A 72,089-nucleotide genomic window follows, 5' to 3' on the forward strand; every position below is an offset into this window, starting at 1 on the left:
TTCTGATTCTGTTTGCATATTCCTGTTTTACATATAAAAGTCAAAAGCAGTAAATTGTTTATTCACTGCAACACTTGTGGTCTCAGTTATTCACAATGACCGAAATAATAGTGTCCGATGGGTTGGAGCAGGCTTAGGGCATAAGAAGTGAAGAGGATGTCCATGCAACAAGCCACCCCCAAGGGGGCAGGGCTACAAAACCATTGCCAGCGTCTCCATTATATGGTGCATGATTATCTAGGCTCAAGAGCAGGCTTGGAGACCTTTCCAGCTGCGCATCCACTGGGTTACTGGGTCTTGAGGATGGACCACTGGCCAGAACTTGCTCAATATGCAATGGAGCTACTGGCCTGTCCTGCTTCCAGCGTGCTTTCCGAACAGGCGTTCAGTGCTGCTGGAGGTTTTGTGACAGACAAAAGAGTGCGTCTGTCCACAGACTCTGTTGAATAGCTGACTTTCATTAAAATGAACCAGTCCTGGATCAACAAGAGCTATCAGCCCCCTAATGCTGATGTAACAGATTGAATTTGCTAGGGGTCTGCCATCCCTTGAAGACTGCATATCCTGCCTATCCTATTCCTCTACCTTGATTCTGCTAGCTTCCAACAATGTTTTTGGTTTAGGCAGTGCTGTATCTTGGTCTAGGCCAACAAGGCCCAGGCCTAGGGCAGCACTTTGCAGGGGGCAGCAAAAAAGCTGCAACCCGCACGAAAAAAAAATAGCCTCCTCCCAGCTCCCACACGAAAAGGGTCCCCGCCGGCTTATAAGATATTTGGATATACTTGTACTTGGATATACTTGTGTTTGCTGCCACTGATTATTTCACTTATTTGTATAATGACTATGGACGTCCTATTTATTATACAAATAAGTGAAATAATCCTATGATTACAAATCAGTGGCAGCAAACACAAATCCAAATATCCCAAAAGAAAGGAGTAATCCTTACTAATCCAGTGACATAAGGCTGTACTAATGGGCACCGATAAGGCTGCACTGATGAGGTGACACTGATAAGCTGCACTAATAAGGCAGCACTGATAAGCTGCACTGATGGGCACTGATATGCTGCACTGATGGGCAACTGATATGCTGCACTGATGGGCAACCAATGTGCTGCACTGATGGGCAACTGATGTGCTGCACTGATTGGCACGAGGTGGCACTGATGGGCAACTGATGTGCTGCACTGATGGGCACGAGGCCGCACTGATATGCTGTCCTGATGGGCACTGATATTTTGCATTGATGGCCACTGATGGAAACTAATGAGGCTGCACTGATGGGCACTGATGAGGCTGAACTTATGGGAACTGATGAGGCTGAACTTATGGGAACTGAAGGGCACTGATAGACTGTCGTTATGGTCTGTGGTTTACAGATGACAGGGCGGGTAACAGGAAGGGGTGTGGCCTTTACAGGAAGGGGTGGGTCATATGTAAATTAGGGGGTGCCCAAGCATAGTTAGGCCTAGGGCAGCACAAAACCTAAATACACCACTGGGTTTAGGTCACTACCAACCCCCAAGGCCTAATTTTTCTGCACTTGTATGACAGGTGCATACAATTTAAATGACGTATGTCATTTTTAACAGCAGGACCTGTCCCTGTGCCCTGCTAACTGTGAGGGGCTACGGTGTTCAGGCACCACTAACACCAAAGGCCCAATTTTTGGCACTTGTATAGCACATGCGATTTCAAATTTGCATGGAATTCTTACCAGCAGGTCCCGTTCCTGCACCCACCAAGAGTAAATGCGAGGGGTTACGGTGTTCAGGCACTATCAACAAGAAAGGCCCAATTTTTCTGCACCTGTATGACAAGTACATGTGATTTGAAACTTGTATGTATATTTGTATATGACATTTTTTGCTTTAGAAATGTTAGTATAGCTGCAGCAGGTTTATACATCGTATGCACGTAGATGCTCTACTTTACAGGCATATTCAGGGGACCCCCCCAGGCACGATATTTAAAAAAATGAAAAATTCCTTCACTTTCACTTTAAGCCTCATTAAAATCAGTAAGTCAGTGCTCCTTTAAAAATGATTGTTTTTTAAAACTTTTTTTTCATTGCTTCATGTTCCCCAGGTCAGGACCTGGACCCCATACACTTTTTTGAGGCAATAACTTGCAATTAAGCCTTCAAAATGAGACCGTTTTGGTTTTCGAGGTTCGAGTCCCATAGACTTCATTTGGGTCCATTTGTTCGAACAAACTTTTACTCTGTTCGCAGTGTTCTGGTGCGAACTGAACCGGGGGGTGTTTGGCTCATCACTACCCCACATCCCTTAAAGTCCAGTTTTGTTAGGAAGGATATGGGAAGGTTACTTCCTCCCTATCTTTTCTTTGCTTCTACTGTCCAATATTACATTTATGGATGTAGATGTGGGCAGTTGTCCCTAGAACTGATATACATATTTAACTTCCCTGGGTTACCGGAATGGTTGCTAACGGTAATGGCCGAAGAAAGTTTCGAAAATTGCCATTTTTCTCTCAAAGACTGTGTTCTAATGCTCGAGAGATGTGTGAGGCCTGCTCAACATGGGATAGGGAGGGTGAGATGAAGAATAAAATGCACAGTGAGGGTTTCCTATGGCAACGGAAGAATCTTTGCCTGGATTACAAATTGTCTGATCAAGTGATGTGCTGGAGAGCGGGATAAATGCATCTTGCTGTACAAAAGGACTGTGTCTGCTTAACAGTAAATGGTGCAAGTTTGGACGGAGAAAATGGCGGCCCAGGGCACATGGATCGGTGTGCCGGGAGCCATGTGTGTGCCGGAGCTATACAGGAAAATGTTTTCCGTGCCTCCAATGACAGTGGGACATTCTTCCAAAATAGTGGCAGTGTGGATGCTGTAGAGAAAATTGTTGACCATGCATTTAATGACAGTGGGACATTTTTCAAATACAGTATGGCGAATCTTGCTTGTACAAGTGCTAAGAAGAGAAATGTTGGCCCTGCATCTGACAGCGGGGACAATTCTACTGACTTGCAAGGAGGGTCATTTGGCTCAGAGTGATGGAGGCGCAGCTGAAGCCCTAGTACAAGTAAGGATGGCGGATGCGTGCAAGCAGAGAAGTAACTACCATGCAGGCTGAGCTGAGATGGAGCGGCATTGGAAGGGTTACTGTACCGCGCGGGAAAGCGCGCGCTGGAAAGTTCTGCCTAGCAGGAGGAGCCACCGCCAATTTAGAGTCGTTGGCGGAGACGCCGCCCACGCACAGCCAATCCTGAGAAGGAGGGAAAGTCCATAAATGACTTCCGCCTCTGGGTGGTGCTGAGAGGGAAACACATGTGTGGAGGAGCAATATGGAGAGAGCCGGAGGGCAGTAGAGGCTGTCCCATGTGTTGGTGGAGAACCTGTGGAGCACCGAGAGCCGAAAACATCCACCCTGTGGGATACAGGGGTGCGGCTGGTGCCCGACGGAAGACAGGAGGTGTGGAGCACTTGGGCCCGGCTGTCAAAATGAAACATGCAAACAGCATCATCCCTAGTTGTCATCTTGTGCCGCTAATTTTACCTTCTGACTCACCCCTGTTATTACTTATCAGCAGGAACCTATATAGCACTTATCAAAACTACTCTTTACCTCTCTACATATAAAAATCAGCTGACAGCAGGGGGAGGGGTGCAGAGGGAGGGGGCATATCAGAGGTTCTCTATACAGAACACTCAGATTGCAACAGAAAATATGGGGGCGGGGTCAGGTCAGTAACTTCTCCTCTAAGCAGTGAAGAGTGGGAGGGGGGTAAGTAAGAAAATATTTCCCCTCTACACAGAGCATTCAGCTCACACAAAGAGGGTGGGGAAGGGGGAGGGGCATCTGCAGATTTCTACATCAAGGTTTCAGCTCACAGCAGAGATAATGGGGAAGGGGTCATGTCAGCACTTCTGCTCTAGACAGTGGACTCAGCTTGAAGCAATGGGAGTGGGGGAGGGGAAGAAAGCATTTCCAATCTACATATAATAATCAGCTGACAGCAGAAGAAGTGGAGGAGAGGGAGGGGGAATGTTAGAATCTCTTTATACAGAAGACTCCGATAATGGGGGAGGGGTCATGTCAGCACTTCTGCTCTAGACAGTGGACTCAGCTTGAAGCAATGGGAGTGGGGGAGGGGAAGAAAGCATTTCCAATCTACATATATGAATCAGCTGACAGCAGAAGAAGTGGGGGAGAGGGATGGCGGGGGGGGGGGGGGGGTAAATAGAAGATGTACAGTGTGGAGTGTATGGCGGGGGGTAAATAGATGTACAGTGTGGAGTGTATGGCGGGGGGTAAATAGAAGATGTACAGTGCGGAGTGAATGGCAGGGGGTAAATAGAAGATGTACAGTGCGGAGTGTATGGCGGGGGGTAAATAGAAGATGTACAGTGCGGAGTGTATGGAGGGGGGGGTAAATAGAAGATGTACAGTGCAGAGTGAATGGCGGGGGGTAAATAGAAGATGTACAGTGCGGAGTAAATGGCGGGGGGTAAATAGAAGATGTACAGTGCGGAGTGTATGTTGGGGGGTAAATAGAAGATGTACAGTGTGGAGTGAATTGCGGGGGGTAAATAGAAGATGTAAAGTGCGGAGTGTATGGCGGGGGGTAAATAGAAGATGTACAGTGCGGAGTGAATGGCGGGGGGTAAATAGAAGATGTACAGTGCGGAGTGTATGGCGGGGGGTAAATAGAAGATGTACAGTACGGAGTGAATGGCGGGAGGTAAATAGAAGATGTACAGTGTGGAGTGAATGGTGGGGGGTAAATAGAAGATGTACAGTGCGGAGTGTATGGCGGGGGGGGTAAATAGAAGATGTACAGTGCGGAGTGTATGGCGGGGGGGTGTAAATAGAAGATGTACAGTGCGGAGTGTATGGCGGGGGGTAAATAGAAGATGTACAGTGCGGAGTGTATGGCGGGGGGTAAATAGAAGATGTACAGTGCGGAGTGAATGGCGGGGGGTAAATAGAAGATGTACAGTGCGGAGTGTATGTTGGGGGGTAAATAGAAGATGTACAGTGCAGAGTGAATGGCGGGGGGTAAATAGAAGATGTACAGTGCGGAGTAAATGGCGGGGGGTAAATAGAAGATGTACAGTGCGGAGTGTATGTTGGGGGGTAAATAGAAGATGTGCAGTGTGGAGTGAATTGTGGGGGGTAAATAGAAGATGTAAAGTGCGGAGTGTATGGCGGGGGGTAAATAGAAGATGTACAGTGCGGAGTGAATGGCGGGGGGTAAATAGAAGATGTACAGTGCGGAGTGTATGGCGGGGGGTAAATAGAAGATGTACAGTACGGAGTGAATGGCGGGAGGTAAATAGAAGATGTACAGTGTGGAGTGAATGGTGGGGGGTAAATAGAAGATGTACAGTGCGGAGTGTATGGCGGGGGGGGTAAATAGAAGATGTACAGTGCGGAGTGTATGGCGGGGGGGTGTAAATAGAAGATGTACAGTGTGGAGTGAATGGCGGGGGGGTAAATAGAAGATGTACAGTGCGGAGTGTATGGCAGGGGGTAAATAGAAGATGTACAGTGCGGAGTGTATGGCGGGGGGAAAATAGAAGATGTACAGTGCGGAGTGAATGGCGGGGGTAAATAGAAGATGTACAGTGTGGAGTGAATGGCGGGGGGTAAATAGAAGATGTACAGTGTGGAGTGAATGGCGGGGGGTAAATAGAAGATGTACAGTGCGGAGTGTATGGCGGGGGGTAAATAGAAGATGTACAGTGCGGAGTGAATGGCGGGGGGTAAATAGAAGATGTACAGTGCGGAGTGAATGGCGGGGGGTAAGTAGAAGATGTACAGTGTGGAGTGTATGGCGGGGGGTAAATAAAAGATGTACAGTGTGGAGTGAATGGCGGGGGGTAAATAGAAGATGTACAGTGTGGAGTGAATGGCGGGGGGTAAATAGAAGATGTACAGTGCGGAGTGAATGGCGGGGGGTAAGTAGAAGATGTACAGTGTGGAGTGTATGGCGGGGGGTAAATAAAAGATGTACAGTGCGGAGTGTATGGCGGGGGGTAAATAGAAGATGTACAGTGCGGAGTGTATGGCGGGGGGTAAATAGAAGATGTACAGTGTGGAGTGAATGGCGGGGGGGTAAATAGAAGATGTACAGTGCGGAGTGTATGGCAGGGGGTAAATAGAAGATGTACAGTGCGGAGTGTATGGCGGGGGGAAAATAGAAGATGTACAGTGCGGAGTGAATGGCGGGGGTAAATAGAAGATGTACAGTGTGGAGTGAATGGCGGGGGGTAAATAGAAGATGTACAGTGTGGAGTGAATGGCGGGGGGTAAATAGAAGATGTACAGTGTGGAGTGTATGGCGGGGGTAAATAGAAGATGTACAGTGTGGAGTGTATGGCGGGGGGTAAATAAAAGATGTACAGTGCGGAGTGTATGGCGGGGGTAAATAGAAGATGTACAGTGCGGAGTGTATGGCGGGGGGTAAATAGAAGATGTACAGTGTGGAGTGAATGGCGGGGGGTAAATAGAAGATGTACAGTGCGGAGTGTATGGCGGGGGGTAAATAGAAGATGTATAGTGCGGAGTGTATGGCGGGGGGTAAATAGAAGATGTACAGTGCGGAGTGTATTGCAGGGGGTAAATAGAAGATGTACAGTGCGGAGTGTATGGCGGGGGGTAAATAGAAGATGTACAGTGCAGAGTGTAGGGCGAGGGGTAAATAGAAGATGTACAGTGCGGAGTGTATGGCGGGGGGGTAAATAGAAGATGTACAGTGCAGAGTGTATGGCGGGGGGTAAATAGAAGATGTACAGTGCGGAGTGTATGGCGGGGGGTAAATAGAAGATGTACAGTGCGGAGTGAATAGCGGGGGGGTAAATAGAAGATGTACAGTGCGGAGTGAATGGCGGGGGGTAAATAGAAGATGTACAGTGCGGAGTGTATGGTGGGGGGTAAATAGAAGATGTACAGTGTGGAGTGTATGGCGGGGGGGGGGTGTAAATAGAAGATGTACAGTGCAGAGTGTATGGCGGGGGATAAATAGAAGATGTACAGTGCGGAGTGTATGGCGGGGGTAAATAGAAGATGTACAGTGCGGAGTGAATGGTGGGGGGTAAATAGAAGATGTACAGTGCGGAGTGAATGCGGGGGGTAAGTAGAAGATGTACAGTGTGGAGTGTATGGCGGGGGGTAAATAAAAGATGTACAGTGTGGAGTGAATGGCGGGGGGTAAGTAGAAGATGTACAGTGTGGAGTGTATGGCGGGGGGTAAATAAAAGATGTACAGTGCGGAGTGTATGGCGGGGGGTAAATAGAAGATGTACAGTGCGGAGTGTATGGCGGGGGGTAAATAGAAGATGTACAGTGTGGAGTGAATGGCGGGGGGGTAAATAGAAGATGTACAGTGCGGAGTGTATGGCAGGGGGTAAATAGAAGATGTACAGTGCGGAGTGTATGGCGGGGGGAAAATAGAAGATGTACAGTGCGGAGTGAATGGCGGGGGTAAATAGAAGATGTACAGTGTGGAGTGAATGGCGGGGGGTAAATAGAAGATGTACAGTGTGGAGTGAATGGCGGGGGGTAAATAGAAGATGTACAGTGCGGAGTGTATGGCGGGGGGTAAATAGAAGATGTACAGTGCGGAGTGAATGGCGGGGGGTAAATAGAAGATGTACAGTGCGGAGTGAATGGCGGGGGGTAAGTAGAAGATGTACAGTGTGGAGTGTATGGCGGGGGGTAAATAAAAGATGTACAGTGTGGAGTGAATGGCGGGGGGTAAATAGAAGATGTACAGTGTGGAGTGAATGGCGGGGGGTAAATAGAAGATGTACAGTGCGGAGTGAATGGCGGGGGGTAAGTAGAAGATGTACAGTGTGGAGTGAATGGCGGGGGGTAAATAGAAGATGTACAGTGCGGAGTGTATGGCGGGGGGTAAATAGAAGATGTACAGTGCGGAGTGAATGGCGGGGGGTAAATAGAAGATGTACAGTGCAGAGTGAATGGCGGGGGGTAAATAGAAGATGTACAGTGCAGAGTAAATGGCGGGGGGTAAATAGAAGATGTACAGTGCAGAGTGTATGGCAGGGGGTAAATAGAAGATGTACAGTGCGGAGTGAATGGTGGGGGGTAAATAGAAGATGTACAGTGTGGAGTGAATGGCGGGGGGTAAATAGAAGATGTACAGTGTGGAGTGAATGGCGGGGGGTAAATAGAAGATGTACAGTGCGGAGTGTATGGCGGGGGGTAAATAGAAGATGTACAGTGCGGAGTGAATAGCGGGGGGGTAAATAGAAGATGTACAGTGCGGAGTGAATGGCGGGGGGTAAATAGAAGATGTACAGTGCGGAGTGTATGGTGGGGGGTAAATAGAAGATGTACAGTGTGGAGTGTATGGCGGGGGGGGGGTGTAAATAGAAGATGTACAGTGCAGAGTGTATGGCGGGGGATAAATAGAAGATGTACAGTGCGGAGTGTATGGCGGGGGTAAATAGAAGATGTACAGTGCGGAGTGAATGGTGGGGGGTAAATAGAAGATGTACAGTGCGGAGTGAATGCGGGGGGTAAGTAGAAGATGTACAGTGTGGAGTGTATGGCGGGGGGTAAATAAAAGATGTACAGTGTGGAGTGAATGGCGGGGGGTAAGTAGAAGATGTACAGTGTGGAGTGTATGGCGGGGGGTAAATAAAAGATGTACAGTGCGGAGTGTATGGCGGGGGGTAAATAGAAGATGTACAGTGCGGAGTGTATGGCGGGGGGTAAATAGAAGATGTACAGTGTGGAGTGAATGGCGGGGGGGTAAATAGAAGATGTACAGTGCGGAGTGTATGGCAGGGGGTAAATAGAAGATGTACAGTGCGGAGTGTATGGCGGGGGGAAAATAGAAGATGTACAGTGCGGAGTGAATGGCGGGGGTAAATAGAAGATGTACAGTGTGGAGTGAATGGCGGGGGGTAAATAGAAGATGTACAGTGTGGAGTGAATGGCGGGGGGTAAATAGAAGATGTACAGTGCGGAGTGTATGGCGGGGGGTAAATAGAAGATGTACAGTGCGGAGTGAATGGCGGGGGGTAAATAGAAGATGTACAGTGCGGAGTGAATGGCGGGGGGTAAGTAGAAGATGTACAGTGTGGAGTGTATGGCGGGGGGTAAATAAAAGATGTACAGTGTGGAGTGAATGGCGGGGGGTAAATAGAAGATGTACAGTGTGGAGTGAATGGCGGGGGGTAAATAGAAGATGTACAGTGCGGAGTGAATGGCGGGGGGTAAGTAGAAGATGTACAGTGTGGAGTGAATGGCGGGGGGTAAATAGAAGATGTACAGTGCGGAGTGTATGGCGGGGGGTAAATAGAAGATGTACAGTGCGGAGTGAATGGCGGGGGGTAAATAGAAGATGTACAGTGCAGAGTGAATGGCGGGGGGTAAATAGAAGATGTACAGTGCAGAGTAAATGGCGGGGGGTAAATAGAAGATGTACAGTGCAGAGTGTATGGCAGGGGGTAAATAGAAGATGTACAGTGCGGAGTGAATGGTGGGGGGTAAATAGAAGATGTACAGTGTGGAGTGAATGGCGGGGGGTAAATAGAAGATGTACAGTGTGGAGTGAATGGCGGGGGGTAAATAGAAGATGTACAGTGCGGAGTGAATGGCGGGGGGTAAATAGAAGATGTACAGTGCGGAGTGAATGGCGGGGGGGTAAATAGAAGATGTACAGTGCGGAGTGTATGGCGGGGGGTAAATAGAAGATGTACAGTGCGGAGTGTATGGCGGGGGGTAAATAGAAGATGTACAGTGCGGAGTAAATGGCGGGGGGTAAATAGAAGATGTACAGTGCGGAGTGTATGGCAGGGGGTAAATAGAAGATGTACAGTGTGGAGTGTATGGCGGGGGGGGGGGGGTAAATAGAAGATGTACAGTGCGGAGTGTATGGCAGGGGGTAAATAGAAGATGTACAGTGTGGAGTGAATGGCGGGGGGTAAATAGAAGATGTACAGTGCGGAGTGAATGGCGGGGGGTAAATAGAAGATGTACAGTGCGGAGTGAATGGCGGGGGGTAAATAGAAGATGTACAGTGCGGAGTGTATGGGAGGGGTAAATAGAAGATGTACAGTGCGGAGTGTATGGGAGGGGTAAATAGAAGATGTACAGTGTGGAGTGTATGGCGGGGGGTAAATAGAAGATGTACAGTGCGGAGTGAATGGCGGGGTGTAAATAGAAGATGTACAGTGCGGAGTGTATGGCGGGGGTAAATAGAAGATATGCAGTGTGGAGTGTATGGCGGGGGGTAAATAGAAGATGTACAGTGTGGAGTGAATGGCGGGGGGTAAATAGAAGATGTACAGTGCGGAGTGTATGGGAGGGGTAAATAGAAGATGTACAGTGCGGAGTGTATGGGAGGGGTAAATAGAAGATGTACAGTGTGGAGTGTATGGCGGGGGGTAAATAGAAGATGTACAGTGCGGAGTGTATGGCGGGGGTAAATAGAAGATATGCAGTGTGGAGTGAATGGCGGGGGGGAGTAAATAGAAGATGTACAGTGTGGAGTGTATGGCGGGGGGGGGGGGGGTAAATAGAAGATGTACAGTGTGGAGTGAATGGCGGGGGGGAGTAAATAGAAGATGTACAGTGTCGAGTGAATGGCGGGGGATAAATAGAAGATGTACAGTGTGGAGTGTATGGCGAGGGGTAAATAGAAGATGTACAGTGCGGAGTGTATGGCGGGGGGTAAATAGAAAATATGCAGTGTGGAGTGAATGGCGGGGGGGAGTAAATAGAAGATGTACAGTGTGGAGTGAATGGCGGGGGGTAAATAGAAGTTGTTTAAACAAAATGTTTTTTTTTTGGGGGGGGGTGGGGGTGCAATGGACAGTTTCAGTAGAGCAGTGGACAGTGTCAGAATTTTATTATTTTATTTTTTTATTATTTAACAATTCTATAATTTTATACTATATATTTTGCTTTCAATTTTTTTTTCTTTTGGGGGGGGGGGGGGGGCATTAGACATCATCAGTAGAGCAGTGGATGGTATCAGTAGTTTTTTATTTTTATTATATTATTTTTATATTTATTTACACTTTTAAATTTTTATAATTTTATTACAACTTATTTTAATAGTATTACATTCACAATGCTATGGAGGGGGGGGGGGGGGGCGCGGACATTGTCTGTAGGACAGTGAACAGTGTCAGTATATATATTTTTTTATTTTATTTTTTTTTTCTAATATGTTTTACAGTTTTATTTTTTTATATTTTTTTTTAAAAAATAATGTCATTTTGTTTTTCAAAGTGCCTCTGGGAGGGGGGCAGTGGATGGTCTCAGTAGGCACTGAACAGTGTCAGTAGAGCAGTTAATGGTGTCAGTAGTTTTCTTTATTTATTTTTTTAAAATTTTTATTTTTTATTTACCGGTATTTTATGTTGAAACACTTTTTTCACAGTGCTCCTGGGGGGCAGTGGATTATGTCAGTAGGGCAGTGAACAGCGTCAGTAGAGGAGTGAATGGTGTCAGTAGTTTTTTTTTTATCTTTATTTTTTATTTTTTTTTTTTTTTACACATGTATTTTTTTTTATATCCCAATTATTTTTTTTTTTTGTCATAGTTATTGATCATGTCATTAGGGCAGTGGACATTAACAGTAGTTCTTTATTTTATTTTATTTTTTTCCTTCAATTTAATTGTTTCATCATTTTTTTAAAGTTTAATTTTTTTTAGAATTTAATTATTTTTTTATTCTTATCATTTTTAAAAAATGCTTTTTAGGAGGCCAGTGGATAATACCAGTAGGGAAATAGGCAATTTTAGTTGTTGGGGACCAGAGGATGGTGTCAGTAGGGCAGTAGACAGTAATTAAAAAAAAATAACATTTGTAAAAAATAGTATAAAAATAATACATATATTTTTTTACTATTTATGTATTCATTATTGTTTTTACAATATTTTTTGGGGGGTAGAGGGCGGTGTCAGTAGAGCACTGGATGGTCTCAGTACTGCAGTCGAAGGTGTCAGTAGTTTTTTTTATTGCTTTTATTATTTTATTTGTTTTTCATAATGTTATTGTTTATCATTTTTTGAATTAATCGTTCAATAAATTTTTTGCACAATCGTTTTTTTTTTTTGTGGGGGGGGGGGACAATGTCAGTAGTTTTTGTTTTTTATATTTTTATTTATATTATTTACCACTATAATTTTTTATTTTTATTTTTAAAATATTGTTTTCACAGTGCTTTAGAGGGGGGGGGCAGAATAAGTAGTTTTTTAAATTTTTAAATGTGAAATATTTTTTATAATTTATTTTAATAATTTTTTCACAATGATTTGGAGGAAGATGTGGATGATGTCAGCAGGGCAGTGAACACTGTCAGTAGAGCAGTGAATGGTGCCAGTAGACTTTTTATTTTTGATCAATTATTTTGTTTACAAATGTATTTTTGGTCTTTTTTTTTTTTTTTGCAATTCAATTTTGTTTTATTTTTGATCATCTTTTTTTAAATGTCTCTTGTGAGGGGGGTGTATTAGGGCACTGGAAGGTGTCAGTCATTTTTCATTTTTTATTTTTTATAAATGTATATTTTTATTTCTATTTACAGTTAAATGTTTTATTATTTTTTACAATTATTTTGGAGTGCCAGTGGTTGTTGGGGTCAGTGGGGCAGTGGTTGAAGTTAGTAGGGTAGTGCACAGTGTCAGTAGAGTAGTGGATAGTGTCATATGTTTTTTTATTTTATTACATTTTTTTATTTACAAACCTATTTTTTTTTACTATTTAATTTTTTTATACTTTTTTTTTCAAAAAGCTTTTAGGGTCCAGTGGATGGTGTAAATAGGTCAGTGGAAGGTGTCAGTAGTGCAATGGACAATTTCAAAATGTATCATTATTATTTCATTATTCTTTTTAAACATATTAGTTTTAATTATTTTCTACTATTTATTTTTGGATTTCTTACACTAACTGTTTTTTTTTTGGGGGGGGGGGTGAGGCAGAAGATAGTATCAGTAGTTTTTTGTTTTTATTATTAAAAAAAATAAAATAAAATAAAATAAAAAATAAACATTTTATTTACTTTTTTTATAACATATTTTTCAGTGCCTTTTGGAGGAGCAGAGGACGGTGTCAGTAGAGCAGTGGACAAGGAGTCAGCTCACAGGGGAAGGGGCGGTGCAGGGGGAGGGGCGTGTCAGAATTTCTCCACTCACAGGACCCAGCTCACAGCAGAGATAATGGGGGAGGGGTCAGGTCAGCACTTCTCCTCTGAACAGTGAACTCAGCTTGAAGCAATGGGAGTGGGGGGAGGGGTATGAAAGAAAACATTTCCCCTCCACATATAGGAATCAGCTGAAAGGAGAGGGAGTGGTTAAGGGGGAGGGGCCAGGCTGGAGATACCGCTAAGCAAAATAGGCAGCCGCCTAGGGCCTAGGATAGTAGAGCTGCCACCTCCCGCCGGTATAGTGGAGCTGCTGTGCTCATCCCCCGCCCCTTCCCTCTCTCATAGAGTTACTGCTGGGCAGGGAGGACTGTGCACACCGCCGGGAGAGGGGCGCTGTCACCTGTTCTGTATGAAAGTGAAAGCAGAGTGAGCGGTGTGTAAGGGGCTATCGCTGGAGGTGACCACCGTCCAAAAAAAGCTCCGGTGTCACCCCTCTGATGGCCCAGTGCCATTATCTCAGCAGGCGGTGGCAGCTCCACTCTCCCGGTGGGCGGGACTCCCTCTGTAAGTTGTAGCTGCTCTTTGGCAGTGGCCTATCTGTCCTCTCTTCTGGGCTGTGAAACACGCAGTACTTAACATTGTACCCTGTATATAGAGAACTCTTTAGGATTGCATCCCCTACATAGTGATCCTTACAGCCCCTACATAGCGATCCTTACACCCCCTACATAGCGATCCTTACACCCTGTACATAGCGATCCTTACACCCCCTACATAGCGATCCTTACACCCCCTACATAGCGATCCTTGCACCCCGTACATAGCGATCCTTGCACCCCGTACATAGCGATCCTTGCACCCCGTACATAGCGATCCTTGCACCCCGTACATAGCGATCCTTACACCCCCTACATAGCGATCCTTACACCCCCTACATAGCGATCCTTACACCCTGTACATAGCGATCCTTGCACCCTGTACATAGCGATCCTTGCACCCTGTACATAGCGATCCTTGCACCCTGTACATAGCGATCCTTGCACCCTGTACATAGCGATCCTTGTACCCTGTACATAGCGATCCTTACACCCTGTACATAGCGATCCTTGCACCCCCTACATAGTGATCCTTGCACACTGTAAATAGTGATCCTTGCACCTTGTACATAGCGATCCTTGCACCCTGTACATAGCGATCCTTGTACATAGCGATCCTTGCAGCCTGTACATAGCGATCCTTGCACCCTGTACATAGCGATCCTTGTACCCTGTACATAGCGATCCTTACACCCCCTACATAGCGATCCTTGCACCCCGTACATAGCGATCCTTGCACCCCGTACATAGCGATCCTTGCACCCCGTACATAGCGATCCTTGCATCCCGTACATAGCGATCCTTGCACCCTGTACATAGCGATCCTTGCATCCCGTACATAGCGATCCTTGCACCCTGTACATTGCGATCCTTGCACCCTGTACATTGCGATCCTTGCACCCTGTACATTGTGATCCTTGTACCCAGTACATAGCCATCCTTGTACCCTGTACATAGCGATCCTTGCACCCTGTACATAGCGATCCTTGTACTCTGTACATAGCGATCCTTGCACCCTTTACATAGCGATCCTTGTACCTTGTACATAGCGATCCTCTCACCCTGTACATAGCGATCCTTGTACCCTGTACATAGCGATCCTTGTACCCTGTACATAGCGACAGTGGCGTAGCGTGGGGGGTGCAGGGGGGGCCGGCCGCACCGGGCGCAATATTTAGGGGGGCGCAATCCCACGACCGTGTGTCACTCCTGCCTGTTCTCTTAATTTTATTACAGTGTCCCCAGACAGCCATGTTCCACTGCGCCCTGTTATTGGGCGAATAGGGTCACGTGCAGCAGGGGGGGGGGGGCTGGCCTGTCTGTGATCAGGTGGCAGATGCGCACGGGAGTCCCGCCTCGGCACCTCCAGCCTCCTCTCCTTCTCCTCTCCTCTCCTCCGGGTGGCACATCATGTGGCGCGCATGGGAGTCCCGCCTCCGGACTGTGAACTTCCACCACACAATCTTCTCCTCCTCCTCTGCTGGATCTCAGGTACGTCCTTTTACAGTCTAGCAGTGTGTCAGAGCCAGAGGCAGCAGCCAGAAAGATAGACAGAGTGAGTTAGGGTCAGAGTTAAGGTGAGTTAGGACAGAGCAGTTAGGGTCACGCTGTGTAGTGATCAGTATAGGAATACTGTAGGTAGGACAGTGTAGTGTAGTTGTCAGTGTACTGGACAGTGTAGTGGATAGTGTAGTATAATGTATTGGGTAGTGTAGTGGGTAGTATAATGTAGTGGTCAGTGTAGTGTAGCTAACAGTATAGTGCAGTTGGTAGTGTAGTGGACAGGGTAGGGTAGTGTAGTGGGTAGTGTAGTGTAGTGGGTAGTATAATGTAATGGTCAGTGTAATGCAGTGGGTAGTGTAGTGGACAGTATAGTGTAGTGTAGTGGGTAGTGTAGTGTACAGGGTAGTGTAGTGTAGTGGGTAGTGTAGTGTAGTGGACAGTATAGTGTAGTGGGTAGTGTAGTGTAGTGTAGTGGTCAGTGTAGTGTAGTGGTCAGTGTAGTGTAGTGGACAGTGTAGTGTAGTGGACAGTATAGTGTAGTGGGTAGTGTAGTATACTGGGTAGTGTAGTGTAGTGGACAGTATAGTGTAGTGGGTAGTGTAGTGTAGTGGACAGTGTAGTGTAGTGGGTAGTGTAGTGTAGTGGACAGTGTAGTGTAGTGTAGTGCAGTGGACAGTGTAGTGTAGTGGGTAGTGTAGTGTAGAGGACAGTATAGTGCAGTGGGTAGTGTAGTGGACAGTGTAGTGTAGTGGACAGTGTAGTGTAGTGGGTAGTGTAGTGTAGTGGTCAGTGTAGTGTAGTGGACAGTGTAGTGGACAGTATAGTGCAGTGGGTAGTGTAGTGTACTGGGTAGTGTAGTGCAGTGCAGTGGACAGTATAGTGTAGTGGGTAGTGTAGTGTAATGGACAGTATAGTGTAGTGGGTAGTGTAGTGTAGTGGGTAGTGTAGTGGACAGTATAGTGCAGTGGGTAGTGTAGTGGACAGTATAGTGCAGTGGGTAGTGTAGTGGACAGTGTAGTGTAGTGGACAGTGTAGTGTAGTGGGTAGTGTAGTGGACAGTATAGTGCAGTGGACAGTGTAGTGTAGTGGGTAGTGTAGAGAAGTGGACAATATAGTGCAGTGGGTAGTGTAGTGGACAGTGTAGTGTAGTGTAGTGGACAGTATAGTGCAGTGGGTAGTGTAGTGGACAGTGTAGTGTAGAAGGTAGTGTAGTGTAGTGGACAGTATAGTGTAGTGTAGTGGACAGTATAGTGTAGTGGGTAGTGTAGTGGACAGTGTAGTGTAGTGGGTAGTGTAGTGTAGTGGTCAGTTTAGTGTAGTGGACAGTATAGTGTAGTGGACAGTGTAGTGTAGTGGTCAGTGTAGTGTAGTGGACAGTGTAGTGTAGTGGTCAGTGTAGTGTAGTGTAGTGGACAGTATAGTGTAGTGGACAGTATAGTGTAGTGGGCAGTGTAGTGTAGTGGACAGTGTAGTGCTCAGTGTAGTGTACTACTACACTGACCACTACACTACACTACACTGACCACTACACTACACTACACTACACTGACCATTACACTACACTGACCACTGCACTACACTGACCACTACACTACACTACACAGACCATTACACTACACTGACCACTGCACTACACTGACCACTACACTACACTGACCAGCCTGGACGGTGTAGTGTAGTGGACAGGTAGGTCAGTTTAGTGGTCAGTTTAGGTATCAGGTAGGTTCCTGTTGTGGTCAGTTTAGGAATCAGGTAGGTCAGTGCAGTGGTCAGTGTAGTGGACAGTGTAGAAATCAGGTAGGTCAGTCAGTGTAGAGGTCAGTCCAGTTGCCAGTATAGGAATCCGGTAGGTTAGTGAAGTGGACAGGTAGGTCAGTGTAGGAATCAGGTAGGTTAGTGTAGTGGTCAGTGTAAGAATCAGGTAGGTTAGTGTAGTGGTCAGTGTAGGAATCAGGTAGGTTAGTGTAGTGGTCAGTATAGGAATAAGGCTGGTCAGTACTATTGTAGGAAGAGACTCAGGGAGTGCTAAAAGTCCACAGGTTAGGGGGCGCATATTGCTTGCCTTGCCCCGGGCGCTGACAACCCACGCTACGCCACTGCATAGCGATCCTTGCACCCTTTACATAGCGATTCTTGTACCTTGTACATAGCGATCCTTGTACCCTGTACATAGTGATCCTTGTACCCTGTACATAGCGATCCTTGTACCCTGTACATAGCCATCCTTGTACCCCCTACATAGCGATCCTTGCACCCTGTACATAGCGATCCTTACACCCCCTACATAGCGATCCTTGCACTCTGTACATAGCGATCCTTACACCCTGTACATAGCGATCCTTGTACCCTGTACATAGCGATCCTTGCACCCTGTACATAGCGATCCTTGCACCCTTTACATAGCTATCCTTGTGCCTTGTACATAGCGATACTTGCACCCTGTACATAGCGATCCTTGCACCCTGTACATAGCGATCCTTGTACCCTGTACATAGCGATCCTTACACCCTGTACATAGCGATCCTTGTACCCTGTACATAGTGATCCTTGCACCCCCTACATAGTGATCCTTGCACACTGTACATAGCGATCCTTGCACCCTGTACATAGCAATCCTTGCACCCTGTACATAGCGATCCTTGCACCCTGTACATAGCGATCCTTGTACATAGCGATCCTTGCACCCTGTACATAGCGATCCTTGCACCCTGTACATAGCGATCCTTGTACCCTGTACATAGCCATCCTTGTACCCCCTACATAGTGATCCTTGCACCCTGTACATAGCGATCCTTACACCCCCTACATAGCGATCCTTGCACTCTGTACATAGCGATCCTTACACCCTGTACATAGCGATCCTTGCACCCTGTACATAGCGATCCTTGTACCTTGTACATAGCGATCCTTGCACCCTTTACATAGCTATCCTTGTACCTTGTACATAGCGATCCTTGTACCCTGTACATAGCGATCCTTACACCCTGTACATAGCGATCCTTACACCCTGTACATAGCGATCCTTGTACCCTGTACATAGCGATCCTTGCACCCTTTACATAGCGATCCTTGTACCATGTACATAGCGATCCTTGCACCCTGTACATAGCGATCCTTGCACCCTGTACATAGCGATCCTTGTACCCTGTACATAGCAATCCTTGCACCCTGTACATTGCAATCCTTGCACCCTGTAAATTGCGATCCTTGTACCCTGTACATAGCCATCCTTGTACCCCCTACATAGTGATCCTTGCACCCTGTACATAGCGATCCTTACACCCCCTACATAGCGATCCTTGCACCCTGTACATAGCGATCCTTGTACCATGTACATAGCGATCCTTGTACCCTTTACATAGCGATCCTTGTACCCTGTACATAGCGATCCTTGCACCCTGTACATAGCGATCCTTGCACCCTGTACATAGCGATCCTTACACCCTGTACATAGCGATCCTTGCTCCCTGTACATAGCAATCCTTGCACCCTGTGCATAGCGATCCTTGCACCCTGTACATAGCGATCCTTGCACCCTGTACATAGCGATCCTTGTACCCTGTACATAGCGATCCTTGCACCCTTTACATAGCTATCCTTGTGCCTTGTACATAGCGATACTTGCACCCTGTACATAGCGATCCTTGTACCCTGTACATAGCGATCCTTGTACCCTGTACATAGCGATCCTTACACCCTGTACATAGCGATCCTTGTACCCTGTACATAGTGATCCTTGCACACTGTACATAGCGATCCTTGCACCCTGTACATAGCGATCCTTGCACCCTGTACATAGCGATCCTTGCACCCTGTACATAGCAATCCTTGCACCCTGTACATAGCGATCCTTGTACATAGCGATCCTTGCACCCTGTACATAGCGATCCTTGCACCCTGTACATAGCCATCCTTGTACCCCCTACATAGTGATCCTTGCACCCTGTACATAGCGATCCTTACACCCCCTACATAGCGATCCTTGCACTCTGTACATAGCGATCCTTACACCCTGTACATAGCGATCCTTGTACCCTGTACATAGCGATCCTTGCACCCTGTACATAGTGATCCTTGTACCCTGTACATAGCGATCCTTGCACCCTTTACATAGCTATCCTTGTACCTTGTACATAGCGATCCTTGTACCCTGTACATAGCGATCCTTACACCCTGTACATAGCGATCCTTGTACCCTGTACATAGCGATCCTTGTACCCTGTACATAGCGATCCTTGTACCCTGTACATAGCGATCCTTGCACCCTTTACATAGCGATCCTTGTACCCTGTACATAGCGATCCTTGCACCCTGTACATAGCGATCCTTGCACCCTGTACATTGCGATCCTTGTACCCTGTACATAGCCATCCTTGTACCCCCTACATAGTGATCCTTGCACCCTGTACATAGCGATCCTTACACCCCCTACATAGCGATCCTTGCACCCTGTACATAGCGATCCTTGTACCATGTACATAGCGATCCTTGTACCCTTTACATAGCGATCCTTGTACCCTGTACATAGCGATCCTTGCACCCTGTACATAGCGATCCTTGCACCCTGTACATAGCGATCCTTACACCCTGTACATAGCGATCCTTGCTCCCTGTACATAGCAATCCTTGCACCCTGTGCATAGCAATCCTTGCACCCTGTACATAGCGATCCTTGCTCCCTGTACATAGCAATCCTTCCACCCTGTGCAGTGGCGGTTCTACATTAAATTGCTCCCCGGGCAAGACGCACATGAGCTGAGCTCCGCTCCTGTATCATCCTGATCTCTCATCCTGTGTGCCTTTCACTACCCGACCTATACCTGCTGTCCATGGGGAGATCGCCGCCAACCCTGGGATCATGTCACTGCTGTGGAAAGCTTCCTCAGCTGCCCTGCAGCTAGACAAATTTTGCCGGCAGGAGCGTGACACGGCGCAGCCCGTGAATGGTCATACTATTTTACTGCTAATACGGGATCCTGTAAGATTCTAGTACCTTTGGTACCCTTATTGCCCATTTTCCTTTTCATATTGCGTCCCACCTTTTTAGTTAGGTGGAACGCATATACCTTTAAGCCGTATGACATCATCACTGAGCGCCGCTCTGAGCGGCTATTTCAATCGCCGGCTTTCTCTCTCAGGTTGTTCGTTCAAACCGCATGCTTACAAGCCTTGTCTTATGCTGCCGGAGCCTCCAGCTATTCTCTTTACCTGGAACAGACCGGAACCTCGATACTGATCCCGTATCTCGCTACCGGATCACTCCCTCACTACCGGACCCCTCTACTTACTAACCTTACTAGTGATAAGTACCCCACAGGGGATTCCTCCATAACAAACTTACACTATCTACTTCTGCACATTAAGGACTGTTACTATCTATGCATTACTAATTCTATCATCTGCACTGTTACATAGATTGCTAGCTCTTGAGTCTACTACCATCTATCCTTGCACTGGGTTAGTCTCTCCTGTATATCATCTGCTGTCCTTACCACCTATTACCATACATGATTACTAACCTATCTGCATCCTACCTATTACCGTCTACTACTCTCCTGAACATTACTATCAAGTGCTTATCATTGCTATCACTGCTCACCCCCGTCCCTTCAGCACATCACCTCTATACTGTCATATACATCCTATCACTCCAGGAACATCTTATTGAGTGTGTGTATATCTGTATGCTGAAGCAGGCGGGTCCACAGTGATGAGTCTGGAGAGTTGGATCTGGTAATTCAACACATCTCTACATGACTACTGAGGGGAGATTCTGCAGCTGCAAATCCAGCTTACTATAAAAACGCAGGAGCGTTACAGATCCACAGATGCGGCCCTAGTATGGGAGGCTTTTAAGCTGCATTTTTGGGCCACCGCCTGAAAAAAATGTCCCACTCTCTCATTACAAATGCACAATGTTGTGGAAATTTTGATAGACATTTTAGTTAAATAGTCATTATGTCTCCCAGTGTCGGTTTTACCGATAATCGATATTCACAGTCATTTCTGCTCATCTCTGCACATGGCTGTGTTTCTACATAGGCACTGCCCATTGTACTTTCTGTGATTGGTGGTTGTGAAGCCACTCCCTGTAACTTCCTTTTGTTCAGTTGCTGTAAATAAACCAAGCCCTGCCCTCACACAGAACACCCAGAGGATAGAAGACACAGGAAGCACACACACACACACACACACAAGCTCACACAGCCATTTCATCCATGAAGAGACATAAACTTTCACACACAAACACTTGCTCTTACACACATGCACACACATACATATCCAATGGAGAGAGACCTGGCAGATGGCATCAAAATGACCCAGCGCGTCTGTTCCTTTGTCGCCGAGCGCTTGGTAAATCGTTATACAGGAGAGCGGTACAATTGTACTTTTCAGTACAAGCTATTAATGGAGCTTGGTGCGTAATAATCTTGAGCGCACTGAAGCGGGTTTCTATGCTCCAAGCCCTATTAATTTCCACGACAACAAGCCCACTTGACCTTGCTGACGGACGCTTGCTCCAACGCCCCATCGCCGGAGAATATATCGGCGCTTAAATCCCATACCGTCTGGTCGACCAACTGCTCTATGAGAAAGCCAAACAGAAGCTATTCTTTTGCAAACAGCGGGTGTTTCAACAGGATGATGAGCAGGCGAGCAGACTGCTGGCCTACTTGGCTCATCAGGATACTAGCCCTCCGGTGGTGGTGCAGCTGCGCAGATCTGATGGGTCCAGCATTTCTGACCCGCCGCTGGTGGCTGCAGAATTTTGCTCCTACTATGCCACGCTGTATGCCTCTCAGAAGACTATTACTGCCCAGGAGACTCGTGTGTTCCTCCAGCGTATCTCATTCCGTCTGTTGTCGAGATCCCAGTGGGATGAGTTAGATGATCCCTTGTGTAATGTTCTGGTACCTCTGGTACCCCTATTCCATTTTCCAGTTCAGTGTATGCTTCCCACCATTCTCTTCTGGTAGGTGCGCATACACCTTTAAGACCGATGCTGTCATCACTGAGCGCCGCAGAGCGGCTATTTCAACCGCCGGCGTTCTCACTCACATGTTCGTTCAACCTGCCTTGAAGCTCATATGCTCACAAGCGTACCTCGCTGTCGGAACCTCGCTACTGATCCCTGTATCCAGCTACCGGATCACTCGCTCATACCGAACCTCTCTACTACTGCTTGCTATTAGTGATAAGTACCCCGCAGGGGAATCCTCCATAAACCTTCCTACTAAAGCTTACACTATCTAGCTCTGCATATTAAGGACTGTTACTATCATCTGCACTATTGTTTAGATTGCTAGCTCTTGAGCCTACTAACATCTATCCTTGCACTGGGTTAGTCTCTCCTGTATGTCATCTGCTATCCTACCACCTACTACCATACATGATTGCTAACCTATCTGCATCCTACCTGTTACCATCTATACTCTCATGAACATTTCTCTCCAGTGCTGTTCACCTATTGTCACTGTTCATACCTGTCTCTTTAGCTCATCACCACTATACTGCTATATACATCTATCACTCCAGGAACATCTTATTGAGTGTGTATATTTGTATGCTGAATCAGACAGACCACAGTGATGAGTCTTGGGAGTTGGAATTGGTATTTCAACGTATCTCTACATGACTGCTGAGTGGAGTTTTTCTGCAGCTGCAAATCCATCTTGTTTCAGAAAACGCAGGAGCGTTACAGATTGAACTAACCCAAAATGGATTCAGCAGATTTACCCACTCAAGTGACACAATTAAAACAACAAGTGACTGCGTTAATACACGCTCTTACTGAATTAAAAGAAGACAATCGGTGAAAGCAGTGGGATGGAGGGAGGAGCCTGCTTGTGGCGCCAACTCCGACGGCCCGCTTGGTTTCTGGACCGCCGCCCAGAGAGATGAGTTAGGGAACGCTCGCTCCCCCGGCCTGGAGGCCCGCCTAGCTGGAATCCTCTGCGCCCCCCCCCGTTCACCCGACGGCCCGCACCGGTCCTGATCGTGGATCTGGTTTGAGGTGTGGAGGAAGGAGGACAAGCGCCCCGGGTCCCTCGTGTCCGGCCGGGATCGGCTGTCCCCCGGCGGGGTGGCCGCCGAGTGCTGCAGTTGCGGGAATGCTGGGAGAGCCGGCGTCCAGGAGAGAAGGACCTGGTTGGTTTGGACACCGCTGGGTGGCTAGTGCTGGAGGGATCCAGTCTGGAGAGACCCAGTAGTATTGGAGACCATAACTACCCCCTCCATACCTCAGCACAAGGAACTCCACAGAATAGCCGAAGGGGACTGGTGAGAGGGGAAACCCCCCAGAATTTTCTTATGTGTGATCTCAAAACCAGCTTTCCCTGAAAGTACTGTCATATTGTCATACTATCATCCATGAGAGTATAGCTTAAGAGCTAACGAGACTGTTTTTGAAAAATGTGCGGGACTCTGCTTACTTAGGTGTGAGGGGAAACCCCCCAGAATTGTCTTACGTTTGATCTCAAATACCAGCTCTTCCTGAAAGCATTGTCATATTACCATCTATGAGTGTACAGCTTAATGAGACAGCGGGACTGTTCTAAAAAATGTGCGGGACTCTGCTTATTTAACCACTTAAGCCCCGGAAGATTTTACCCCCATTCCGACCAGGGGGTATTTTGCGATTCGGCACTGCGTGACTTTAACGGACAATTGCGCGGTCGTGCGACGCTGTACCTAAACGAATTTAGGCGTCCTTTTTTTCCCACAAACAGAGCTTTCTTTTGGTGGTATTTGATCACCTGTGCGATTTTTTGATCACGCGCTATAAACAAAAAAAGAGCGTCAATTTTGCAAAAATAGCAATATTTTTCACATTTTTTTATATGAAATTCCCCCAAAAAAAATTTAAAAATCAAAATTTTTTTACTTTTTCGGCCAATTTGTTTTATGCTACCTATGTTTGGTAAAAAAAAAAAATCGCAAAAAGCGTATTTTGATTGGTTTGCGCAAAAGTTATTGCGTTTACTAACAAAGGGAAATATTTCTGTCATTTTTGTTGTTTTTTTTTTAACGTGTAATGGCGGCGATCTGCGATTTTTTTTGCGGTACTGCGACATTGGGGCAGACAGATCGGACCCTTGACTGACATTTTTGACACTTTTGGGGTTACCAGTGACATTTCTACAGTAATCAGTGCTATATATATGCACTGTTACTGTAAAAATACACTGGTAGTGAAGGGGTTAACTTTATTTGGGAGGGAGGGGCTGTGTGTATCCCTAGGGGCGTGCTTTCTACTGTGATTGGCTGGGGCTTGAGCTGTATGGACACTGATCAACGGATCTACATACTATATCCGAGTGATCAGTATCCTAACAGCAAGGAGAATGACAGGCAGCTTGTTTACACAGGCTGCCTGACATTCTCCCTCTCCCCCGCCGATCGCCGAGTGACCGGCGGACATCGGGTCCGCCGGTCACACGCGCGGGGGGGTCCGTGACCACGCGGGAGCGCGCGGGAGCTCCCTAGACCCTCACAAGCTAGTGACGTAGCCCTACGTCACTTTGCCTGTGAGGGGCTGACTGCCGACGTAGATCGGCGTTAGGCAGTCGGCAAGTGGTTAAGTGAGAGGGGAAACCCCCCAGAATTTTTTTTTTTTTTTTTGCGTTTGATCTTAATATCAGCCTCCCCTGAAAGTACTGCTATATTATCATTCATGAGTATATAGCTTAAGAGTTAGCGGGACTGGTTTGAAAAAATGTATGGGACTCTGCTCACTTAGGGGGAGGGGAAACCCCCCAGAATTCTCTTTCGTTTGATTTAAATACCGGCCTTCCCTGGAAGCATAGTCATATTGTCTTCTATGAGTATACGGCTTAAGAGATGGCGGGACTGTTTTGAAAAGTGTACGGGACTTTGCCTGCTTGAATGAGAGGGGAAACCCCCCAGAATTTTCTTACGTTCGATTTCAATACCAGCCATCCCTGAAAGCATTTCTATAGTATCATTCACGAGTGAACAGCTTAAGAGCTAGTGGGACTGTTTTGAAAAATGTGCGGTACTCTGCTTACTTAAGTGAGTGGGGAAACCCCCCAGGTTTCTCTTACGTTTGATCTAAATACCAGCCCTCCCTGAAAGCATTGTCATATTATCATCTATGAGTGTACAGCTTAATGAGACAGCGGGACCGTTCTGAAAAATGTGTGGGACTCTGCTTACTTAAGTGAGAGGGGAAACCCCCCAGAATTTTCTTGCGTTGGATCTCAATATCAGCCTTCCCTGAAAGCACTGTTATATTATCATTCATGAGTGTACAGCTTAAGAACTAGCGGGACTGTTGTGTAAAAAATGTGGGACTCTGCTTACTTAAGTCACTGAATAATACATATGATACCTAGTTTATACTGACAATAGAGACATAAGAGGAAGTTATACTGTGGGTTTATCCCCCAGAGCCGAATCCAAAATGAGAAATAAACCGGCAAAAGAAGTAGCAGGGAAACCTGCAAAAATTACAGCAAGCCCAGGAACAATCGAAAAGTACATGACACCTGAGGGAAAAGGGCAAAATACACAGCCAGAGAATCAACCGGTCGTAAGACCCAAACAAAATACAGAGGGAACTAAGAAAATTAAGAATCAAAAGCATATAGAAGCAAGTGGAGAAGAAAGCCTACAAGTGTCAAGAGAAAGTAGTTTAACAATAGAAGATGGAGATATGAATAGAGAAGATGAACTCAGTGAAAAAGATTATCCACCATCAAAATCTGAAATGAGGGAAATGTTTGCAAGCCTTGAAAGATCCATCAAAGCGGAGATGGCTACTCTACACGTCGACTTTGGGCATATCTTGGGTAGAGTAGAAGAAACAGAAGAGAAGGTGGAGTCCCATGGAAAAGAGTTAAAAAACCTAAAAGATCAAATGAGGAAAATGAAAATGGAGCAGAGAAATATGTTATACAAGATCGAAGATCAGGAGAACAGAAATCGAAGAAAAAATCTGAGAATAAGAGGATTACCAGAGAAAGGATCGACAGAAAACTTAGAAGAAACTCTGGAGAAGTTATTTAACCCTTTGCTGGGAAAGGCGATCACAGATAAAATTAAATTTGAAAGAATACATAGGTTGCGTAAACCAACTAATTTACCAAAAGAAAAAACAAGAGACGTGATTGCAAGATTCCATAAGTATGAGACAAGGGCCCAGATCTGGGAGAAAATGAGAGATGGACGTGAATTAAAATATGATGGGGAGGACATTCAGATTTTCCCAGACCTGGCAAAAGAAACAATTAATAGAAAACGCATCCTTAGACCAATGGTAGATGTACTAAAGAAAAATGATATACAGTACTTCTGGAACTTCCCAGCAGGTTTAGGAGTGAGAAGAGATGGAAGAACAGTACTCCTTAGATACCCAGAGGAAACTAAAGTTTTTTGTGAAGCAGTAAATATCCCACTCATAGACATTCCAGGCTGGACAGACCAGGAGTTTCTGGAAGAAGAAGTTGATGAAGGAGAGTCGAACCAGTGGAAACAGAAGAAAAAGCTGAAAACAAGGAGGATGAAAAAGGACTGGGGGGACCGGGGGGATTGGGGGAGAGGGAGGAGGGCTGGCGGGAGTAGGGAAGAAGGGGAGGAGCAAGTAAGAATATAAAACGGGTGGCCCTACGGAGATCAGCGGGCCGTCACCATCAGACCCAACACTAGGGAAGATGGGAGGGAACGGTGACCACTGGCAGAGCTCGACCTCGGCCACAAGTCGATTGGAAAGGGAGGAAGGGGAATCGACAACCCTGATGGAGGGACCAGGAATAGATATGCCCCCACAAGGAAGGGAGAGGGAGGGGAGGAAAAGAGGGGTGGGGGTAACGAATAGGGGGGGGAGGGTAGGGGTGGGAGGAGGAAAGGGAAAGAAAGAGGGAAAAAGAAGTTAATAGATTCAATCGTCTCCTATAAGAAAATACAAGAATTAAGAGAACCCATAAGGCAAGAAAAGAAACAATGGTTATAGTCAATATATTATCTTATAATGTCCGAGGTTTAAACTCTCCAGAAAAAAGGAAAAAAATTCTAAAAGAAATTAGTTATTTGAAAGCAGATTTGACATTCTTACAGGAGACTCATTTATCTCACGCATCTAATATTAGATTATACTCTAAGAGCCACCCTACCTGGTATTACGCGGACTCACCCGGGAGGAAGTCCAAGGGAGTAGCCATTGGCATTTCTAGGGGCCTTGGATTTGCTCTAGAGTCGAGAATGGTAGACCCAGAGGGAAGATACCTCTTTTTAAGAGGAAAAATAGGAGATGAAGATTTGACCCTAGTAAATATATATAGTCCTAATGAGAGACAAGTAGACTTCCTGGGTAAAGTACTGGGAAAATTAATGGAGTTTAAAAAGGGAGGAGTCATACTGGCAGGGGACCTCAATCTCTGCCTCGACCCTAAAGTAGATACCACATCAAAAACGCTACGGATAAATAAAGTACAGGCAAAGAAAATAAAGGAAAAATTATTTACTAATCAATTGGCAGATATTTGGAGAATCCTCCATCCGAAAGATAGAGATTTTACATGCTACTCAAGTGTACATGGAACATACTCAAGATTGGATTATATACTAATCGAACATAGGTGGATCGAAAGGGTAAGCGAGGCAGAGATTGGGGTCAAGACTTGGTCGGACCATACCCCCATTACGGTAAAAATAAAAATGGCGAAAGAGCGGCCTAGGATGGATGCTTGGAAAATAAACGAAGAGATTCTTGGAGATAAAAAGTGGGAAAAAGAAATAGTGAAAGAGTTGGAATTCTATTTTCAAATAAAAGATGTACCAAAAGACATAGTATGGGAAGCTCATAAAGCTTATATGAGGGGCATATTTATCTCAAAGGGGGCCCAAAGGAAAAAAGAAAGAATAAAATGTAGCACCACCCCCGCAGGAGCTGCTGATTATGTTATTGGGTCTACGCCCTGCCTAACAACCCTATAGAACTGGCTCGATCCCTCCTCAGGCACAACTGACCCAGAATAGGACTGGACTATAAAAGGAATACACAGGTTGGAATATAATACTTCAGTATGCAACAGTGACTTATTACCTTCTTGGTGGTAGTCCTTCTGGGTGACACAATAGAACAGCACACAGGATTGTAATTAACCAAAGCTTAATTTACTGTATATCAAATTGAACAAGGGAGATACAATGAAACACAGTTTCTTAAAATGGGTCACTTAAATCAGCTTTAAAAGATAAAAGAAATACCCCACACTACCCCCTCATTGATGCTAGACACAGTACCAGATAAGTAGGCCTATCTGAGTCCCTTCTCCAAAGTCCTCTTCCCTCTTCTTCTTGAATCTTCGCTAGCACTGGAACTGCGCAGATATATTTGTAATCCGCATTAGGAGTGAAGATCAAGAGAGAGAAAAAGAACAGTGGACTGTTGATTGTTACTGCAGGGTGTCTGTGTAGCTGAGCGGTAACTTCCGTGAGTGCGGTAGGCCTCTGGCGGCTCCTTTAAAGTTATTATTGATTGTCTAAGAGTGTCTTGAAGTGATATGCTAATCTACCCCGGGGTATATCACCTTCTATTGCGCTATCGCTATATGTAAGTAAAGCCACTTCCTTGACAGACAAAGTCAGTCTTTTTGGGCAAGTGCCCTCTCACCACAGGAGTTTCCCTTTCGCGCGCTCCACTGCGATCTCAGTCCTTTGGCTCGATAGCAGCCTCGCGGGGTCTTTCTAGTGGACGGCTCCGGTCTCTGCGAACAGCGGTAAGAGGCTCCGGGAATGTGTCTCGTGCTTAAGATGGGACGGTTCAACGTCGTCACTGCAGGCTTAGAGGCTTTGGCCTAATATCCAGCATCAGTCCTCAGCTCCAGCTTCTTAGTTCCTCGGAGTCCAGCGCAGAAGAGAGCGAGCTTGGCTCCTCCCTTCCTTTAAATAACTTCCCCCATAACTCTGTGCGGTGCAGCCGTGCACCCTGGATCTTACAATGCCCACTGGGAGATGTAGTCTCTTCATCTAGCCAAAAAAAGAAGTCACAGCCCGGGAAATTCCATGCAGCTACCACTAGAGGGAGCCTGTTCCTTCTCACATATCAACAGTTCTTTAGGCATATTTAACCCCGCTACAAAAAGATAAGATTAGGCTAATGACAGAAGTACATCAATTAGAGCAAAAACATAAAAATACACAAGATATATTAATAAATAATTTACTTGAGGTAAAAAGAGAAGAATTGAAAGATCTGCTAGAACAGGAAATAAAGCAGGAAATGAAAAGATGTATAAAAGAAAAATACATTGAAAGTAATAAGGTTGGGAAAAACCTAGCAAAAATCCTGAAAAAGAAGAAAGGAAAAAATTTTGTAGATAAAATTAAAAATAAAAATGGGGAAATAATTCAAACAACGACAGGAATAGCCAAAGAATTCCAAAACTACTATGCAAACCTCTATGCAGTAAAGAAAGGTGAGATACAGGGGAATGAAACAGAAAGGAGGGAGAAAATCAAAAAATACCTTGTAGACGCAGGATTGACAAAGATAGATGAGGAAAAATTAGCATTCTTAGAAAGACCAATCTCAGAACAAGAAATAGAGAGAGCCATTAAAGAAACGAGTCTAGGTAAAAGCCCAGGACCAGATGGGTTTACCATAAGTTATTATAAAAAATTTAAGGACATTCTAATCCCAAGATTTAAAGAATATATAAACGGAATAGGGACTCAGTACGAGATGAGTAGAGAGGCCCTGTCAGCATCAATCACAGTTATACGGAAAGAGGGAAAAGACCCCTTACTATGTTCTAGTTTTAGACCCATCTCCCTACTTAATGTTGATACTAAATTATTCACAAAAATATTGGCCACTAGAATGAAGAACCTAATGGGGGAGTGGATACACAATGATCAAGTAGGATTCATCCCGGGGAGACAGGGACGGGACAATGGGATAAAAAAAATACTGTTGATTGACCAAATGGCAAAAAGTAGAGCTCCCAGTCTACTCCTGTCAATAGATGCGGAAAAAGCATTTGACAGGGTAGACTGGGAGTTCATGATAAATACCCTAGTGGAGTTGGGAATAAAACCTAGAATGTTGGCTTGGATTAAAACCTTGTATAATCAACCAACTGCAAAGGTAAAGGTCAATGGAGCTTTGTCAGACCCGTTTAAAATGCTCAATGGAACAAGACAAGGATGTCCCTTGTCTCCGATGTTATTTGTCCTATCCCTGGAACCATTATTGGCAACCATTAGGAATAGTGTGGACATCGGGGGCATAAGGATGGGACAAGTGGAGCATAAGGTGTCTGCCTTTGCAGATGATATCCTGCTTTATATAAGTAATCCGAGGATCACTTTGCCTAACATAATTAAAACAATGAAACAATATGGAGAGCTATCCAACTTAAAAATTAATCAAAAAAAATCAGAAATATTAAATATCAATATCCCCAAACAAGAAGAGGAGATGTTAAAAAAAGAATTTCAGTTCAACTGGAGAAAAGATGAGATTAAATATTTAGGGATTAAATTAACCCCAACTCCAGAAAAACTCTACAAAACTAATTTTCTACAACTCCTGAATGAAATAAGAACAGAATTAAATAGATTATCTCCAAGAATTTGTTCCTGGATAGGGAGAATAAATACGATAAAAATGATAATCCTGCCTAAAATTATATACAAATTCCAGATGATTCCAATCCCATTACCCCAAGTATTTTTTAAAACACTTATAAGTTTAATATCCCGTTTTATTTGGAAATATAAAAAGCCAAGGGTAAAGTTTACTACACTTTGTAAAGGAAAGGGACAAGGGGGATTAGCACTACCCGATTTTAAAAATTATTATTTTGCATCAATACTCACAAGGGTGATAGAATGGACAAAAAAAAATAGTGATAGAAATTGGGTGGCAATAGAAAGCACGATGAGTGATACAGACTTAGCAAAAGCTATATGGATACCTTCGAGGTTTAGAAATTTGGACACTAATACTCATATAATCACACGACATGCTATTAAAGTTTGGGATAATATACACAAAAAAGAAAATTGGAAGCACAATTCACCACTGATCCCTTTACAGGGCACAAAATTTTTCGCACCAGGGGAGGAGAAGGAATTAGGCAAATGGATAGAAGAAGGAGAAGCACGATTGGGGGATATAGTAGAGAAGGGGAAAATCATAACCTTGGCAGAGTTAAAACAAAGGAAAGAAAACTGGAAGATAAATGAGTGGAGGTATATTCAGTTAAGGCACTTCACATTGACATTACCTCAGCCACTGAGAGATATGAATGACCTCCGCCCTTTTGAGCAACTATGTCTTAAGGATAAGATAATAAATAATATTTCGAATGTGTATAAAATACTGTTAACAATAACGAAAGAGAGAGGACTATCATTAAAAGAAAAATGGGAAAGGGACCTCGGCCCCTGTAGTAACAACAAACAGTGGGATAGGAGCCTTCAATTAGTACATAGATCAGCGATAGACACCAACACTGAGGAGATGAACTATAAACTGCTTACAAGGTGGTATAACACTCCCGATAAGGTAGGTAGAATCCAGGTAGAGAGCTCAAGATTTTGCTGGAGGGAATGCCAGATGGTAGGGACTATAGCCCATATATGGTGGGAGTGCCCAAAAATCAAAATGTTCTGGAGAGAAGTTATAGAACTGATAAGTAAAATTACTAAAATAGATATTCCTTTGGATCCTTGGAAATGCCTATTTCATGGAACTCATATGTCAGTGAAACAATATAAACAAACATTACTCCCTCACTTATTAAATTCAGCTAAGAGCCTAATTCCCTTAAACTGGCAAAAAGAAGAACCTCCCTCAAGTAAAGACTGGTTGATTAAAGTAGAAAAAACTAGAAAGTTAGAACAATTGAGAACCTGGGAAGAGGAGGAACAGGGGAATAGAGAGGAAATTTGGGATGAATGGCAAGAATTTAAGGATACAAGGGAATACAGAGAAATAATAGGAGTCGAATGATAAGAAGAGATGGGGGGGGGGGGGGGATAAGGGAGGGAGGAGGGAAAAAGGGGGTAAAAGGTAATATGTGAAAAATGTGTATGGAAAAATTCTCCAGTGATTGGAGTGTTGTAAATATTTTTTTTACCTGAAAAATTTAATAAAGAAATATAAAAAAAAAAAAAAGAAGACAATCAGGCTCTGAAGCAGCAGGTAACCCGTCTATCACAACTTGCCGCTGCTCAGCCCCCTGAACCCAAAATAAATCCTCCTCTATTGTTTACAGGTGATCGCAAAAAATGTAGAATTCAAAAATGCCTGTCAGTTACTTTTCTTGCTAAAACCTCGTACCTACCATACTGATCATATCAAAGTCTGTACTATTAATTCATACCTAACGGGTGATCCACGGGCCTGGGCAGACTCTCTCTTTGAGAAAAATGATCAGCTTCTCAACTCCTATGCTTTATTTCTAGCGGAACTCGCTAGTCTATATGATGACCCCAATAGGCAGAGTACTGCCGATATTCAATTGAGGTCCTTGAAACAAGGTAGGAGACCTGTAGAAGACTCTGTAGCAGAGTTCAAAAGATGGACCCTTGATTCAGGGTGGAATGATACATCTCTGAGAACTCAATTTAGACTCGGCCTATCAGAAGCCGTTAAAGACGAGCTCGCCCGAGCGGATTTACCGGACACCCTGGATGCTTTGATACAACTCAGTATCAACATAGACAGGAGGCTGCGAGAAAGAAAGGCTGAAAAAATGGGAATGGCATTGTCCAGTCCTTCTCGGATTTCGGCCGTTGACCATACTCCTATGGAGGTAGGAACCATACGCCCACCTTTATCAACTACTGAAAGAGCCAGGAGACGATCCAGTAATCTTTGCTTGTACTGCGCATCCCCGGATCACATGATAAGCGTCTGTCCCCTTGTCCGCAAAAAAGAGGGTGAGTGTTCACATGTCCTCCTAGGGGGATTGACAACTTCATTTACTAACCCTTATCTTTTTGTTCGTTTAACATTGCAGTGGGACCAGACTAGGATTACCACTAAGGCCATGATCGACACAGGATCTTGCGTTAATTATATCGATATACGTTTTGCTACTTTAAATAAAGTACCTATTATTTCAAAACCTAAGCCTGTCTCTGTGAGTCTTATTAACGGTATTCCGTTATCTTCTGGCCCAATCACTAATCAGACACAAGCACTCCTAGTCACCACTAACGAGTCTCATACGGAGACCACTACCTTCGACCTATTATCTTCGCCCCACTTTCCCATTGTTTTGGGACTTCCCTGGTTACACACACATCAACCAACCATAGATTGGAAGAAACGGACCCTAACCTTCCTCTCTTACTATTGCGAGAGTACGTGTAACCTCCCGTCTTATGGAAAGATCCTGTCTGTGGTGTCAGATGAGATTGCACCACTATGCTATCAGGATCTGTCCGAAGTTTTTCTTGAGAAAAATGCTCAAGTACTGCCTCCCCATAGGGATTATGATTGCACTATTGATCTACTCCCAAATAGTAAACTGCCTTTTGGTCATGTTTATCCTCTTTCGCAGGATGAACTTTCCCATCTCAAGGAATACTTGGATGAGAATTTGACAAAAGGTTTTATTAGACCTTCCACTTCTTCCACAGCTGCAGGACTTTTTTTTGTCCGCAATAAAGACTCAAGTCTCAGGCCTATTATCGACTATAGGCAATTGAACGCCATTACAGTAAAAGATCGCTATCCTTTGCCACTTATCCCTGAACTCATTGAACAAGTGCGTGGAGCTACCTACTTTTCAAAATTGGACCTGAAAGGGGCATACAATCGAATCCGAATCCGTGATGGAGATGAGTGGAAGACAGCATTCAGAACCAGATACGGATTGTTCGAATATCTTGTAATGCCATTTGGGCTATGTAACGCTCCCGCAGCTTTCCAACGATTCATAAACGATATCTTTAGAGACTTACTTGATGTCTGTGTTGTGGTATATCTGGACGATATACTTATTTATTCACGATCCTTGTCTGAACATATAAAACATGCAAGACTTGTGTTATCCAGATTACTCACACACAATCTATACGTGAAACTAAAAAAATGCTTATTTCATAAAGGAGAAGTATTATTCCTAGGATACATCATATCCAAAACAGGAATCAAGATGGATACGAGTAAGATATCCTGTATTCAGGATTGGCCTATACCAACCACCCGCAAAGCACTACAGCGATTCCTTGGATTTTCAAACTTCTATAGAAAGTTCATCAAGAACTTCTCTGCCATTGTGAGACCTCTCACACAACTCACAAGTATTAAGAAACCATTTAAATGGTCAGATGAAGCAAATGAAGCTTTTTGCTTGTTAAAAACAAACTTTACCTCTGCTCCCATACTACGCCATCCAGACCCATCCCTCCAATACATTCTGGAAGTAGATGCGTCAAATATGGCAGTAGGAGCAGTACTCTCCCAACGACCAACGAATACTTCACCACTCCATCCAGTCGCCTTCTTCTCTAAATCTCTAAGCAGCCCAGAGGTGAATTACCCAGTGGGTGAAAAGGAACTACTTGCTATAAAACTGGCTCTGGAGAATTGGCGACATCTACTTGAAGGCACCCGATTACCAATACTCATATATACAGATCATAAAAATCTTCAATATCTTCAGACTAACAAAACCCTCTCTCACCGGCAGGTAGGATGGTCACTATTCTTCCTAAGATTTAACTTCCTAGTGACCTACACACCTGCAGACAAGAATAAAAAAGCAGATGCGCTATCACGATTAACTGAAGATAATTGCTCCGAAATCCCTTCCGTTCCTATAATACCCTACAAGCGTATTATTGGGGTTGTCCGTTCCTTGAAGGAAGAGATTCTGCACAGTATAGGTTTGGATTCACCTCCACCACAACTAAGTGCTGATGCAGAAGGCTTCCTCTACTACAACGACAAACTCTACATACCCCCTACTATGCGCACCAAGATCTTGGAATTGTCACATGATGTGCCTATGGCAGGACATATGGGTATGACAAAGACCCTTAATTTGCTTACCAGGCAGTTTTGGTGGCCTGATATGAAGACATCTATACAAAAATTTGTCTCTTCATGCAACGTCTGTGCCAGGTCCAAAATTGATACTACAAAACCATCCGGTCTACTAGGCAGTCTACCAATACCCCAGACTCCATGGGAAGTTGTGTCCTTGGACTTTATAGTAGAACTACCACCTTCCAAAGGATTTAATACCATTTTAGTGTCAGTGGACCATCTGACAAAGATGGCACATTTCGTTGCTATTCGCAGACTACCTTCGTCCAAACAAACAGCGGAACTACTGATGAAACATGTCTTTAAGTTACATGGAATTCCAAAAACTCTTTTGTCTGACCGTGGATCACAATTCATCTCCAAGTTTTGGCAAGAACTATGTCACATACTACGAATTGAGCGAAAGCTCACTTCTCCCTACCATCCTCAGACCAACGGACAGACTGAAAGAGTCAACCAGTGCATCGAGCAATATTTACGTTGCTACACATCAATCATACCTACAGGATGATTGGGTGGATCTCCTCCCTCTGGCAGAATTTGCCTACAACAACGCAACCCACAGTACCACCAAACAGAGTCCGTTCTACTTGAACTATGGGTTTCATCCCACTATTCTTCCACCACGCATCCTTCCATCAAGTAACCCAGTAGCCTCAGACTATCTTACCCAAATAAAAGACTCTCTGGGTTTACTTAATACTACCATCTCACACGCTCATAGTCAACAAAAAAAGTACTATGACCTTCGTAGAAGACCTTCTCCTTTGTATGCTATTGGGGACCTCGTTTGGCTATCGACAAAAAACTTAAGATTGAAGATCCCTAGCAAAAAGCTTGGGCCTCTATTCTTGGGACCCTTCCCAATCAGGAAACTTATTGGAAAAGCTGCAGTACAGCTCACATTACCAACAGACCTCAAGATACATCCCATCTTCCATGTGTCGCTACTGAAGCCCCATGTTCCTGACCAAGGAATAAGGCCTACCATCCCACCTCCACCTCCTGTACAAGTTGAAGGCGGAGAAGAATATGAGATAAAGGAGATTCTGGATTCTCGTATCCACAGAAGAAGACTCCAATATCTAGTACGATGGAAGAACTATGGGCCCCAAGACGACACCTGGCTGGATACCTCTGATATATATGCCCCTAGGCTGATTCGCAATTTTCACGCGAAATACCCGGAAAAACCAGTTCTAGAGGCCTTCCGGAGCCGGCCTTAAGGGGGGGGGGGTACTGTAATGTTCTGGTACCTCTGGTACCCCTATTCCACTTTCCAGTTCAGTGTATGCGTCCCACCATTCTCTTCTGGTAGGTGCGCATACACCTTTAAGACCGATGCTGTCATCACTGAGCGCCGCAGAGCGGCTATTTCAACCGCCGGCGTTCTCACTCACATGTTCGTTCAACCTGCCTTGAAGCTCATATGCTCACAAGCGTACCTCGCTGTCGGAACCTCGCTACTGATCCCTGTATCCCGCTACCGGATCACTCGCTCATACCGAACCTCTCTACTACTGCTTGCTATTAGTGATAAGTACCCCGCAGGGGAATCCTCCATAAACCTTCCTACTAAAGCTTACACTATCTAGCTCTGCATATTAAGGACTGTTACTATCATCTGCACTATTGTTTAGATTGCTAGCTCTTGAGCCTACTAACATCTATCCTTGCACTGGGTTAGTCTCTCCTGTATGTCATCTGCTATCCTACCACCTACTACCATACATGATTGCTAACCTATCTGCATCCTACCTGTTACCATCTATACTCTCATGAACATTTCTCTCCAGTGCTGTTCACCTATTGTCACTGTTCATACCTGTCTCTTTAGCTCATCACCACTATACTGCTATATACATCTATCACTCCAGGAACATCTTATTGAGTGTGTATATTTGTATGCTGAATCAGACAGACCACAGTGATGAGTCTTGGGAGTTGGAATTTCAACGTATCTCTACATGACTGCTGAGTGGAGTTTTTCTGCAGCTGCAAATCCATCTTGTTTCAGAAAACGCAGGAGCGTTACACCTTGATGGCTAATGAAATTGCTGCCGCAACGAAGAGATGGCCTTTCTTTTGCCTGTTCTTAGGGCTGGCGGTGTGCCCGCAGCCCTCTACACCTACATGCCCACTCTTCATTGGGTTACGGGTTCATGCCATGCTCCCGCAAAGTTGGGGTCCCAGAGAGCGGGGTGGGGGGAGGTATTGGTGTTGTTTTTTTGTTGGTTTGTTCTGTTTATTTTTGTATGCCTTATTCTTGATGTGGTTATTTTTATGTTGCTCTATGACTCAGGTACATTGCATTTTTGGGGTATGTCACGATTCATGTAAACCTGCTCTGGGGACACCCATCATGGATATCCTTTTTTCTCCTTCCGCTTTACTCCTATGGCCACCGTGAAATTTCTCACATGGAATGTCCGTGGTCTCAGGGACAAGTTGATGAAATGCTCCGTTGTTTTTCGGCTGCCTCAAGTCCTACAAAGCGGACATTGTGGTCTTGGTGGAAACTCATGTCATGGGCCAACTCCAGCTAGCACTCAAGCGACCCTGGATAGGCTGGACCTACCACACCACCTATACTGCTAATTCAAGGGGAGTCTACATTCTTTTTTCCAGAAATTCACATCTGTCGGTTATATCCGTTCGGACCCCCAGGGCAGGTTTATTTTTTTGCATGTAACTCTGTACAGTATATAAGCAGTATTTGCTTCTAGCCTGCTACATCCCTCCTCCATATAGCTCAGTGGTGATAAAAGAGGGTGTGTCCTTTATGGCCCAATATCCAAATGTCCCGGATGTGCGGATGGGTGATTTTAACATGGTGTTGGACCCGACCGTTTACACTGCTCTCACCCACATGGGCCCCCTCCTCCTACCCGCCTTAGTCGTCTTTTTAGAGACTTTGCATTGACTGACACCTGGAGATACCAGCACCCCAACACACGCTCCTACTCTTGCTTTTCGGCTACACACTCCACGATGTCACGCATAGATTTTATTGTGGTCTCCCATCCCCTGCTCCCCCTGCTGCAAGACTCTGGGTTTGAACCCCGGTCATTGTCAGACCATGCTCCATGCTGGGCCTTGTTCCGCATAGCCCCCCAGACCGTTCCCCTGCCCATGGCGTCTTCACCCCTTCTGGCTCACTGCCCTGGAGGACCAGGAGGGTCTAGCCCTTGAATGGTCATACTATTTTACTGCTAATACGGGATCCACAGATGCGGCCCTAGTATGGGAGGTTTTTAAGCTGCATGTTCGGCCACCCTAGCCAGGGGCATCAACCACCTGAAAAAAATGTCCCACTCTCTCCTTACAAATGCACAAGCCCACTTAACCTCACTGACGGACGCTTGCTCCAAAGCCCCGTTGCCTGAGAATATATCAGCGCTTAAATCCCATACCCATCTGATCGACCAAGTGCTCTATGAGAAAGCCAAACAAAAGCTATTCTTTTGCAAACAGCGAGTGTTTGAACAGGGTGAACAGGTGGGCAGACTGCAGGCCTACTTGGCTCATCAGGATACTAGCTCTCCGGTGGTGGTGCAGCTGCGTGGATCTGATGGGTCTAGCATTTCTGACCCGCCGCTGGTGGCTGCAGAATTTCGCTCCTTCTATGCCACGCTGTATGCTTCTCAGACAACTATTACCGCCCAGGAGACTCGTGTGTTCCTCCAGCGTATCTCATTCCCTCGGTGGTGGCACTGGAAGCAGCTAGAGCCTTCGACTCCGTGGAGTGGAGGTACTTATGGGAGTGCTTGCATGCATTTGGGTTCAGGCCAGCTTTCATTAGATGGGTGCAGGCACTCCATTATCTACCGGTGGCTAGGGTCTCGGTGAACGGTTGGACATAGGACCCCTTTCCCCTTGGCTGTGGGACCTGTCGGGGGTGCCCCCTTTCCCCCTTACTTTATGCCCTAGCAGTTGAACCTTTGGCAATCACGCTTAGAACTCACCCACTCATACATGGTCTGTGCCAGTCATCCCTGACGGAAACTATAGGACTTTATGCGGGCGATATGCTTTTATATTTAGAGGACACTGACGCTTCCCTTCAAACTGATCTACAAGCAATAAAGGAGTTTGATTCTCACTTCGGTTTGAAAATAAACTGGTCCAAATCTCAAATACTTCCCCTTGACCCGTCTCCCCCCCCTCGTGCCTCGGACTCTCTCCCGTTGCAGAGAGTTGTGGCAATACTCTTCCTGGGAATCATCATCGTCACAAGGTCGCTCTCTGATTATATTGTGGACAATATAGAATATTACCCTGTTAAAGCAGCAAAACGCAGACTTGGGCACGACTCCCCCTCAGGATCATGGGCAGGGTAAGCCTCATTAAAATGATTCTCTTACCCAAACTTCTTTATGTGTTCTGGCACTCCCCAATCCCATTTTTTCTAAAACTGTTCAAAATTATTGATAATATTCTGAATTCCTTTGTGTGGGGCCATGAGTGACACAAACTACCCTGGGCTATGCTTAAAAATCCAACTAGATGTGGTGGAGTAGCATTGCCAGACTTCCAATCGTACTACATAGCGTCCCAGCTCTCACACTTCTACTATTTCCACAAATTGGAGGACCTCCGCTACCAAATGCTTGTCTGTAGGAGACCACATAAAACAGCTTTTACTCATATGCAGGTGCTCTTACGGGGACGGGGTCATATGCCATTGACTACTGTACGGGATAGGCTACTGTTACATCACAGACAGATGTGGAACATAGCCCTTAAGAGACTGAAGACCACCCACATCCACACTCGAACCCCACTGTGGCACAACCCTTGCCTGGGAGAGTTGATTTCTATTTCGGACTGCAACCTATGGGTGGACAGGGGTGTACTCTACTTGGACCAAGTGTTGTGTGCAACGGGTGTCAGACCATTTCAGCCTCTGAGCAAATAGTTCAACCTCCCCTCGCAAATGCTTTTTAGATACATGCAGCTGAGACATGCACTACTCACTCAATTTGCTGCCCAGATTCCCCCTCTGTGTGATATACCCTTGCTGACCATAGTGTTGGGTGACACCCATGTCGGCCTGATATCTGCACTGTACACTGAGTTGCGCAGTGCCGATGTTGATGTGACGGTGAAGAGAATGCAGACTCGGTGGCTGCCTGATATGGGTCCTTTGGATGAGGCGGAGTGGAACGATATTTTGGATAGTCCCAAACTGTCTTCACCTAAACTCTCTGATCTTATGACCCAGCTCTACATTTTACACAAGGCCTATTTGACCCCACTTAGGATTTCCAAATACCGACCAAAGTACTGTCCTCGGTGTCCCCTGATGAGATGTACAAACGTGTCTCCTCATCCACTAGGACGCTAAAAAAAAAAAAAAACGCATTACTTCAACCAATCACTGTAAAGTGGGTAGCATCGGATGGTATGGCTATCAGTAGAGATGGCACATCAGATACCACTTGCATGCTACAATCAGATAAAACTAAAACTTTTTTTGGCCTTGTGCCAATCTAACAAAAACCTTTCCAGAGGTTCCCCTCCCTTAATAGAGGATACCCCTAAAATATCACCCAAAAACTCTAATCAGATAAAAAGTTAATCTGATTTGAAACTTTTGGCTCGGTGCCAACAGGGTCCAATGGTCAAACTAATTGCGGTAACCCTTTCTGTCCAAAGTTTGAACCCTTTCTTGGCAAGTAGCCAATTTTCAAAATGTTGCACCAGAGCTCCCTTTTACATTTAGGGACACAAGGGACCCATTTGCAAAATGTGACCCCCTCCCTAGGAATGTGGGAACCACCTCTCCCTAGAAATGTACCAACTTCAAGGTCAACATCGCAGCTTCAAACAATTATGTATGTCTAACTTGGAAAATGAATATTCAGAACAACAAAAAACAGGGAAGCCATGTGAGGTAATACTATTTTAAATGTACCTTCGGCCAAGAGTCTGTCTAATGTATGCCTGACTCCATCTTCCCTAACAAACTAAGTGGGCACCTAGGTATTATTCTGAAACCGTGCCAAATGATTGAGTACTCTCCTGACTCATTTACAATTGGTAAAGGGGATTTCTAAATGTCTTGGGGGGGATCCCATTAATTCCAATTGAAGGTTCGGCTTCTAATGTCTCTCCATTCCAGAATTCTTGTGATATGGAACTGCTAATCACTCCACAATCCACGAGAATTGGAAGATTCATGCCATCTACACAAAGTGAAATCATAGGCAGTTGTTGGTAATTGAGAGACATGGGGAAATGCCGAGTCCCCGCCTTCTGGGCACCATCATTGTTGCGGATGTTGGGGCTGCTAGTTAATGTTAAACTTAACTCTAGGCTTCTGTTTCTGTGGCTGGTCAGCTGCAGGTGAATCACCGACACAACATTCCTCAGAATGGCAGTCCCATTTGAAGTGATTTGAAGTGATTTTGATCCCCACAGCTGAAACAACCATTCCTCTGCAGGGGTCTATTATTAAAAGGGGGCCTATTCTGAGAATGCTCTGCTCTGCCCCTGAATCCCCCCTTGCCTCTTCCACTTTGATAGTGTCCCTGAAAGGGTGTCTGAAAATATGCAGCAACGGACTGTTTCTCTCTGGGGAGATCAAAACATCCCGCTGCATCCTTTTCTGTTATGGCTTCCTGGAAACCATCCATGTCTTTGTTTGTCCAGTCTGAAACTTGCTGTTTCACAATTAACATGTAATGGGACTTTAAATTATTGATAAATGTCTGAATCATGAGGCTGTGCCATTCCTTGGTGACACTTAAACCGGCCTCATGATTCCATACATTTTTAAACCTTGTTCAAAACTCCAGGACAGTTTCACCTGACTTCTGCTTACAAGCAATTGGACTTACTCTTAAAAGCCCTAGTTAACTCTTTATTATTCTTATTACTTTTCAGCCTTCTAGCCCTTTCAACTGTTTTATTATTCTACAAGGGGGCATAAGTTAACCAGTTTTCATCTCCCCTTATCTCATTGTGGATTACCCGGGAAATATGGGAAAGTTTGTCTATCTTCTAAACATAATCCTTTAATCATAATACACTTAAAACCTTCAGTATAACTCACATATACAATATACATTAATTCTTAACACTTTAACTTTAGGTAGACCGTTCTTCTACCTTAATTTACTTCCAGGAATATTACTCACCAAATATTCCCAGCCATTAACATAACAAGACAATAAACAAATACCAATATTCTCTCACTCAATAAAGACATGTCTCTATGATTTACACATTCACATAATCACTTGTTACCATGGTAACCCTTTATGGTTTCAAAACCCTCCTTCAAGCCACTGATATATATAAATTAAACCCTTATACTTTTGGACTCGGGTGTCCCTTCTAGGACAAAAAAGAAAAAAACCCTTTCCGAGTCTTGACCAATACCTCCCAGGTACAGTGGCTATCAAGAAAGTTTTCCTACCATTATAGACAAACAATACAAATTATCTTATACTTCTATGCGACAGAAAAGAATAAGCAAAGAAGAGAAAAAGATCTGAGTCTCGTGGATTACAACCGGTCAGTCAATTTTCACAGTACTGTATATATTATTTCAACATTTCATGGATCCAATCTATGTCTATAGGTTTCTAAAACCTACCAGGTCACCTGGGACCCTCCAAGGGCCCCTTTAGTGTTCCCAGAACACTTGGATTTATGTTTATAGGTTTCCAAAACCTATCAGGTCACCTGGGACCCTCCAAGGGCCTCTTTAGTGTTCCCAGAACACTTATCAGTACTACATAGATCCTTCATAGATCCCATCTATGTTTATAGGTTTCCAAAACCTATCAGGTCACTCAGGACCTGGGACCCTCCAAGGGCCTCTTTTATCAGGTCACTCAGGACCTGGGACCCTCCAAGGGCCTCTTTTATCAGGTCACTCAGGACCTGGGACCCTCCAAGGGCCTCTTTAGTGTTTCCCGAACACTTAGATCTATGTATATAGGTTTCCAAAACCTATCAGGTCACCCAGGACCTGGGACCCTCCAAGGGCCTCTTTAGTGTTTCCAGAACACTTATCAAGTCTATACAGCCAACAGGTATTACTCTAGACTATATGGTCGTGGACCCAGAGGTCACGGTAAGGCAGAGAAAAATTTCACACTTACCGGACATGGGCGTTGTTGACTATCTCGGTGGGACCTCCAAAACTGTTGGCATTAGATCACTCCCAGTGAAGTATAGACTTGATAGACTGCCTCGGGTGCACCACAAGTCTCAGCGGGCCCGGAGATTACTCTGAACAAAGAAGAACTGCAGCGTTCGGTTGCTCAAAGTCATCTGACGTTTATTTCATACAGCTTATATGATAAAATGTCTTCCAACAGGAGAGCAATGGAAACACAATTACGTCTTTTAGACATGTTCCCAAAAGTATACATTTGTATCATTCTGCTAGAAGAAGAAGAAAATGATTTTGCCTGGTTTCTCACGACTGACCCAGCTGTGTACAAACTATACAACTATTGTTTCTCAAGTAAAACACAGATAAGGGAAAAAGAACACTGAGATCTAACTATGATTTTGTTCTCAGCAAAATACATGAGAAATACACTTATTAATTCAATGTTCATAAAATGTCGGCTAGAGAATCAAAATGGTTGAACTATTGCTCAGACAAACTAATAAAGAAGAACTCTTGCTAAAATTCTTCTTTCACTCTTACCACAAGTTTTTGACTGTTGTGTCAAGTTGTTTAGTCTCCTTATGTTACGGACATACACATGTGAAATGTATAATGATGTTCCCCATTGTGTGCTCCTTTTTTGAATGTTTCATATTCATACCAAGTTTTTGTACCTTGTTTTGTATACCACAAATAAACTTGTTTTTTTATTTAAAAAAATGCATTTGCAATATCATACGCAAATACCCCGTGACATAAAAAATTACAATGATCGCCATTTTATTCCCTAGGGTCTCTGTTAAAAAAAAATATATATATATATATATACATATATATATATATATATATATAATGTTTGGGGGGTTAAGTAGTTTTCTAGCCAAATATATTGATTCATACTTGTAAACAAAAAGTCCCAGAAAAAGCTTGGTCACCATAAAAGCGGAAGGAAACGGCATCTCTTTCAACCCTATGTACAGTCAGGTCAGTGTTGCCAACCCCCCGGAGGGAAATTTACTGGCAGAACGTCCAGAATTTACGGACGGCACAAATTTTTTACTGGCATTGCAAAAATGTACATATACAGGCTGTTTTCAGTGCTAAACCGTGCAAATATCAATACTTAAACTATAAACATGTAGATAGTGCTATTAGCAATGTGTTTAGGTTAAACAAAAGTCAAAAACCATATTTCTTCATTTACATGAAGATCAGATTAATATAACCCCGCCAGACAGAGTTCCCCCATATATCAGAGTGTGCAGGATTTCCCTTACAATGTAACTCTGACATAAAGAGGAATGCTGCAGATCTTGATTTAAGCGGGAACTCTGATTTAAGTGGGTGCTCTGGTGACCAGAAACCGCCTTATATCAGAGTCCACTGCTTTCTCTTTTACATCAGGGTCTGCAGAGTTCCCCCTTTGCACTGTAAGGGGAGAATCCTGCAGACTCTGATGTAGAGAGGAATACCAGGAACTCTGATAGGGGGGTGGGGGGACTCTGGTGACCAGAGACCACCTTCCACAGATTAATTACACTAAGGTAAGGGGGGGGGGGTTCCCTGCTATAAGGGGGAAACCTTTATATCAGTCCCCCCTTACATTATTGTATTCACCCAGACCTTACATCAGTGACCCCCCTTAGACTGGCCTGGCAGCGCTGTCACTTACCTGATGGTGGTCAGAGGCTGCGGAAATGATACGGGAGGTGGTCAGAGACTGCGGACGTTCTACAGGAGATGGTCAGAGGCTGCGCGGACATGGTACAGGAGGTATTGAGAGGCTGCAGACACCCCCCATTCCCCCCCCAACAGTAGTGTCCTAATCTGCCCCCCTTCACCCTCCACATCAGTGTCCACCTCTACCACCTTTTACATCACCCTCCCACAGCAGAGTCCTCCTCTGCCCACCTTCATATACCCTCTACAGCACTGTCCTTCTGTGCCCCCTTCAGACCCCATAGTACTGTCCTTCTGTGCCCCCTTCAGACCCCATAGTACTGTCCTGTGCCCCCTTCAGACCCCATAGTACTGTCCTTCTGTGCCCCCTTCAGACCCTATAGTACTGTCCTTCTGTGCCCCCTTCAGCCCCCATAGTACTGTCCTGTGTCCCCTTCAGAGCCCATAGTACTGTCCTGTGTCCCCTTCAGCCCCCATAGTTCTGTCCTGTGTCCCCTTCAGCCCCCATAGTACTGTCCTGTGTCCCCTTCAGACCCCATAGTACTGTCCTGTGTCCCCTTCAGCCCCCATAGTACTGTCCTGTGTCCCCTTCAGCCCCATAGTACTGTCCTGTGTCCCCTTTAGCCCCCATAGTACTGTCCTGTGTCCCCTTTAGCCCCCATAGTACTGTCCTGTCACTGTGTCCCCTTCAGCCCCCATAGTACTGTCCTGTCACTGTGTCCCCTTCAGACCCCATAGTACTGTCATTTCCTGTCCCCTTCTCACATGAGTGTCCTCCTGTCCTCCTCTTCTCTAGCCACAGCGCCAGATGTAAAAGCTGCATCCTCCCACCTCTTGTCGACGCCGTGTGTGTGTGTGCTCGCCTCATTAGGAGGGCTAATTACAGCAGCTGTGCCTTTGCCCTCCGTGACTCCTTCTGTGACTGTGGATGGATGCTGTCCATGTCCGACTCCGTCCTGCAGCACAGTCAGTCACACTGTCTCCACCACGACACAAGGCTCCATATTCAGCCACTGCCGCGGCCGCCTGCTGAACTTCAAGCTCAGCTTGGCTCCTGATTTTTAAATTCTGGCGCCTGGCGGTGGTGTGGCGGGAAATGCGCCATGACATCCGATCCAATCAGCAGCACTCAACTTGCGAGTCGCGGGCGCCTTGTCGTCACAAGTCAAGTAGGCGTGCCGCACTCACAGCTTCTGAGTCCTGATGGGAAGCCAGACCCACCCCCCTGGCCAGGGCTCCGCCCGCCCGAATACAGGAAATGATCGGGTCATCTCGGGCTTTTCCAGATCTGCACATGCGCAGTTCCAAACCGAGCCGATCGCTGCCGTTTTTCACGGGCACTTTTCTCCTGCTACGGGCATTTATGGGCAGGACAAAAGTGCCCTGATTTTACGGGCTGTCCGTAAATATACGGACGGTTGGCAACACTGAGTCAGGTCCATAAATATTGGGACATCGACACAATTCTAATCTTTTTGGCTCTATACACCACCACAATGGATTTGAAATGAAACAAACAAGATGTGCTTTAACTGCAGACTTTCAGCTTTAATTTGAGGGTATTTACATCCAAATCAGGTAAAAGGTGTAGGAATTACAACAGTTTGTATATGTGCTTCCCACTTTTTAAGGGACCAAAAGTAATAGGACAATTGGCTGCTGAGCCGTTTCATGGCCTGTTTTTCCCTCATTATCCCATTTACAAGGAGCAGATACTGTAAAAGGTCCAGAGTTCATTTCAAGTGTGCTATTTGCATTTGCAATCTGTTGCTGTCAACTCTCAATATGAGATCAGTGAAGCAAGCCATCATTGGGCTGAAAAAACAAAACAAACCCATCAGAGAGATAACAAAAACATTGGGTGTGGCCAAATCAACTGTTTGGAACATCCTTAAAAAGAAAGAACGCACCGGTGAATTCTTTCCCTGGTGAAGAAAACACCCTTCACAACACTCTCCAGGAGGTAGGTGTATGTGTGTCACAGCCTACAATCAAGAGAAGACTTCACCAGAGTGAATACAGAGGGTTCATCACAAGATGTAAACCATTGGTGAGCCTCAAAAACAGGAAGGCTAGATTAGAGTTTGCCAAACAACATCTAAAAAAGCCTTCCCAGTTCTGGAACAACATCCTATGGACAGATGAGACCAAGATCAACTTGTACCAGAGTGGGAACTCACCCAAGATTACCATCCTCAACCTCCAAAAAATAAATAAAAAAAAAGTGTGTGTTCGTGCATATTTACCTCTGTCTCTCATGTCTCTCTCATGTCTCTCCTCTCTGTCTCTCTCTCTCATGTCTCTCCTTCCCTCCTCTCATTTGTCTCTGTCTCTCTCATATGTCTCTGTCTCCCTCTCATATGTCTCTGTCTCCCTCTCATATGTCTCTCTCATGTCTCTCTCTCATGTCTCTCCTCTGTGTCTCTCGAGCATCTCTCTCTCTCGTGCGTATCTCTCTCTCTCTCGTTCGTCTCTCTCTCTCATGTCTCTCTTTCATGTGTGTCTCTCTCTCTCTCTTATGTGTGTGTGTGGGTCTCTCTCTCTCATGTGTGTCTCTCTCTCTCATGTCTCTCTCTCTCATGTGTCTCTCTCTCTCTCATGTGTGTGTGTCTCTCTCTCTCTCTTGTGTGTGTGTGTCTCTCTCTCTCTCATGTGTGTGTGTCTCTCTCAAGTGTGTGTGTCTCTCTCACGTGTGTGTGTGTCTCTCTCTCGTGTGTGTGTGTCTCTCTCTCTCTCATGTGTGTGTCTCTCGCTCTCTCTCATGTGTGTGTCTCTCTCTCTCTCTCATGTGTGTGTCTCTCTCTCGTGTGTCTCTTTCTCTCTCTCGTGTGTGTGTCTCTCTCTCGTGTCTCTCTCTCTCGTGTGTCTCTCTCTCTCTCGTGTGTGTGTCTCTCTCTCTCTCTCTCTCTCTCGTGTGTCTCTCTCTCTCTCGTGTGTCTCTCTCTCTCTCTCTCTCTCTCTCTCTCGTGTGTCTCTCTCTCTCATGTGTGTGTGTCTCTCTCTCGTGTGTCTCTCTCTCTCTCTCGTGTGTGTCTCTCTCTCGTGTGTGTCTCTCTCTCTCGTGTGTGTCCCTCTCTTGTGTGTGTCTCTCTCTCTCTCGTGTGTGTGTCTCTCGCTCGTGTGTGTCTCTCTCTCTCTCGTGTGTGTGTCTCTCTCTCTCTCTCGTGTGTGTGTCTCTCTCTCTCTCTCGTGTGTGTGTGTCTCTCTCTCTCTCGTGTGTGTGTGTCTCTCTCTCTCTCGTGTGTGTGTCTCTCTCTCTCTCGTGTGTGTGTCTCTCTCTCTCTCTCGTGTGTGTGTCTCTCTCGTGTGTCTCTCTCTGTTATATTCTCCGTGTTGTGAGAGACACAGGACTCTGGTCTGGAGCAACGGTTGTTTATTCAGGACTCTCTGTACAGCATTACAGGACAGCTCGGTATATCAATACATCTCTACATGTGTCTAAAGATGGCCACTCTGCCCCTTGACCCTTGTCATCACTCCTGGGTGGAGCCAGCCTTAAAGTGACAGTACATGTGAAACCCTTCAGGTATAACACCTTCCATCCATCCCTAAAAAAAAACAAAAAAAACAAAAAAAAAAAACAACAAAACAAGAACAGGCATAAAACAGTAACTCATAATTGTCCAATACAGTCCTCCAACTCAGGAGATTTACATGGCTTCTTCCACGTCCGGATGTGAGAACAACTTCCAGGGACGCTACGGGGAGAAAATGGCAGCGGATCACTTTCGGCAGGCCCGTCGAAAGTCTCATAACCGGTCTTGCATTTGAAACCAGTCAGGAGGGCGACAGTGTCGTTGAGGACGGGCACCCAGCGACTCGGGGCCGGAGGAAGCAGGGCTGGCTGGAATGGACACCGGCGGGGCCAAGAGGGGATCCCCTAGCTCAGAGGGTGAGCAGACCTCTGGACCAGGGCTGGAGGGCTCTGTTGGAGCTGAGTTCAAAAGTTCAGAGTCCTCCCAAGCATCAGTCTCAATGCCTCCTGATCCGGTAGGAGCAGATCCTTGAGACACTGGAGGTGCAGCCGATGTCAGGGATTCGGGCAGCTGAGAATGAGGACGCAATTGGTCTGCATGCCGTCTGCAAATGGAACCATCTTCCAGGCAGACCCGATACATTTTGGGTCCCAAAGTCTCTGCGACTATAGCAGGAAGCCAACGAGTGTTGGAAGCGCCATAAGATCGAGCCCATACCTTTTGCTGGGCTGTAAACCGGGGAATCTCGTCGTGTTCAACCCTCTTGTCTTGGGACTGCCGTACATGTTCCTGGACCGTTTGAGGGCGGAGCATATCCAAAACAGTCCATGGCTGCCGACCCAAAAGAAGTTCAGCTGGAGTTTTCAAAGTGGTTGCATGTGGTGTGGTTCTGTAAGCAGAAAGGAAGGAGTCCAGCTGCTGGGGTGACAGGGACTGTTGTTTACTTGTAGCCACAGTAGCTTTGAAATAGCGTTTGCAGGTCTGTACAAACCTTTCTGCTTGACCATTTGTAGCCGGGTGGTAAGGTGCGGTCAACTTGTGTTTGATGTTGTGGGCAGTCAGGAAACCCTGAAACTCCTGGCTTGTGAATTGTGCACCGTTGTCTGTGACAATTTCTCTGGGGTATCCAAACGTAGCAGCGAGATGTAACAGTGTGGAAATCGTCGCCTTAGTCGTTGGCTGGGTAACAGGAATGACCTCAGGCCACTTTGAATGGGCATCAATAATGATCAAAAAGGTGTGTCCTCTGATCGGGCCTGCAAAGTCCAAGTGTAGGCGAAACCAGGGAACCGTGGGCCAAGTCCAGGGCTGGACGCACCCTCGAGGAGGGTCTCTTGCAGTTTGTGCACATCTAGCACACGCATTCACATATGTCGTGATATCGGAGTCGAGGTTCGGCCACCACACATAGCCTCGGGCCTTTTGTTTCATACGTGTGCCTCCAGGATGACCAGTATGTAGCAAGTCCAGAATGTGTCTCCGGAGGGTCTGTGGAACGATCACTCGGTCTCCCCATAAAACACAGTTGCCAGACACAGTTAATTCCAGACGCCTACGGAAGTAAGGTTCATAATCCTGTGTGACAGTTGCAGGCCAACCGTACCGTACCCAGGAGAGTATTGTCTTAAGGAAGGTATCCTTGGCTGTATGGGCTGCTACTTCCCCAGAAGACAGAAAGGACAGACTGGTGTAACGACAACTCTTGACAGGTGGAGAAGAGTCTGTTAATGTCCTTGTCAGACGGGACATGGCGTCCGCATTGGCATTGGCATCATGGCTAGGATACTGGAGTTTGTAGCTATATGCTCCCAAGAATAGGGCATAGCGTTGAAGACGGGCCGCAGTCGTCTGGGAGATGCCTTTGTCAGGGCTAAAGATCTGAAGGAGTGGTTTATGATCAGTCAGTATGGTGAATTCCCTACCATACAGGTAAAGGTGAAACTTCTTAATTGTCCATATGAGCGCCAGAGCCTCTTTGTCAATGTGAGAGTAATTGCTTTCTGCTTTTGTCAAGGACCTGGAGGCGAATGCCACTGGTTTCTCTGACCCATCTGGCAAAACGTGAGATAGTACAGCCCCTAGACCATAGGGTGAGGCATCACAAGCCAAGGTGAGAGAGGCCTTTGGAGGTCATAGTGCACGAGCATGCGTGACGCCAACAGCTTTCGCTTAGAAACTTCAAAAGCACGTTGGCATGCAGCCGACCAGTTCCATCTCCAAAAGCTTGTTTAATGGAAACAAAGTGTGTGCTAGATCCAGCGGGAATTTGTGGTAATAGTTCAGCAAGCCCAGGTATGATCGCAGCTGCTGGACGTTGGTTGGGGCTGGAGCTTTTACTAAAGCATCAACTTTGGCTTCCGTGGTGTGTATACCCTCTGCATCCACAAGGTGGCCACAAAACTCCAATTTAGGTACCATGAATTGGCATTTCGCCAAGTTCACTTTTAGACCCTGCTCTTGCAGTCTCGCCAACACAAGCTCCACGTTATGCTTGTGTTCCTGGTCCGTCAGGCCCGTGATGAGCATGTCATCTAACAGGCACTGTGTGAAAGGAATGTCCGCCAAAATCTCATCCATTTGGCGTTGCCAAATGGCTGGGGCGGAGGCTACCCCAAACACCATCCGATTGTATTCATACAGTCCCTTGCGAGTGTTGATTGTTAGAAACTTGCGGGACGAAGGGTGGACCTCAAACTGTAAATAAGCTTGCCTGAGATCAGCTCTGTCATAATTGTGGAAAGGCAGGCCATCTGAAACGAGTCTGCCGTAGTAAGAAGGTGCGAAATAAACAACCTCTGAACACCAGGACAAAGGCATATATGGTGGGAAGATATACATCGTCATCTGAATCAGAGGATGAGGAAGTGCTCCACAGATTGGACATACATCATATGCATTCAGCACCCTCAGCAATGACTGTAGAGGTAACCGTGGAAGGAAAGAAACTCAAGATGGATGTAGACACAGGAGCAGCAGTTTCAGTTATCACCCAGAGAAAACTTCTGATCCGAACAACTGTCCGTCCAACACCAATCAAACTGCAGACATATTCAAAGCAGATACTCCACTCACTGGGGTATGTGAAAGTACAGGTATCCTACAAGGGTCAGACAAAGAGAATGCCATTATATATCCTAGAACATGGGGGACCCCCTCTTTTTGGGAGAGACTGGATTGCTCACTTTGGCATGCCAGACATCGCCATTAACCCCTGCAACACCGTGACCATCCCATCAGGGGATGAAGAGGGATGGGTGAAGTCCCTGAAACAGCGATTCCCGCAAGTCTTTGATAACCATTTGGGAAAAATAAAGCATGACTGTGTGAGACTCAGGCTGAAACCCAATGCCCAGCCTAGGTTCTTCAAAGCTCGGACGGTACCTTTCGCACTCCGAGCAGGTGTGGAAGCTGAACTAAGCCGGCTGGAGGAACAAGGTGTCATCTCAAAGGTAGAGCACAGCGAGTGGGCATCACCAGTTGTACCAGTAAAGAAAGCGAATGGGAACTTACGCATTTGTGGCGATTTCCGCATGGCACTAAATTCTCAACTGGAGATAGACCAGTATCCCCTACCCAGAGTAGATGACATTTTTGCCTCTCTTGCAGGAGGTCAAAAGTTCACCAAGCTTGATCTCAGGCAAGCTTATTTACAGTTTGAGGTCCACCCTTCGTCCCGCAAATTTCTAACAATCAACACTCACAAGGGACTGTATGAATACAATCGGATGGTGTTTGGGGTAGCCTCCGCCCCAGCCATTTGGCAACGCCAAATGGATGAGATTTTGGCGGACATTCCTTTCACACAGTGCCTGTTAGATGACATGCTCATCACGGGCCTGACGGACCAGGAACACAAGCGTAACGTGGAGCTTGTGTTGGCCAGACTCCAAGAGCAGGGTCTAAAAGTGAACTTAGCGAAATGCCAATTCATGGTACCTAATTTGGAGTTTTGTGGCCACCTTGTGGATGCAGAGGGTATACACACCACGGAAGCCAAAGTTGATGCTTTAGTAAAAGCTCCAGCCCCGACCAACGTCCAGCAGCTGCGATCATACCTGGGCTTGCTGAACTATTACCACAAATTCCTGCCGGATCTAGCACACACTTTGTTTCCATTAAACAAGCTTTTGGAGAAACACTCCAGATGGAACTGGTCGGCTGCATGCCAACGTGCTTTTGAAGTTTCTAAGCGAAAGCTGTTGGCGTCATGCATGCTCGTGCACTATGACCTCCAAAGGCCTCTCACCTTGGCTTGTGATGCCTCACCCTATGGTCTAGGGGCTGTACTATCTCACGTTTTACCAGATGGGTCAGAGAAACCTGTGGCATTCGCCTCCAGGTCCTTGACAAAAGCAGAAAGCAATTACTCTCACATTGACAAAGAGGCTCTGGCGCTCATATGGGCAATTAAGAAGTTTCATCTTTACCTGTATGGTAGGGAATTCACCATACTGACTGATCATAAACCACTCCTTCAGATCTTTAGCCCTGACAAAGGCATCTCCCAGACGACTGCAGCCCGTCTTCAACGCTATGCCCCATTCTTGGGAGCATATAGCTACAAAATCCAGTATCGCAGCCATGATGCCAACGCTAATGCAGACGCCATGTCCCGTCTGACAAGGACATTAACAGACTCTTCTCCACCTGTCAAGAGTTGTCGTTACACCAGCCTGTCCTTTCTGTCTAACGGGGAAGTAGCAGCCCATACAGCCAAGGATACCTTCCTTAAGACAATACTCTCCTGGGTACGGTACGGTTGGCCTGCAACTGTCACACAGGATTAGGAGCCTTACTTCCGTAGGCGTCTGGAATTAACTGTGTCTGGCAACTGTGTTTTATGGGGAGACCGAGTGATCGTTCCACAGACCCTCTGGAGACACATTCTGGAATTGCTACATACTGGTCATCCCGGGGGCACACGTATGAAACAAAAGGCCCGAGGCTATGTGTGGTGGCCGAACCTCGACTCCGATATCACGACATATGTGAATGCGTGTGCTGGATGTGCACAAACTGCGAGAGACCCTCCTCGAGGGTGCGTCCAGCCCTGGACTTGGCCCACGGTTCCCTGGTTTCGCCTACACTTGGACTTTGCAGGCCCGATCAGAGGACACACCTTTTTGATCATTATTGATGCCCATTCAAAGTGGCCTGAGGTCGTTCCTGTTACTCAGCCAACGACTAAGGCGACGATTTCCATACTGTTACATCTCGCTGCTACGTTTGGATACCCCAGAGAAATTGTCACAGACAACGGTGCACAATTCACAAGCCAGGAGTTTCAGGGTTTCCTGACTGCCCACAACATCAAACACAAGTTGACCGCACCTTACCACCCGGCTACAAATGGTCAAGCAGAAAGGTTTGTACAGACCTTCAAACGCTATTTCAAAGCTACTGTGGCTACAAGTAAACAACAGTCCCTGTCACCCCAGCAGCTGGACTCCTTCCTTTCTGCTTACAGAACCACACCACATGCAACCACTTTGAAAACTCCAGCTGAACTTCTTTTGGGTCGGCAGCCATGGACTGTTTTGGATATGCTCCGCCCTCAAACGGTCCAGGAACATGTACGGCAGTCCCAAGACAAGAGGGTCGAACACGACGAGATTCCCCGGTTTACAGCCCAGCAAAAGGTATGGGCCCGATCTTATGGCGCTTCCAACACTCGTTGGCTTCCTGCTATCGTCGCAGAGACTTTGGGACCCAAAATGTATAGGGTCTGCCTGGAAGATGGTTCCATTTGCAGAAGGCATGCGGACCAATTGCGTCCTCGTTCTCAGCTGCCCGAATCCCTGACATCGGCTGCACCTCCAGTGTCTCAAGGATCTGCTCCTACCGGATCAGGAGGCATTGAGACTGATGCTTGGGGAGACTCTGAACTTTTGAACTCAGCTCCAACAGAGCCCTCCAGCCCTGGTCCAGAGGTCTGCTCACCCTCTGAGCTAGGGAATCCCCTCTTGGCCCCGCCGGTGTCCATTCCGGCCAGCCCTGCTTCCTCCAGCCCCGAGTCGCTGGGTGCCCGTCCTCAACGACACTGTCGCCCTCCTGACCGGTTTCAAATGCAAGACCGGTTACGAGACTTTCGACGGGCCCGCCGAAAGTGATCCGCTGCCATTTTCTCCCCGGAGCTTCCCTGGAAGTTGTTCTCACATCCGGACATGGAAGAAACCATGTAAATCTCCTGAGTTGGAGGACTGTATTGGACAATTATGAGTTACTGTTTTATGCCTGTTCTCGTTTTGTTGTTTTTTTTTTTTTTTTGTTTTTTGTTTTTTTTTTTTTTTTAGGTATGGATGGAAGGTGTTATACCTGAAGGGTTTCACATGTACTGTCACTTTAAGGCTGGCTCCACCCAGGAGTGATGACAAGGGTCAAGGGGCAGAGTGGCCATCTTTAGACACATGTAGAGATGTATTGATATGCAGAGCTGTCCTGTAATGCTGTACAGTGAGTCCTGAATAAACAACCGTTGTTCCAGACCAGAGTCCTGTGTCTCTCACAACACGGAGAATATAACAGGGTCATTGTGGACCTCAACCATGTTTTTAATCTACGCAGTGCACTAAAACTTCTCTCAGCTTCACAGGAAGAAGCAGGAATAGTTAATAGGATTCTGACAATTTTTTCTACTTGAGAGAAAAAACATCTTTTTCTGGCAGGCATCTTTCGCAAAATATCTACAACCTCAGAGACTGAAGTGTACTTGTATACACTTGATAAGGTGGTTATCTGGGCAGAGAGAAGATGATATTCAATTTCTGGATACTGGGGAAGAACTTCACTAGCTTGTCCTGTCAACAGATAATGTTCCAGTTTTTCATATACAAGTAAGCCCTCTTGGTCAAAGCGCTGCATTAACTGTGTCAATATAATATCCATTATTTGGAAATACTGAGGACAATAGTATTCCTTCACATTCTTTGCATGAAATTGTTCAGTTGGCCCATGTTGAAGACGTTTAGGAATATTGTGTTGCCTTTGTTATACCTGAAGGGTTTCACATGTACTGTCACTTTAAGGCTGGCTCCACCCAGGAGTGATGACAAGGGTCAAGGGGCAGAGTGGCCATCTTGGAGACACATGTAGAGATGTATTGATATGCAGAGCTGTCCTGTAATGCATGCTGGAGTGTACAGAGAGTCCTGAATAAACAACCGTTGTTCCAGACCAGAGTCCTGTGTCTCTCACAACACGGAGAATATAACAGTGGCGACAAGGATGGGATTTACAAGGTTACTATCCGTGTGAGAAAGGAAAGGAAGAAAAAAAACTCTGGATTGTCAGCTGAATACAAAACCCACAGAGCCCAGCAGGAAAATGTCATTGATCGGGACATTAAGTGAATTTGATGGCGAACAGACATTGTGGAGCTCCTGGATTGAAAGATTAGAACAATATTTCTGTGCAAATGCCATCCCAGGCGACAGGCAAGTAGCAGTATTTCTGAAAGTGGTTGGTGCTAGGACATAGGACACGCTTAGGGATCTCCTTTTCCCTGAAAAACCAGCAACTAAGACTTTGGCAGAGCTCCTGACACTGTTAGGAAATCACTTCCAGCCTAAACCACTAGAGATTGCAGAAAGATTCAGGTTCTATCAGCGGCAGCAGCAGCCGGGTGAAGATATTAAGGCTTATGTGCTCGCCCTTCGCAGACTAGCCTCAACCTGTTCTTTTGGGGAGTATTTACCGACTGCACTGAGGGATAAGTTTGTCATGGGACTAAATAGTGAGTCTAGCCAAAAGAGACTGTTAACAGAGAAAGACCTTACCCTTACAAAGGCAATTGAGATAGCTTCAGTGATGGAAATGGCTGTGAAAGATACAGAGGCATTGAACCCCCAGAGCAGATTGAACCCCCAGGTTAAAGAGGAAGTTTTCAGAACAGCAGTCAAGCAAACTGCAGCTAACGGTAAATATAGACTCTCACCAAGCCGGGAGTCAGCTTGCTACCGTTGTGGGAATACAGACCATGATCACAAAGTCTGCCGGTTTAAGGATCAGCTCTGTCATAATTGTGGAAAGGCAGGCCATCTGAAACGAGTCTGCCGTAGTAAGAAGGTGCGAAATAAACAACCTCTGAACACCAGGACAAAGGCATATATGGTGGGAAGATATAAATCGTCATCTGAATCAGAGGATGAGGAAGTGCTCCACAGATTGGACATACATCATATGCATTCAGCACCCTCAGCAATGACTGTAGAGGTAACCGTGGAAGGAAAGAAACTCAAGATGGATGTAGACACAGGAGCAGCAGTTTCAGTTATCACCCAGAAACAATGGAGAAAACTTCTGATCCGAACAACTGTCCATCCAACACCAATTAAACTGCAGACATACTCAAAGCAGATACTCCACCCACTGGGTTACGTGAAAGTACAGGTATCCTACAAGGGTCAGACAAAGAGAATGCCATTGTATATCCTAGAACATGGGGGACCCCCTCTCTTTGGGAGAGACTGGATTGCTCACTTTGGCATGCCAGACATCGCCATTAACCCCTGCAACACTGTGACCATCACATCAAGAGATAACGAGGGATGGGTGGAATCCCTGAAACAGCGATTCCCACAAGTCTTTGATCACCATTTGGGAAAATAAAGAATGACTGTGTGAGACTCAGGCTGAAACCCAATGCCCAGCCTAGGTTCTTCAAAGCTCGGATGGTACCTTTCGCACTCCGAGCAGGTGTGGAAGCTGAACTAAGCCGGCTGGAGGAACAAGGTGTCATCTCAAAGGTAGAGCACAGCGAGTGGGCATCACCAGTTGTACCAGTAAAGAAAGCGAATGGGGACTTACGCATTTGTGGCGATTTCCGCATGGCACTAAATTCTCAACTGGAGATAGACCAGTATCCCCTACCCAGAGTAGATGACATTTTTGCCTCTCTTGCAGGAGGTCAAAAGTTCACCAAGCTTGATCTCAGGCAAGCTTATTTACAGTTTGAGGTCCACCCTTCGTCCCGTAAGTTTCTAACCATCAACACTCACAAGGGACTGTATGAATACAATCGGATGGTGTTTGGTGTAGCCTCAGCCCCAGCCATTTGGCAACGCAAAATGGATGAGATTTTGGCAGACATTCCTTTCACACAGTGCCTGTTAGAGGACATGCTCATCACGGGCCTGACGGACCAGGAACACAAGCGTAACGTGGAGCTTGTGTTGGCCAGACTCCCAAGAGCAGGGTCTAAAAGTGAACTTAGCGAAATGCCAATTCATGGTACCTAAATTGGAGTTTTGTGGCCACCTTGTGGATGCAGAGGGTATACACACCACGGAAGCCAAAGTTGATGCTTTAGTAAAAGCTCCAGCCCCAACCAACGTCCAACAGCTGCGATCATACGTGGGCTTGCTGAACTATTACCACAAATTCCTGCCGGATCTAGCACACACTTTGTTTCCATTGAACAAGCTTTTGGAGAAACACTCCAGATGGAACTGGTCGGCTGCATGCCAACGTGCTTTTGAAGTTTCTAAGCGAAAGCTGTTGGCGTCATGCATGCTCGTGCACTATGACCTCCAAAGGCCTCTCACCTTGGCTTGTGATGCCTCACCCTATGGTCTAGGGGCTGTACTATCTCACGTTTTACCAGATGGGTCAGAGAAACCTGTGGCATTCGCCTCCAGGTCCTTGACAAAAGCAGAAAGCAATTACTCTCACATTGACAAAGAGGCTCTGGCGCTCATATGGGCAATTAAGAAGTTTCATCTTTACCTGTATGGTAGGGAATTCACCATACTGACTGATCATAAACCACTCCTTCAGATCTTTAGCCCTGACAAAGGCATCTCCCAGACAACTGCGGCCCGTCTTCAACGCTATGCCCTATTCTTGGGAGCATATAGCTACAAAATCCAGTATCGCAGCCATGATGCCAATGCTAATGCGGACGCCATGTCCCGGCTGACAAGGACATTAACAGACTCTTCTCCACCTGTCAAGAGTTGTCGTTACACCAGCCTGTCCTTTCTGTCTTCCGGGGAAGTAGCAGCCCATACAGCCAAGGATACCTTCCTTCAGACAATACTCTCCTGGGTACGGTACGGTTGGCCTGCAACTGTCACACAGGATTATGAACCTTACTTCCGTAGGCGTCTGGAATTAACTGTGGCTGGCAACTGTGTTTTATGGGGAGACCGAGTGATCGTTCCACAGACCCTCCGGAGACACATTCTGGACTTGCTACATACTGGTCATCCCGGGGGCACACGTATGAAACAAAAGGCCCGAGGCTATGTGTGGTGGCCGAACCTAGACTCCGATATCACGACATATGTGAATGCGTGTGCTGGATGTGCACAAACTGCAAGAGACCCTCCTCGAGGGTGCGTCCAGCCCTGGACTTGGCCCACGGTCCCCTGGTTTCGCCTACACTTGAACTTTGCAGGCCCGATCAGAGGACACACCTTTTTGATCATTATTGATGCCCATTCAAAGTGGCCTGAGGTCATTCCTGTTACCCAGCCAACGACTAAGGCGACGATTTCCATACTGTTACATCTCGCTGCTACGTTTGGATACCCCAGAGAAATTGTCACAGACAACGGTGCACAATTCACAAGCCAGGAGTTTCAGAGTTTCCTGACTGCCCACAACATCAAACACAAGTTGACCGCACCTTACCACCCGGCTACAAATGGTCAAGCAGAAAGGTTTGTACAGACCTTCAAACGCTATTTCAAAGCTACTGTGGCTACAAGTAAACAACAGTCCCTGTCACCCCAGCAGCTGGACTCCTTCCTTTCTGCTTACAGAACCACACCACATGCAACTACTGAGAAAACTCCAGCTGAACTTCTTTTGGGTCGGCAGCCTTGGACTGTTTTGGATATGCTCCGCCCTCAAACGATCCAGGAACATGTACGGCAGTCCCAAGACAAGAGGGTCGAACACGACGAGATTCCCCGGTTTACAGCCCAGCAAAAGGTATGGGCTCGATCTTATGGCGCTTCCAACACTCGTTGGCTTCCTGCTATAGTCGCAGAGACTTTGGGACCCAAAATGTATCGGGTCTGCCTGGAAGATGGTTCCATTTGCAGAAGGCATGCGGACCAATTGCGTCCTCGTTCTCAGCTGCCCGAATCCCTGACATCGGCTGCACCTCCAGTGTCTCAAGGATCTGCTCCTACCGGATCAGGAGGCATTGAGACTGATGCTTGGGGAGACTATGAACTTTTGAACTCAGCTCCAACAGAGCCCTCCAGCCCTGGTCCAGAGGTCTGCTCACCCTCTGAGCTAGGGGATCCCCTCTTGGCCCCGCCGGTGTCCATTCCGGCTAGCCCTGCTTCCTCCGGCCCCGAGGCCCTGGGTGTCCGTCCTCAGCGACACTGTCGCCCTCCTGACCGGTTTCAAATGCAAGAGCGGTTACGAGACTTTCGACGGGCCCACCGAAAGTGATCCGCTGCCATGTTCTCCCCATAGCGTCCCTGGAAGTTGTTCTTACATCCGGACGCGGAAGAAGCCGTGTAAATCTCCTGAGTTGGAGGACTGTATTGGACAATTATTAGTTACTGTTTTATGCCTGTTCTCGTTTTGTTGTGTTTTTTTTTTTTTTTTTTTGATGTTTTTTTTTTAGGGATGGATGGAAGGTGTTATACCTGAAGGGTTTCACATGTACTGTCACTTTAAGGCTGGCTCCACCCAGGAGTGATGACAAGGGTCAAGGGGCAGAGTGGCCATCTTGGAGACACATGTAGAGATGTATTGATATGCAGAGCTGTCCTGTAATGCTGTACAGAGAGTCCTGAATAAACAACCGTTGTTCCAGACCAGAGTCCTGTGTCTCTCACAACACGGAGAATATAACACTCTCATATGTGTCTCGCTCTCTCTCATGTGTCTCACTCTCTCTCTCTCATGTGTCTCGCTCTCTCTCTCTCTCATGTGCCTCTCTCTCTGTCTCTCTCTCATGTGTCTCGCTCTCTCTCTCTCTCATGTGTCTCGCTCTCTCTCATGAGTCTCGCTCTCTCATGAGTCTCTCTCTCATGAGTCTCTCTCTCTCATGAGTCTCTCTCTCTCATATGTGTCTCGCTCTCTCTCTCTCTGTGTCTCGCTCTCTCTCTCTCTCTCTCATGTGTCTCGCTCTCTCTCTCTCTCTCATGTGTCTCGCTCTCTCTCTCTCTATGTCTCTCACTCTCTCTCTCATGTCTCTCGCTCTCTCTCTCATTTCTCTTTCTCTCTCTCTCATTTCTCTTTCTCTCTCTCTCATGTGTCTCTCTCTCTCTTTCTCATGTGCCTCTCTCTCTCTCATGTGTCTCGCTCTCTCTCATGTGTCTCGCCCTCTCTCTCATGTGTCTCGCCCTCTCTCTCATGTGTCTCGCCCTCTCTCTCATGTGTCTCGCCCTCTCTCTCATGTGTCTCGCTCTCATGTGTCTCACTCTCTCTCTCTCTCTCATGTGTCTCACTCTCTCTCTCTCTCATGTGTCTCGCTCTCTCTCTCTCTCATGTGCCTCTCTCTCTGTCTCTCTCTCTCTCTCATGTGTCTCGCTCTCTCTCTCTCTCTCATGTGTCTCGCTCTCTCTCATGTGTCTCGCTCTCTCTCATGTGTCTCGCTCTCTCTCATGTGTCTCGCTCTCTCTCATGTGTCTCGCTCTCTCTCATGTGTCTCGCTCTCTCTCATGTGTCTCGCTCTCTCTCTCATGTGTCTCGCTCTCTCTCTCATGTGTCTCGCTCTCTCTCTCATGTGTCTCGCTCTCTCTCTCATGTGTCTCGCTCTCTCTCTCATGTGTCTCGCTCTCTCTCTCATGTGTCTCGCTCTCTCTCTCATGTGTCTCGCTCTCTCTCTCATGTGTCTCGCTCTCTCTCTCATGTGTCTCGCTCTCTCTCTCATGTGTCTCGCTCTCTCTCTCATGTGTCTCGCTCGCTCTCTCATGTGTCTCGCTCGCTCTCTCATGTGTTTCGCTCTCTCATGTGTTTCGCTCTCTCTCATTGGTCTCGCTCTCTCTCTCTCTCTCATGTGTCTCGCTCTCCCTCTCTCTCTCTCATATGTCTTGCTCTCTCTCTCATATGTGTTGTGACGAGACCCTTGCTCGCTCTGTCCGCTCTCCCGACACTCCTCTGTTTCTAGTCAGTCAGCTTGCAGATCGCATTGTCTGATGGTTCGGTCAACCAAGGATCCGGGATCCGAACTACAGCTATGTGCCGTCCGGAATCCATTAGAACAAAACACCAGGCAAGGCTGTATGTAAGTTCAAACAGGAAGACAATTTATTGGAAGAACACAGCACACTTTATACAGAAAGTGGAATATCCATGCAAATGAGGGCTTGAAATGAGTCAACAGGGATTGGTCAGATAGCTTTGACCAATGCAAATGAGGGCTTGAAAATGAGTCAGTAGTGATTGGTCAGATAACTTTGACCAATGCAAGGAGACAGAAGCCCCAGGGGGCAATCAATGTACACAATAGTCAGACACAGAACAATGGTTGTCTAACGAGCCCTGAATACACATTACTCTGTGTCAATACCTCCCTTAGCACAGTGGTTCCCAACTCCGGTCCTCGGGACCCACCAACAGGCCAGGTTTGCAAGATAACTAAATTACATCACAGGTGATCTAATTTGCTGCTCAGTGATTGCAGTATTCTAGTCTGCATCCCCCAAGGTAATACTTAAAATCTGGCCTGTTAGTGGGTCCCGAGGACCGGAATTGAGAACCACTGCCTTGGCAGACAACAGGTGCGGTCATTAGCATTAGCCCACCTGACAATAGTTGAATGGGGAGCCACCCCAGACAGTCCGGCTCCTCAGGACTTCCTGGGATGACCATATTAGGAGTGGGCTTCCTGCTCAGAAACCTCATGGCAAAGGGAACAAAAGTCTTCATGTTACAAGGGCGACATTATTCCTGAATATTACTGTCCCATTTGTAGTAGTCCACCCATATTTTCGGTGTTCACCACCCTCCTGGTCACCCTGCATCCATAACAGATGCAGGGTGATTTAAACATAAGAGAGCCCCATAAGGCTGGGCATGGTGCCCCCCAACCTCTCTAAAGGAATTTGGGGTCCACAACCCCCATGCCTAAAGTGACTCCCGTCACATTTCTCCCCTTTCGGCAGGAGACTAACACAGAAGGAGACCCTAACCGGGTTTACTTTGAAGTTAGTCCATAGTTCCAGGCCTCCAATGTCTGCACCCACAAAGTACCCCAAACAAATTGTCCAGGACAGAACATCACTCACCCAGCCAACCTCTGTCACTCTTGTAGAACATCCCCGCTGCTGTGGATAAGTGTGGACTGGCCCTTCTCCTGGGAGTCCTTTCAGCCGCTGGAGAGAAGACAGGGTGGTGTGGCTCACTTCCTCATGCTTTTGGGGATCTGGGCCGACTGCCCAGCATCCCTGGGGTGTACAGGTGGAGATTGTAGCTTTTGCGGGTGCTGGGCAGAGGTTGGTAGCACTCTGCCCTGTTGCCAGCTCTTCTGCTGGGTTGGCAAATTCTACCCCCATAACCTGGTTGGGGGTTGTGACGAGACCCTTGCTCGCTCTGTCCGCTCTCCCGACACTCCTTTGTTTCTAGTAAGTCAGCTTGCAGATCGTAACGTCTGATGGTTCGGTCAACCAAGGATCCGGGATCTGAACTACAGCTATGTGCCGTTCGGAATCCACTAGAACAAAACACCAGGCAAGCTGTATGTAAGTTCAAACAGGAAGACCATTTATTGGAAGAACACAGCACACTTTATACAGAAAGTGGAATATCCATGCAAATGAGGGCTTGAAATGAGTCAACAGGGATTGGTCAGATAGCTTTGACCAATGCAAATGAGGGCTTGAAAATGAGTCAGTAGTTATTGGTCAGATAACTTTGACCAATGCAAGGAGACAGAAGCCCCAGGGGGCAATCAATGTACACAATAGTCAGACACAGAACAATGGTTGTCTAACGAGCCCTGAATACACATTACTCTGTGTCAGTACCTCCCTTAGCAGACAACAGGTGCGGTCATTAGCATTAGCCCACCTGACAATAGTTGAATGGGGAGCCACCCCCAGACAGTCCGGCTCCTCAGAACTTCCTGGGATGACCATATTAGGAGTGGGCTTCCTGCTCAGAAACCTCATGGCAAAGGGAACAATTGACCTTGCTGACAAAAATGAAGCAATTCAACCCCTCACCCATCTGTCCTTAAATTCCAGTGATGGTGAACACCATCACATATCTTCCTCCGGGTAAACAGTCCAACAGCCACAGTGGGACCCCGAACGGGTCAACTCGAGGATGTTGGAAAAGTAGTCTTAAGGTTCTAGGTCTGTCTGCCGGGATAACCCATCCGCATTCCCATTTTGAGGCCCAGGCCGGTATTGTATGGTGAAATTGTATGGTTGCAACGCCAGGCTCCACCGTAGTAATCGCCCGTTCTCTCCCGCCACCCGGTTAAGCCATATCAAGGGATTGTGGTCCGTCATGACGGTAAAAGAGCATCCATACACGTAGGGCTGCAATTTCTTTAAAGCCCAGACTAAGGCCAAACACTCTTTTTCCACGGCAGCATATCCAACTTCCCGGGGTAACAACTTGCGGCTGAGATACGCCACCGGTTGCTCTTTCCCGTCCTCACCAATTTGGCTTAGTACAGCTCCCAGTCCGAACATGGAGGCATCTGTATGAACGACAAAGCGTTTGTTAGGATCGGGTGCCGCCAGTATGGGAGCTTGCGTTAGGGCGGTTTTTAACTGATGAAAGGCTGTCTCGCACTCCGAGGACCACAGGACCTGTTTCGGGAGAGTCTTTTTGGTCAGGTCCGTTAGGGGTTTGGCTATGTCACTAGAGTGGGGTACAAACCTCCTGTAGTACCCTGCTGTCCCTAAAAATGCAAGTACCTGGGTCTTGGTTCTGGGAACCGGCCAGTTTAGGACGGCCTCTATTTTGGCAGGTTCTGGCCTCTGCTTCCCACATCCCACTCTATGTCCCAGATATTGCACCTCAGACATCCCGATATTACATTTGTCTGGCTTTAGGGTCAGGCTTGCTGCTCGGATTCTATCTAGCACTATTCCCAGGTGTCTAAGATGTTCCTCCCAGGTCTGGCTATAGATTGCGATGTCGTCAAGATATGCACATGCAAACTCTTGCAGACCATCGAGGAGTTCATCTATCATCCGCTGGAAGGTAGCCGGAGCATTCTTCATCCCAAATGGCATCACCAGAAACTGGTAAAGGCCGAACGGGGTGATGAAGGCCGACTTTGGAATTGCTTCCGCGTCCAAGGGAATCTGCCAGTAGCCCTTACACAAGTCAATAGTCGTCAGATAATGTCCCTGGGCTATTTTGTCCAGCAACTCGTCCACTCGGGGCATAGGGTAGGCATCTGTCACAGTACAGTCATTCAGTCGCCTATAGTCCACACAAAATCGGGTCGTGCCATCCCGTTTTGGGACTAATACTACAGGGGACGCCCAGGGGCTTGTTGATGGTTCGATCACCCCTAACTCGAGCATTTCCCTAATCTCTGCTCTCATCCCTTCTTGCACTGCTCCGGGAATCCTATAGGCTGGTTGTCTCAGGGGCTTCTGCCCAGGAGTCTCTACCTTGTGCACAGCTAGGTGAGTGTACCCAGGGAGTGCCGAGAACATCTCCTGTCGGTCCTGGAGTAATTCTCGGGCCTGTTCTCGTTCTTGGGATCCTAATCTATCTCCTAGCTGTATATCCTCCACCCCCCCAGAACAGTTATTGATTTCGGGAAGCTCCAGCATCGGTAGATATTCAGAGTCCCCGGTGGCCGGAGCGCATATGGCGGCTACTGCCTCAGCCCTCTCATTAAAGGCCTTCATCATATTAATGTGGAACGTCCTCTTAATGTTTGTGTCTGCACAGCTGGCAACCACGTAGGTGGTATCGCACAGCTGTTTTACCACCTGATAGGGGCCCTGCCAGGAGGCCTGCAATTTATTTTGCTTCAGGGGTTTTAGTACCAGGACTTTCTGTCCAATATAAAAGGTGCGATTCCGCGCAGACCGATCATACCAAACCTTCTGCTGACTCTGGGCTGATTGCATATTCTCATAGACTAGCTCAGTAAGGTCCCGCAGTCGCTCCCTGAGTTCCAAGACATAACTAAGGATGGGGAGGCCTTCCGGATCCTCTGCCCCCTCCCACTGGGCCCTTACTAAGTCTAAGGGTCCCCTAACCCTTCGCCCATATAACAGCTCAAATGGGGAAAACCCTGTGGACTCTTGGGGTACCTCTCTATATGCAAACAGTAGATGGGGAAGGTATTTCTCCCAATCCTTCCTACTCTCCACGAAGGCCCGAAGCAGCTGCTTCAGGGTCCCATTAAATCTCTCACACAGCCCATTAGTCTGAGGGTGGTAGGGGGCGCTCTGGAGGGGTTTAATCCCACAGAGACGCCAGAGCTGCTGCGTCAGTTCAACTGTGAACTGGGTACCCTGATCGGACAATATCTCGCGGGGAAACCCTACCCTAGTAAATACCCGCAGTAAGGCATCTGCTACTGTATCCGCCTGGATATTGGATAAGGGAATGGCTTCCCGGTAGCGGGTGGCATAATCCACCACCGTAAGAATATACTTCTTCCCAGTTGGCACTGGGGCGGGCCAGTGGGCCTATAATATCTACCGCTATGCGGCTAAAGGGTTCTCTAATAATTGGCAGGGGTTGCAGCGAGGCTTTTGGGTGATCCCCTGTCTTCCCTACTTTCTGACAAGTCTCACAGGTCCGGCAATATTCTCGCACCTCCGCATGTAATCTGGGCCAGAAGAAAGCATGAGACAACCGACTCCGGGTCTTGGCTATCCCTAAATGTCCGGCCAAGGGGATGTCGTGAGCCAGTCGCAATAGCTCCTGTCTGTACTTCTGACAAAAAAGATTGCTCATGTAGTCTGGATCCCAACGGTGCCACATCCCGGGAATAGCTACTAAACCAAAAAGGAAAATTTTCCCCTAGGGGTGGGACTTTTTAGGCACCAATAAATTGTATACAATGAATTAGTTTATATAAAAGTTAAATTCTTTATTAATTGATACAGAAAAAAGATTAAAACAAAAAGGCAAGCTAGAACATATTGCACATGAAACAGTTGAACTTAATACCACATAACCCCCGGGCTGTGACCCGATGCGTTTCGGAGTCTTTGGGCTCCTTCCTCAGGGGTGCGCCCTTAGAGGGTGGTCTGTGGATCATTAATACATAACAAATTAGTTTCAACATAATAAATGTAGTTACATTGCGTTTGAGTAGAAAGTTTAATAATAACTTACATAGTTCACTGTGAAAATGAGCATGGATAGCCTGCCTAGTGATTAAAAACAAGTGGGCCGCATATGCTTGTTGTCGATCAGGAGTGCCGTATTCGTGATGTTATAGGTCAAAACCAGAGATCTTAGGTCTTGAAATGTTTCAGGACTTTTAGTGCTAACCAAGTCTTGGTAAAAGACTGGGTAGGAGTAACTGGAACCTCAATTGATAGCAGGTCTGCTGGGCAAAAAATGCATAATTACTGCAGGGTCCAATCAAACAAGACCGTACATGTGCAGGGTGCCCAAAGACCTATATCCTCTGCCCACCATGTCTCTCATATAAAGTCAAAAAGAAATTTATCAACCATATTAGATCAACAGATAAGATAGATAAGCAAAATAAAGACCAAATATCCGTATAAATGTGTCATGCTAGGTATTATGACCATAGCCATGCATATAAAACACTTTGAGAAAAATGGTGAGGGATAAAGGGTCCTATTGGGCATCATGCACAGATAAAGAAGTCAAAAGAACCCCAACACCCTGATCGCATAGATCAGCAGTATTCAGGTAGTAAATTCTTAGGGGTGTAAATCTTTTCTTACCTTGAGGACAGCTATATCTTGTTCACAAAAAATGAGTGGAAGTCCTCACAGGACCTGCGTATCCGGCAAAAGAGCAGATAGCTCTGACGCCAGATACACAGGATTTAAGAAGCGTAGCAATCAGCTGAAAGGTGAATCAGCTGGATTGCTTGCTCTCAGCTGATCGCCGTCAAAGGTTCCCTGAAACGTAAGGGCCGGACACGCCCCCTAACCGGATATCCGGCGGAAGCGTGAGCGGCCGATGCGTTCCACCGACACGGAAGCGTCACTGGTCTGCGTGAAACGCAGGCCAGTGTACTAGACATATACGGCCGCGCTCTGAAAGAGGACGGGATGGACACGTGAATGCCTATATCTGCGGGCGCCAGTAGATGGCGTCCGCCTTTCCGTGCCGGGCTAATCCTACAAAAGAGCACTAAACAAGAGCGGTATTTGGATAAAACCTAAAGAGAGCTAAACATGGTAAAAAGATCCAAAACTTCATTATAAATTGGGAACTAGGAAATTGGAGTACACCTAAAACATAGATATCTCCTTCATAGCTCCCAATATGTGACAATCTTCCAAAATTTCCGCAGTTGGATTGGAACATTATTCTTTTCCTAAATAGAAAAAAGAAAAATATATGGAAACCGGACTTCGCTTCTGATGGACTAACCTCAGCATATGTTGGACCATTTGTGTACAAAAGTGCTAGATTTTGGAACAAAAAGAATCTTTCTTTTTTCTTTTTGTTCCAAAATCTAGCACTTTTGTACACAAATGGTCCAACATATGCTGAGGTTAGTCCATCAGAAGCGAAGTCCAGTTTCCATATATTTTTCTTTTTTCTATTTAGGAAAAGAATAATGTTCCAATCCAACTGCGGAAATTTTGGAAGATTGTCACATATTGGGAGCTATGAAGGAGATATCTATGTTTTAGGTGTACTCCAATTTCCTAGTTCCCAATTTATAATGAAGTTTTGGATCTTTTTACCATGTTTAGCTCTCTTTAGGTTTTATCCAAATACCGCTCTTGTTTAGTGCTCTTTTGTAGGATTAGCCCGGCACGGAAAGGCGGACGCTATCTACTGGCGCCCGCAGATATAGGCATTCACGTGTCCATCCCGTCCTCTTTCAGAGCGCGGCCGTATATGTCTAGTACACTGGCCTGCGTTTCACGCAGACCAGTGACGCTTCCGTGTCGGTGGAACGCATCGGCCGCTCACGCTTCCGCCGGATATCCGGTTAGGGGGCGTGTCCGGCCCTTACGTTTCAGGGAACCTTTGACGGCGATCAGCTGAGAGCAAGCAATCCAGCTGATTCACCTTTCAGCTGATTGCTACGCTTCTTAAATCCTGTGTATCTGGCGTCAGAGCTATCTGCTCTTTTGCCGGATACGCAGGTCCTGTGAGGACTTCCACTCATTTTTTGTGAACAAGATATAGCTGTCCTCAAGGTAAGAAAAGATTTACACCCCTAAGAATTTACTACCTGAATACTGCTGATCTATGCGATCAGGGTGTTGGGGTTCTTTTGACTTCTTTATCTGTGCATGATGCCCAATAGGACCCTTTATCCCTCACCATTTTTCTCAAAGTGTTTTATATGCATGGCTATGGTCATAATACCTAGCATGACACATTTATACGGATATTTGGTCTTTATTTTGCTTATCTATCTTATCTGTTGATCTAATATGGTTGATAAATTTCTTTTTGACTTTATATGAGAGACATGGTGGGCAGAGGATATAGGTCTTTGGGCACCCTGCACATGTACGGTCTTGTTTGATTGGACCCTGCAGTAATTATGCATTTTTTGCCCAGCAGACCTGCTATCAATTGAGGTTCCAGTTACTCCTACCCAGTCTTTTACCAAGACTTGGTTAGCACTAAAAGTCCTGAAACATTTCAAGACCTAAGATCTCTGGTTTTGACCTATAACATCACGAATACGGCACTCCTGATCGACAACAAGCATATGCGGCCCACTTGTTTTTAATCACTAGGCAGGCTATCCATGCTCATTTTCACAGTGAACTATGTAAGTTATTATTAAACTTTCTACTCAAACGCAATGTAACTACATTTATTATGTTGAAACTAATTTGTTATGTATTAATGATCCACAGACCACCCTCTAAGGGCGCACCCCTGAGGAAGGAGCCCAAAGACTCCGAAACGCGTCGGGTCACAGCCCGGGGGTTATGTGGTATTAAGTTCAACTGTTTCATGTGCAATATGTTCTAGCTTGCCTTTTTGTTTTAATCTTTTTTCTGTATCAATTAATAAAGAATTTAACTTTTATATAAACTAATTCATTGTATACAATTTATTGGTGCCTAAAAAGTCCCACCCCTAGGGGAAAATTTTCCTTTTTGGTTTAGTAGCTATTCCCGGGATGTGGCACCGTTGGGATCCAGACTACATGAGCAATCTTTTTTGTAACTAGTTACCAGGTAGTAGATACCACTCCCCGCTTTAGCTCATGCTGTCTTCATCCCCCCAAAAAAACAAATTTTGACTTTTTTGTGCAAATTTGCACTCTTTCCTAACAAAGTATTATTGAACTCTTTTTAAACAAAGTTTGATGTCAATTGTGCTAGAGAATATTTGTAAGCACTGCATTTCTGTTATTTTCAGATTCTCTGTTCCTCCCTTTTTTGTTTCCCTTTCCCCCTTTTGCCATAACCATTGAAACTTGTCCATTTTTCTCCTTTCTTTTCTTTATTCTCCTTGTTGAAATTGCTTGGTCCCATAATCACTATGTCCCTATATGTGGGTGATGAGTGGGAACGCCTGATGTCTCAATATTTAAAAGACTTCGGTGAGAAAGAGTATGCGGAAGCAGATCTTTCTGCACTATTTTTCCAGTTATCAAAAACCCTGGAAAAGAAATCGGCCTATTTTTGGCACATCAGGTCTTTCCAGGATTACATTAAAAAAGAGATAAACCCCATCGGTCTTAGAGTACAGGTTTTTCCACTCCTGGAGGACCTGAGCCCTAATTTTAAAACCGATTGGGAGAATGCTCTGAATCAATGCTCAGCCACTCTAATAACACTACTTATAAAAGAATATACCGCTCGTACATCCAAATTGGATGTTGAGATCAATCTTCTTTGCGAAAAGATGCAAAAATATAAATCTCACAAACTGTTCTCAACTAAGGAGAAACAACTGAAAGAACATCTTGATATATTTAATCGTAACATACTAATCAAAAAACAAAATAAATTTGGACGCGATACCACCGCATTCGCCCACAATAAAGCATATAGATGGAACGTAGCTAAACCCTTTCCAACAAACAGAGATCAACGCTCACTCCCCCCTCCCCCTTCACATCCAAAAGGGGCACCTTCCACTAATCTTCAAAATGTAAACAAACAAAAAACCACCATGAAAACTAAGCGCACTTATCAAGAAGATAATAGTTTAAGTCAATTAAATAAAAAAACTAACACACAACAAAATTCTGGCTCTAATATTTCCTTGTTTAAACCCAACACACCGATACCTGAACCTGATTCTAACCCACCTTCCAACACTACACATCCTCATACACAAACTTCTTCCCCTAATCCTAACCTGGCACCATCTTTACTAGCTTCCACTCTTAATTTGCAAGATACCACTTTTTTAGAGTTGATCCACCAGCGAGCCCCCGCATTCACCCCCACTCCCCCCATTTAAATCCCATCACACCCACACTTACATCTCCTAATTCACTTCAATCTGATGAAGCGTCTACTGATCTATCTATTATCAATCTCTCAAATTACAAACTATCCTCTGAAGAAATAGAAGTTCTTTCTAAAGGTCTAAGCTTCTGCCCAAGCATGAAGCTAGACCGGTTTGACTTTATAAAAGATTTGCATCTTTTCGCTCGAAAATTGAATTTCAAGATCCTCTATGATAACGAAAAAAACTCTGAGACCTCGCAATCCAAGAAAGACCCGATTTTAGATACGTTAATTTCACTACTCGAGGAAAATGAGGACCTCATCGACCGAGTAGACCTGCCTTCTCTTTTGATGCAGGTGGATGAACAAAAACTCAAGTCCAATCAGGGCCTATCTTTAAAGAAAAAATCGGACAAGTTCCCCCAAACCCTCAACCCACACGTTGCCGCCTTTGTCAAACTTGTAACTAAAGAAATTGAAAAATTATATATCAAAAAACCCTCTAATACAAATATCACCTACAAGCAAAGACTTGCAATTACAAAACTTAAAGAAAATCCATCCATTACCATCAAACAAGCCGATAAGGGCGGCAACGTCGTCATCATGAACAACGATGACTACGTCTCAATGTGTTTGAGGATTCTTAGAAACCTTAATTGGTATAGGAAGATTCCGGCTGGTATTGTTCAAAAATACCAGCTTGAGTTTTACAACTTAGTTGATCAAGCATATCTCAACACAGTGATCCCAAAACATACCTGGGAATTTGTCCGCACGGCCTTTCCAGTTACCCCAACATTTTATGCCCTCCCCAAGATACATAAAGACGCCACGAACCCACCAGGGCGTCCAATTATCTCGGGGATCGGCTCTATCACGGACAATGCAAGTAAATTGGTGGATGCCTTTCTAAAACCTTTCGTAACTGCCCTACCCTCCTTCGTGCGGGATACAATACACCTCCTGCAGAAAATCCAAGATGTGATTGTTCCAGAAAACTGCCTCTTAGTAACAATCGATGTTGAGGCGCTATACAGCTCCATCCCGCACGAACGGGGACTTGCGGCAGTGAGACGCATA

This window comes from Pelophylax lessonae (genome assembly GCF_965119305.1).
Source record: "Pelophylax lessonae genome assembly, chromosome: 2".
NCBI classification, from domain to species: Eukaryota; Metazoa; Chordata; class Amphibia; order Anura; family Ranidae; genus Pelophylax; species Pelophylax lessonae.